Genomic DNA, 72,089 nt, shown 5'->3' with positions numbered 1-72,089 from the left:
TAGTGTCAAAACAGCATTTGAAAAAGATATATATATATGGGGAAAGGGAAACAAACCCACAAAAATAAGTCGTAAAGTATGCTACATCACTTTCTAGTATTTCCCTCAATGTCTATTTCTATCACAAATAAGATCAGGTTTGATTTCTGATGGTTGACCATTGCTTTAGTGTCAAAGTTAGCAAAAATATTGTTCTGTGAGTGTATCCCGCTTACATTACTAATCAACTCTGGTGTGCTTATCAGCTGAAAAGATCCCATGGCTCTGAGAATATCTGTGAATGCTCTGTGGATTTGTATCTCTGTTTCAAAAGTTGTTTAGGGTTGGGGTTTTTTTGTTCTTGTTTTGTTTTTTTTTTTTTTTTTTTTTTTTTTGTTTTGTTTTGTTTTGTTTTTGTGGGGTTGCTGTTGGTTTTTTGTTGTTGGGTGTTTTGTTTGTTTGCTTTTTTGCAGGATTGCTTTTACTGATCTCTACAGGAGATTCTCCAGAAAGTTACAGGTAAAGCCAAAGGACCACCTGCTTTGCATCTTGTTGCAGTTTGACCTATTTTAGATAAATCTATTAAAACTTAAATCTGGCTTTAAATTCTCCAGAGACATGATGTGTACAATATATTTTAAGGGCCAGGAGAAGTCTACAGAAAATGTCTGCATAATCAGCAAAGATTTAGAACCTAGATGTATGCAAATTTACCTAAGCCTGATGTTAAATCTTAAGAAATATCCTTAGATATTTTTCCTTTTTTCTTTTTTATTATGATAATGGTCAAGAGCAATGGGATATGAGAAATTTATGAAAATTTATGGAGTTTAATGTAATTGATGTCATATTTGCAAGGCAAAAATACAAGAATCTCTGTAAAGATTTGAATTTAATTTGCAAAGAGAAGAGAAGAGAAGAAAACTTAGTTCATAAATTCAGGGAAATTTTTTCTTGAAGTAATTTGTATTACCAGACTTTTTGTCTATTAATGAAATTTAGGAAAGGTCAAATATCCTGGTGAGATTTGGATGAATGCGAGAGAAAAATAATATAAAACTCTGACTGAAATAAGCTGGAACAGCAAAGAAAGCTTGTCTAACTTCTGTAAATAATTTTGCTCAATAACAAGTGTTTTTTCTACACCTTAATGACTCTACAGTGAAATTCTGTTAAGTAATTTGCATTTTGTTGGTTGCTTTTCTGTATGTTTGGTAGAATTTTCTAGTGTCAAAACAGCATTTAAAAAAATATTGACAATTATACATGGGGAAAAGGAAATAAACCCACAAAAATAAAATATTTTCATGACAAAAAAGAATGATAATATGGTTAATTAAAATCAGTGAGTTGCTCTGAGAACTCATGTCTATGAGTTTATGTCATAGAAACTTTTAAAGTTTTTTAATTAAGTGCATTGAAAAATTGGATATACTGGATATCATCTAAGTAAACACATTCTTTTAAGTTTCTCTGAATGATTTCTTGTCCAGACAGACCTGGATAAATCACAGGTAATCATCTGTATGATTATCCAAAGTGAAAAGAACACAGTAAGTTTGAATTGTGTTCTTTAGCTGTTGCATGAGATTTTTATGAATAGCACATTGTACACAAGGACCTCAATGCTACCCACTTAAAAAAGGTCAGAGAAAACTTGTTTCTTGATACAAATGGAAAAGGAGTTATCTGTCAAAATAATGAAACTACAATAAATGATATCCACTGTATATAACACTCTAAATATAAAAAAATCTGATGGACTTTGCAAATGATAATCCAATCCCCTTTATCCAGGTATAGTGAGTAGGTCCACTAGAGAAACATTGCCACTTTTGCAATTAAATGACACTTCTACTTCTTACAATAAATTTAATCAGCAATATTTCAATTTTAAATTTTTATACAAAGTCAAAACACTGAAAGACAATCTGGGAAAGGAGAGTGAACACACAGCCTAATAACCTATCTGTACTCTCTTTTGAGTAGTATGGTTCAACACTGTCATTTTTTTTTACTGAGTCACTCTGACTTATTGACCTGTGTGAGATGAATTTTCTGGTTATAGTCCAGCCATGTATATATGACATACATATACATCATTTAGCTGTTTTAGTTAGACTATGACTCTTTGAGGATGCATTTTTAAGAGTAATCATCTCAAAGTCTGTATCGTGTACCATTTTACCTGTTAACATCGGTTTATCTGGTGTTTAGATTAGTTTCAATTGCTGTCACTGTTTGATCTTGGAAAAAGTGCTATAGATAGGTGAATTATTTAATACTGTAACTTACTTGGTGGTGCTGTATGTCAACATTTCTGGTAGCATAGTAGTCTTAGAATCCAAGATAATAACCTGAACTGAACTTGATTTTATTTAATGTTTCTCATTAACTGACCATTGAAAAGAAAATGTGAAAATTTCCTTTTTCAAGATTTCCTGTAGTAAACCAAACATGAACTTTGGGTTGCCATGCTACATCCAACACTATTTTTAGAAATTATGCTATAGTTAATATCTGCACCTCTGAGGACTTGAATCACCTGCGACTGGGAAAACCTAGAAAATTCCTGTTGATTTCATACTGAAAAGTTGTGTTTGGATGAGGAGAGGATGGAGGTGTACACAAGAAATCTTTTCTGCTCTTGTCTCTCACAAAGTTGAGTACATTTCCCATCAACATTTGTGTGACTTTGTGTAATTCTGTCTGTCTGCCTCAGCTATCCTTGGATGCCATCTATAAAATAAGAATATAAGTTTGGGAGTTTTTAGAAAGGGTGTTGGCATCTTAAAAATGAAAAAATAAGATGTAAGTGCAAAATATTGTTGTTTATCATTATGTATGAATATGAAATTCAGTCTGCTGCCTTACTTCTCCCTTTCACAATGCAAGAAGATTATAAATGTCAAATATATTTTTTTTGTTAGTCATAATACAAGAATAACATGCTATGCATAAAAATTTGTCAAATTAAAACATAATGTGCTTCTTTTGGAAATACAGAGTATGTACATCCTAAACAGAAAATGTTTCACTAGTTAGAGTCATTTTAGAACAAATGTCTTTGTCTATAATGTTTGGTTTTCCCTGATGAATAGCTGATGATCACATTATTAAAAGTGTTAATAAATTACAATATTTATGTTAGGTAATTAAACCTGCCAGATAAAAAAAATTACATGGTACATTGGATTCTATCTTTTTCTATCTCACCTTAGATAATTCAGGGAAAAGAATTTCAGAGTTTAAAAGAAAATAAATGGAGATTTCTGTTTGTACTGAAGAAAATTTAAATGAGCAAATTTTTTTCCAAGTGTATGTAATATGATAAATGCATTTTTTGCCACCAAATTATTGCAATTAAGAAATCACGTTAATTCTACATTTTTCTTCATAAAAAACCTAAAACATTTGATGACATGCTAATTTTTTACCCTGATGTTGTGCCAAACCATAATGGCCCTAAGCAGCTTCAGTGGTATCCTGACTGATGCCTGGATTTCAGTTCAGGTATGATGGAGGTGTACTTGTCTTCAGCTCTGCCTCCAGGGTGGACCTTTAGATATACTCTGTCCTCAGACCTGCTTTTGGCTCAGTCTCCTTGTGCTTCTGATGGAACAGAAGGAAGCTTTGAAAGGTCTGGAGCACAAGTTTTTGAGAAGTGGCTGAACTGAGGTTGTTTGCTCTGGAGAAGAAAAGGCTCAGAAGGGACCTCATCATTCTCTACAACTACCTGAAAGAAGGCTGTAACAAGGCAAACATTGGTCTTTCCTCCCAAGCAGCAAAAAATAGAGTGAGAGGAAATTACCTCAACTTGCCCTAGGGGAGGTTTAGATTGCTTGGAGAAGGTTGCCCAGGGAAGTGGTTGAATCCCCATACCTGGAGGTTTTTAACAGACATGGATGCTGCACTTAAGGGCATGGTTTAGTGGTGGGCTGAGTTAATGGTTGGACTTGATGATCTTACACGTCATTTTCTACCAAAACAATTGTATGATTCTAAGATCTTTTAGGTAAAGTCCCCATCAGAGCCTTCAGTGAATGAGGATATTTGACTGTCACATGAGATGTGGACTTCAAGATACTCTTCTCAGAGTTTTTATTCATCTGCAAGCAAGTCATTTCTCAGAACTAAGTTTGGTATTCCAGCTCTCAAATTGCTGCATCACATCAACAAGATGTAGGCTGAAAGAGTAGTTCTCATAAAGATTGTACTCAGTGAACGCTCAATTCCTAGACTAGGAAAAGTTTCTGCCTCAAAAATCATGCTCATGGAAAAGAAATGTACCTTCCACTTTGTGAATTCAAAATAGTGCATATCAGGCATAGATTTACGATTTTAAAAGGACTATAAACTATCTACTCTCTCTAAAAGGGACAGTATTCAGAGTAGCATGCAGTTGAGACAGAATCTACTTAAAATTACAGTTAGGTGGTGTCCTTTTCAGATTGATTAAAATTTAGTTCTATTGCATTACACTAATGCAAAAGGATCTTGAGTATTTGCATATTTGGTATTTGTAGGTCTTATTTTCTATTGTTTCAGATGGGAACTCCAACTTGATTCTGAAACATCCTTAGAAATATAATAACTGAATATTTGACAGGTTAATTTGACAAGTGAATGTTTCTTGCCTTGGAAGAAGCCAGTTACTGTTTCTGTGTAAGGAGCATGATGTTTGCAATGAGGTTGGAATGGAAGCAGTGTATGCAGATTGTCTCATGAATATGCATTTTTGTTAGCACTTTCATCGAGATGCATAATGTTTTGGTCAGTCTTGTCTTTATAATCATCTACGAGGACTTAATGTTGTCTGTTCCATAATGACACAAAATTGCTTGCAACTCCATAGATTCTTCTGTTATTCCTGTTTTCCTGAAATGTTGCTGGCCACTTTCTGAGACCTTGCTGCCCAGTTATATTTATTTGGAGCTTTATTAATACTTGCTTGAAGACCTGAGAAAAGATTTGTGATTTTGTAAATTACTGTGTTCGGGATGTCTGTCATCACTGAATGTAAAACCGAATTATAGTTTTATTGTGTTTTAACACGGGATCATTGTGAGTCTAAGGGCACATACTTACTTAACCAAACTTTTGTGAAGAAAGCACAAGGTGCAACCACAATATTTTGTCTACAGTATCGGAAGACTTATTGTTATTGTAATGTCTGCAACCACCTTTTTAATTTAGTAGAAAAATTCACACTTACTCCAATTGAAATGACAATTTTGTATTTTTTTCTCTTTTATAATATTTTCTGTCTTCTGAGTCACACAACTGTTCCTGTTTATTCCTGACCTCATCCAAACCAAAAATAGCATGTACAGAATAACCAATACAGCAATTCCATTTGAATGGCCTTTGCAATACCAACTTCAATAAACAACAGCTATGCCGCATATTGTAATACACTACCATGAACCATATTTCCACATTAAATTAAAAGTAAAACTAATATTTTCAGAACAGAAATTGAGACAGTTCTGGATCTTCTTCTTTGCCTTTCTGCACTCTATGGAGAAAAAAATAGATCCTTGCCTCCTTCAGGTGTTGTCTTAGTTCTGAACCTGCAGAGTTATTTTAATACAAAGACTCCCTTCTTTTTCTGTTGAATATAATGCCACCAGAATGTAATGATCATGTACACTAGATATAGAAAAGCACTTAGTTGTGTGTCTTGTTTTCTGCACTCATCTATTTCTATTTGTTATGTTACAGATGAATGTTCACTTTCATCTCTGTGGTAGAGTGACTTGGATACTTCTCTCAGCTTCAGGTGCCAGGATGTATTGAAGTCTTTCCCAAAAAACATGTTTGTGTAAAGCAGCAGAGGTTGACTGATTGACGCAAAGCTTATGTTGCCAAATTATAATGCTAGAAAATTATAGTACTCCTATTGACTATACATTTTATTTATTTGCTTTTTAAAACTGTGAACAAGCAAGTTCTGAGAACTTCAACCAGTGGGTGATTAGAGAAGAATGTTTCTCTTGCTGTGAACAAAGGGAAAAACAACAGTTTGGGTTTTTTCCCCTTACATTTTGATTTAAAGATAAGTTGAGTGAGGAGAAACCTTCTTTGCAAAATGCATGTAAATCTCTGCTAAAATGCATGTAAATCTTTGCTTTTCTTGAGAGGTGATGAAGGGGAATGAGATGGTGAAATTGAGTGTTTTCAGCATGCCAGTTCAGGAAATTTCTGTACTGAATTTCTGTGCTTTTTCTAGCCTCTTTAGATTACTCAGAAGGAAAGATTTAAAAAGTTGTAATATCCTCATTTGTGATAATTCAGTGGATGATTATATGTTGAGTGCAATTACTTTACACCTATAACTGTCTTATCCTGAGGACAATGAAAATTGCATTGCTGGATTTTGTATGATTTTTTTGTTTGTTTGTTTGGTTGGTTGGTAGGTTTGGTTTCTTTTTGTTTTGTGGGCTTTTTTGTGGTTTGGTGGTTGTTTTGTTGTTGTTTTGTGTTAGTTCCTGGGGGTTTTGTTTGTTTGTTTTGGTTACATTTGAGGTTGCATAATTCTGACATCCTGTTTCCTTGCGTTCCACTCAAAGAAAAGAAAGGCTCTACCCACTCTACTTCACCCTATTTCCCAGTTTTTATAGCACTAGAAGCAGGCAGAAAATAAGGGTCTATATCCTCTGGAAGTATTTAGGAATCTATCCATTGCATTCAGTGGGCTTTGGATAAAGGCCTAAAGCAACATAACAAAATCATGCAGACATTTCCTTTTTCTTTAGAACCCTTTAAAGGCTCATCCCTTTGTTTTGTTTCTAAAGTCTCTGATACCAGGAGGATAATATCTGTCTGTGAGTTAAAGACATATGAGCAGTAAGGAGGATCAAAACACAGCCAATCTTCCAGTGTTGCATCTGTGATGCAGAGTAATTGCCGTACATGGTTTAAAAATGAAATGACTGCAGTGGAACTCAGGGCTTCAGTGAGGTGAAGAATTTTAAATTTTCTTCTTAAATTAATGAAATCCAAATTTAATGCAAACTTATTACAGTGCTTGTTCACAGTAGAAAAGTAACGTAGTCAAAGCTCAGCTCTGGGCTCTGTTGATTTTCATGTTCCGTAGCCTGATATAAAAGATGGATGCCATTTTTATTTGGGCAAGCCTTAGGAAGGGCCCATGGTGGAAAAATTAATAAAAGTTACCATTCTTGCATATATTCTGAGCTGAGTTCTGAGGTCAATGGAATTTCCCAAGTAAAGAATGTTATGGAATAAAACATTTATTTCATGTCATTCAGTAGAATAAAGTAATTTTAAAATGAGTTGCTAATTTCTTCACTTCCATTACCTTTTGAAAGAGAAGGAAAACACAGTAAGATTCTTCAAGACAAAATGGTACTTTTTTGAAACAGGAAACGTTTTCCTTCTCAATAAAAGCTAAGGGCTGCATTTTCCACTCTTTTCAGGAACATTATAAATTCTGTGGGATATTAGTAGCCTAGTTTAGTTTGGAAAATTTTGTGCTTTGAAAATGCATAAATAATTCTATATTGAGGTTTTGCAACTTCTAACACATTTTATCCATTCTTTTGTTACTATGTCGAAGTATTTTTATAAGCAAAGTATTTGCAGTACATATGATGTTCTCAAACTGTTCACGCTTTTTGCTGTTTGTTATTTCAGGTGTGAAATTCATCACCTAAGTCATTGCTAAGACTTCTAGTTTCTGCCTTGTTATAGTTGTTATTTTTTTCATTGTTTGGTGAAGATGACAGTATGGCCTCATTAATTCAATGGAAGATTTTGAGGTAGGTTACACAATTAAAAGGGTAATGACACTCTTTTCAAGTTTATATCTCCTGCTTTTATTTCCAGTTGAAATTGTGCTGAGTTCTTTTCACGTCTGTGTTTAAAAGTGTGTTGTATGTCATTCTGAACACTGTTGTGTTTGATTAGTCACTATGATTTATAGTTAAGGTTTCATCAAAATGCTTGTCTGATCCAAATAGGTATATATCCCATCTCTTCTACTTTTGGTGGAGTTTAGAGTCTGGCTTCTCCAGACACAGTTTAATTTTCTGGTTTATCAGATCAATTTGTCACAAAGAACAGAAACAGGTGAAAGAGCAGATCATCAATTCTTATTGTGTATGGGGCTGGATAATACTGAAATTGCATTGAATTAGAACTCAATGCTTGCTGGTAGGAAAGAGAGAGACCTGTAATATATAGCAATTTTCAGTCACCATGTTACACTTGGAGCACATAGAAATACTAACTCGACTATACTTACTTATTGATTGACAGTAGTGACTAAAGATGGAATAAATTGATGAAAACCTCAGGTTTCCTTCTATCTTTACTCTTTGTTTTAGAGAATAAGCAACCATTAATCATTAGTACTTCCTTTTCATCCCTAAAACATTTATTTTAAATTTATTTTTTAGGGTCTGAACTTGAGTTTCTGAACTACTAAATAGTGGTATTTTTCAACTGAAAACAGAACTGTAAAAAGCTGATTCTTTGGTGCAGATATTATGCACAAACTAAGAAACCCTTATGGACTGTGTCCGTAGCAAGCTGTTGGTCAGCTGAGGAAGAGAAAAAATGTCAGATGATTTCTATCAAAGTGCTATCCAAGTCCTGCAATTATAGCCCAGGGGAAAGAGATTAATGCTTGAAATATAACTGTGAAATTTGGAGATGGATTTCTTGTAGCTGGATGGTACTTATTTTCACTTCATAACACAGTCATGAAATGAATAATTAATGACAATTAATAACATTTTTTATGAATATACTTCAGCTTTTGGAGTGAATAGCAATATGTCAAAATAGTGTAGCCCTCTCAGAGCCCTTACAGAAGAATATAGGAGATAAATAGCTTACAGCTTTTTAACTTCAGGCATATGCTCTTATTGATTCAGAGACTCACATAGTCCAGAATTACATCCCTGGAAATAAACAAGCCTGGAGAAGAATTTTTTAAATGGAATTTAGATAGAAAAGAAAAAGAGCACTTTTATTACTGACAGTTGTCTTTGTCAAAAACATGCATAACTAAGGTGAGTTTTGACATGAAATTTCATCTCATGATAATAAAAGAAAAAAAGTTTGGTGACTCTTGAATTATTTACTCAACAGTTTGGTGTCTTCTGACAGCTCTTTCCTTCCTGGTCACAGAAGGCGAGTGGAAGAGGGGTGTGGCTCCATTTATTATGTTTTCCTGTATAAGAACACAGCACTAACAACAGCACTATGGGTTTTCTGGAATTACAGGCTATCCTGTAAGAGTCAAATAAGTTGATTCATCTTGCCTATATTCAAATATGAAAATATAAATAAATATAAACAAGTCCAGCAAAAAGCCACAAACATGGTGAAGGTATCTGCACCTCTCATCTACAAGGAGAGGCTAAGCACAGGCTCAGGGTATATCTTATGATTTGTTAACTGCATGATGGGGAAGAGTAATAAGACGGAATCAGACTCTGCTCAGTGGAGCTCAGGGTTGATTTAACATTTGTTTCACATTATCCAAATCCAGTTATATTAGCCTTATGTCAAATCTTTCCTTAGTCAAGTCTGTTTTGCCCATGACAGTACTAGAAGAACTCCCTGTCTTTATTTTGATGCTTAATGAGCTTTTTTACTTTATTTTCTCCCTCTGTCCTGTTCAGAAGAGTGACTGGATAAGTGCTGGACAGCTCACTAAGGTCAGCACATCTCAGAGAATGGCATCAGATGGAAGGGACCTTGGCTATCTATTTCTACCTTTCAAGGGAAGGGGAGCCTCCATGAGATTATCTTATAACCTGTCAAATTGCATCTTGAAAACCTCAAATGATGAGAACTCTGTCATGTGCCTGGGGAGGTTCTTCCAGTGAACTGTTGTTCTCAGTGTTAATTTCTTTCTCATATCAAAATGAAGTTACGGTAGATCATCTTAAATGGGATGGCCACATGACTCCTGCACCCACTGAATGTGTGGGGACAGCAGGTAATACAAACTTTGGATATTTCTCCAAAAGGTGACTAAAATGTATTCCTGAAGCAGATCTTATTTTTTACAATTTGTTTAGGTGATTGTACAGTATTTTTCAGCTTTGAAGACATAAGTTTTAAGCTTCTGCCCACAGACTGTGCAGAACTGGGACTTTTTGTTCATTTGGTGATTGTAATTGTTTGCATGGGATAAGTAGAAGTTTGGGGGGTTTTTTACATTTTTTTTTGTTCATGCTTAGGATGCTTCAGTATTAGCTACTGTTAGATACAAGATACTGAAACAAGAAGAGTACTGTATTGAAACAAGTGGTTTCATTTTTCAGTGGAGAAGGATGTTGAGATTGTTTGCCAAACTTTGTTAAGCATTTTATTTGAAACCTTCCTTCTTCTATTAGCACAATGCATTCTGCTTTCATTTAGTGCTTCTACTAGTGTACTTATGACCCTCCAGAAGACACAATGGAAAGATCCAGTATTTCCGTCACTGAGGATTAGAAAAAACATAACAGTATTATTAAAAGTCAGAAAAATCTGAACAGTATTATGTTGCTTCCTTTAAAGACCAAAAGGCTGGTATAGCAGCAACAGAAATCACAGCAAAAAGAGTCCTCGTTATTCATTTAAATTGTAATGACTTTCTGTAGATTGTATATTCAATACGTGTTGAAACACCCTGGAATCTCACCAGGAGTAACCGATGGGCATCTTTTGGTTGAGATGTAACAATTATTTCTAGCAAGAGCATAAAAGATTTAACTTCATGTAAGATTTATTACATCTAATTGTTCTAGGAAATACTGACAAATTTATTGCATTCTTGGAGATTAAATCTTCTTCAGTTAAATAACTACAAAAATATAAAAATATTTAGCAAAATCTTCTGGTAATTTTAGTAATTTTAAATCATTGAATTAATCACAAAAAATGTATAAAATAACTCTAAGAATATGTCCAGAAGTCCCAAGTTGAGGACAAAAGTATTCCTTGATTTTGAAACTATTTTTATGAATGTACTTCCAGAGAGCCACTTCTTTTATTTTCTCCTCTTTTTGTTGCTTGTTTTTTTACTTTTTGCTGCTTGTTCTTTTCAAACCTCCTTTGCTTATATGATCCTGAAAAATACGATACTATCTGTTCCTTTCTAATAATTGTACTCCAGTACTACTGGGCAGCATCAAATCAGGATTTACTTTCTTCTTCCCATACTGTCAGCCAACATCCTATTTGGGGTGACGGCCTTATAAACTAGATTTCAAGCTTTGTATAGTTCAAGCTTATGTTTCCTTTCTGTTTTTTTGTCATACCTAGCACAGTCTGTAAAGTATTACAACAACAAAGTTACCATTAGTGTTTCATTTTAATTTGCCTCTTGTATTCCCTGCACACCTTTACAACTCTTAAAATAGCCTTTGTTTTATTCAGTCTTTATTCAGCCACTATGTTAATATGGTTAAATAACATCGTCAAAGACTGATCCTTGACTCTGAAATCAAGCAACTAAGAAGACTGCCTTTCCTCTAAACTCTGTTTGAAATATTTGTCTTCTAGAGAGCCAGTTGGAATTCTGTAAGACATAGCCAGGGAACAAAAAAAACATTAAGCAAAGAGAATGAACAGGGATCCATTGTTTAAGGCTACTTCCTAGCAACACAGTGTGGCTCCTCATCAGTAATTTGATCTAATCTTCATATTGGAATAGGAGTGTTTAAATGTCCTGCTTCCCTCTTCTCTTCAGGAGTGAGGTTCTTCATATTATATTAAAGGTCCTGAAAATACAAAAGGTAACAGTGCAGAAGAAACAAGCCTGACAGCTAATCCATTATGTTCTGGGTGGCGTCTTTGAAGAAATAACAATGAGATTGTTATTAATTTTAATAAAATGTATGGGAAATGCAGACTTTCTGAGGTACTTTCTGATGTACTTTCTTTTCTGAAGTAGTGAAGCAATCTGATGCACTGGAAATATCTCTCCAAAGAGAGAAAAAATGATCTCTTTATTTGTAATTAGTGAGTCCTAAGAGCCTGCATTAAAATATTTGTTTGTATTTAAAGGGAAATATTTTAGCTAGTGCAGCCATACTTATGAAAGGATTTCCATTACTCTGTCTTCTTAATGGATTAAAAAACATCAAGGAAGGAGTAAAGATAGAGGCAGAATAAATGAAAAAGAGAAAAAGAAAGGTGCAGCCTACAATGAACAGAGAGATGATCCAGCCCTACTAATTTACAAATTACTCAAATGCTAAGTTCAGTAATATACAGAAACAACTAAAAGACAATTAGTGCTGAGATTTATCCAAAGCAGCAATGGGTTTTTTGGTTGCAATTTTTTTTGTCATTTGTTCGCTTTGTTTTGGGGCTTTTTGTTATTGTTGTCAGGTTTTGGTTTTGTTGATTTGTTTGGGTTTTTTTGTTTGTTTGCTTGCTTGCTATTTTTTTTGTAGTTGTTGTTTTGTTTTGCTTTGTTTTGTTTTGTTTTGTTTTGGGGTGTTGTTTTTTTAAAATTATTTTTTTACCTTTCATCAAGGGAAACTTATGTCTCATTTTGTTGCAAAGACCTTAACCCTTTCATTTGCTAGAATAAAGCTTGTTTCTCTTGAAGTTGATCTAGTGTTTGCACAAAATGTGAGGAAATCCACAAAATACAAGGCAGGTTGGGTGACATTGAAAAATAGACAATTCGAACTATTTTGTGCGTAAATGGATCCAGAGAAAGTTCAGTCATGTTACAAATTAAGATGTGTTTCCTCACAAGCTGCAAGGATCTCCAAGTGCCAGATATTGAGAGAATACATCTGGAAAGTATAATCTAGTACATTTGTGGAAAGAAACAAGTGGTGGTTGTGCATGGTATTACTTTAACCAACATTCCTATACAGATTGTGTTTTTGCCCTCACTTAGATTCTTGAATGTAATGCTTTAGGCATAAATCACTTTTGTCTGTTTCCTACATCCTTTCTTGCATTAACAAACCAGTTTCCTTCTGAGTCTTTCTGGTAGGCTGGCTGCCTCCTTACCTATTTTCTTCTGGAAAGCTTTCCTTTAATACTCTCTTCCTCTGCAGTTTTTCATCTGACTCCACTTCCTTTTGTTTACAAGCTCCTGTGTCCCCAGTCCTACAGCCTGAACTCTGGCTTTCCATAAATCTCAACCAGTCCAGTTTTCATTTGAAATCCCTAGAAAGAACCCCTAGGAGTAGTTCTACCCTAAAAGTAGTTCCTGAAATTGTGTCATATAGCCATAAGACTTTGTTTTAGGGCAGCAAATACAGGCACAGGAACTATTTTCACCTCAGGGTGAGTATTTTAAATTCAATTACCTCCCACTAGATGTACAGGAATATTTGGTGTAGCACAAACCTTTGTTTTATTTTTCATGGAAAGCAGGCTGATATCTCCTCTTTCATCCCTGCAGATTATTGTTTCAGAAAGGCCAATTTTTTTTCTTCTTCTTTTTTTTTTTTTTTTTTTTTTTTTGTGAGCATCTGCCTTTTTATCATCATTTCTTTTCTTCTTCTGTCGAAACAGGATACACTCCTGCCAACAGCACAGTAGTCTGAAGAGAAGAGGGGTTGCTTCACACCAACTTGCTTTCTCTTTAATGTTGTACTCAAGGCAGATGGAATATCTTTTTTGCTGGGTGAACTGGTATTTAGAGCAGAAATGTCCAAAATATTGTTACTGAATATAGGCAGATGATTCTAGTACTCAGATATTGTAATATATGAAAATTTGGAGTACTACATAAGAATTTGGCATGTGTTTATAACACACTCTAATTGTAGTTTGCAAGCAGTCAATTCCATTCTGGAAGTATAGATTTACATCTTAATTTTTGTCTCCTATGTTGGGCTCTGATCCCAAAGTGATGGTAGCACAGACTGAATAATTTGAATAAAGAGAGATGGCCCTTTTTTCTAATGCAGTCCATCTTTACTAATTAAGAAGTTTTAAGCAAGAAAAATACTCTGAAGGAAAAGAGATTGCAAAAAATGTCGTGTAACAGACATCAGTGGTTATGCATTAGACTTGGCCAAAGGGTTGGTTGGCAGAGGAGCTGATTACTAAAGATTACTAAAGAAGGGGCTCTAATTCACCTACCACCATTCAACAATTTTGTAGTAGTTTTGTCTTGATAAATCCTTACGAGTTTAATGGGACTATTTTGCTCCTTTAACAGAGATCCACCTTCAAAGCAAACTTCCAAGGGAGAAGAGCAAGAGCAAAGGACAGTGAACACCACAAAGTCAGTCTCTTCAAGCAAAAAAAATTTTTTGTTTGTTTGGGTTTTTTTTCTGTTCTGCTAAACGAGACTACAATATGTTTAGAAAAATCTGTGCAAAAATATATTAAGAACTGAAAGAGAAAATAATTAGTGAGATTCTGAGAAAGGCATTCCATAGAAAGCTATTTAGGAGTTTGAAGCAGAAGATGATTAAAATGGATTTAGAGAAAAGGTCTACATCCAGAGACAGTGCCTTGAAAATGCAAAATAAAGTCAGTGCTAACTCTAGTATAAAACCCAACAAAAACAAAACCATGAGACATCCAAAAAGTTGAATATTTCAGAGACTGAGAGCTGAAATACTGAAGTTTTGTTTCTTTACATCAGAGCAGCAAACCATGGACAGCTTTGAAGGATGGAGTGCCACAATGAATTGAGGGAAAAGGAGACTATTCATGTGTTTTTATCTGTATTTCTGATATGTATACATTTTTTCTTTGCAAATTAGCAAGTTGGCTAATTTGCAAAAAAAAAAAAAAAAAAAAGAAAAAAGAAAAAGGATATATGTTGCTTTTCTGGGAAATAACAATGTCTTGGGTTAAATATATACAGTAGTTTCGAGTTTCTTTTAATTCTTTCTAAATATAATTTGAGAACAAATAAGTCATTTTTAGTCCACATAAAGTAATTTACAATTGCAGCTGAAAAACAGAGCGTACTACATTTGAGTTGGTATGTCTAACTATGAGAAATGTGCCACTCACTGATAAAATGCTGAGGTGGATTGATAGATTACACCTTATCTAATTCTAATGCCACTGAGAGCATGAACTGTGAATCAGTTCTAAAACTATGTGTACTCATTAAGTTCAGGGATTGTATCTTACGTGAAATTTTTTTTGGACCCAATGCAACTCTATAATTATATAATGTACAAACATTGCAATTACGAAGTATTGCAATTTCTTCCGAAGTTCATTTAGCCGTGCACAAGCTTACAATATACGTACATATTAGTTACACAAGCATTTTCGATGTAATTAACGTCATAAAATTTGAAGTGTTACAGAACATTTATGACAGCTGTGAAGGAGAGAGTACAGACATAAGATGAAAATACTGTTAGCCTCCAAATACATAAATCTTACACTCTCTGAAGTAATGTCAGCATTTTCAATTTATTTTCAAGGAAAAAAGCAATAAACTAGGCATGAGTTCTCATTATTTATCTTTTACTAATTAGCTGTGCTATAACCAATCTTTATTTACCTCCCTCTTAGAATTTACAAATCTACTGTAAATTACATTTGGGCAGCACAGCAAAATGAACTTAATTGTTTTCAGTGGAAAACCATGATATATTTTGGCACTACCAATATTAACCATACAATTTTAGGTCTGCTGGAATTTCAAATATAAACCACCCATTTTCAGCAGTAATTTGTTCCAGATTTCTTTGGAGTTTGAATAAATTCCTTTATCTTTCACTTGGATCTTCAGTTTTAATAGTCATCTCAGCCTTGTTAGTCTTTAATATTTAAGTATTTTTGCCATATATTATCGTTTGATACTGAGAGTAAGACACAGAAATTCAGTTCTGACCTAGAAGAACGCAGAAGCTAAGGTGAAGTTCACAAAATAATGTGATAGACTTTTATAATGGAAGTCTATATTTTTCAAAGTGTTTGAAACTTCCCAAGGCAATCAAGGAGAGAGGCATAGGGGACAGAAACTTTGGGATTGACCTGCCAAGAATTTGGCCTAATAATCTCCTGCTGGGGTTACTTCTTGTCCCTGTGGGTTCAGGCTCTTTGCTCATGATGCAACCCTTGAGACTTAGCATTTGGTCCTAATATCCTCAGAAATTCAGTCATGTCTCCTCCTGCTCTCTATATTTTGATAATAGAATTCCAAAATTGCATTAATAATTTGGGGATTTTCTGAGCCAGGAAAAGATTCTTATGTTTAGTAAATACTGATGGCCTCTCCTTCTATTTCTTCATTTTTTAAATCCATATCTATATAAACATATGACAAGTTTCTTAGTTTAAATGCTATATGGAAAATGACATTTTGTTTTGAATGAAATACATTGCTATATAATTTCACTTGGTATCTCTCGTTTTCATGTGTTCAGAAAAATAATGATAGTTGTTTGCATTTCATATTTACTCACAGATTACAGAGGAAATGAAGAACAAATGTGTTGGCCTTATACTTTTTGTGAGGGTTCTATGTACTATGTTTGTTTACACACATAGTTACACACAAAAAATAAATCTATATTAATAGTTTATTATGATATTGTATATACAGCAGTTACACCTGCATCTGTTCTTTTACTACAGTTTCACTCTTTGTCTTAAAAAGGCTCTTATCTAAGAGCATCTATTAGCCATAACTGCATTGAGAAAACTAAATTTGATTGTGAGTTTATTTGATTACCTGCCTTGTGTCCTCCATTACAGTTAATGCAAAGTAAACTGGACTCAGTCATTCCAGGCCCATTTACATCAGTACGGGCAAATGCTTAGGGGTGCATTCACTAATACAGATTTTCAGATGCTTTGGCTTATTGCTTCTGTTGAAACAAAAATACACACCCTGGAAAACTGGGCATCTTCTCTGTCTTCAGTTTGCAGTTTACACAAAGCAAGCTGCTTAAGGGATATTCTCTTCCAATGGACCATAAAATGCATGAGCAGTCTGAATAAGGTCCACAACAGGATGCCGAATAGCAGTATCTTTTTGGAAAGGAAATGTCAATGATCTGAAAATAATTTGATACAACACGTCTCCTATGTCCTACATTGCTCTTCAAGTCAAAATTTCTAATTCTGCTAGATGCTGTATAGTGCAGAATAAGTCTCTCTGTGCTGCATCCTATTGCACATTACTGTTATCATATAAATAGTTATTATACTCCCTGTATTGCAGGTTGGACTTGATGCTCTCAAAGGTCTTTCCAACCTAGTTGATTCTGTGATTTTAGTTGTTTTTATGCACAATTTTGATTTTATTTTAATTCAACATAGGGGATTTTGCATGGAGGCACTTTGAAAAAACCGTTCTACAGACTTGGTTAACTCTAGTGGTTTACTCTGACATCATAGGGTTATGTTTTCCATTTTCCTTTTTTCTACTTAAGCCTCAGTATACCACTGCTTAATACTTATGGGAAAAAATTAATATGATCTATTTCATGTGATCCTTACTTTTTAATATTTCTTAAACTTTGAGGGGATAAAGATTAAAAGTGAAAAGTTAATCATGGAATTCGATAATTAAGGAGAAACTGTAGGCTACTACTCCTCTATTTTGACATGGACATCCCTTGAAATAGATGATTTTTCCATCCATCCTTGGTTTCAGGTTCATAGTTGAGTCAAAATCAAGTTTAATCTTCATTATATCATCTCCATGGGAAAAAAAAAAAAAGAAATCCAAACTCTCTTCTTTGATATATGTAGTTAAAGTATTTAACACTATTAAAGTGCTCTGTGACTTCAAAATACTTCAAAATACTTTAAAAAACGTATCTCTGTGACATCAAATTATGTTAGTTCCATTTTACAGAGAGGCTAGAAAAGCTGGCAAGCTCGTGGAGCAAGTCATTCCTAGAGCTGGCAACAAATCCTGCCAGTCACAGCTGTCACTCCCAGGTTTAGATAACTCTGCTTCTCTTCAGTGTTTGAATTACATGATAGGCCTTTACTATTCCTGAATAATTCTGTTTGTCACTAGACAATTTGTCTTATGGGACCAAAAGAGATGAGAACAGTAAAGAAGAAGGAAGCAGAGGTGATTTCCTAGTCCTCAATAAGCTGTTTTCAGAGCCACTGCCAAGGGGAGCACAAGGCATGGGTTAATGTTGCTGGGAACAACTACAGTCATATGCAATTATACATATTTATTTCAATTAATTATAAGCTCATAGGACCCGGAGATGAAAAAACCCTTCTATACTAATGCCCTTTAAATGTACCTGAGAGCCGGGATGCATCTAATAAAGCTTTTAAACACACTTCAGAGAAATTTGGTAAAGCTGTCAGTGTAAGCCCATCTATTTTTTTTTTCAGTAAATTCAGTGGGAGCTTCCTCACTGGCTACTGGGGTAAAACACATTGACTGAGTTTGAATATCTTGTTATCTTGTCCTACAACTAACTGGTACATCTTGATTGTTTATACAAATGCTGATAATATGCGAATTGGTATTTTAGGGTGCTTTTTGGGTTTTTATATTTAAGATTATTGCATTCTGGACAATCTTTAGAGACTGGCAACTTGATGTTTGTTTATTTATACTATTGAGAAACTAACAAAAGTCACATACATTTATTTAAAATTTTACATATTTATTCAACATTTTTCTTTTTAGTTTCTTCTGATAAAATATTAAACCAGATTGCATTTGAGGATGAGTTACTACAGTATAGTAATTGGGCTGTTTATAAACATTTAGAGTTCCTAAGTGTAACATTATCCTCTATAATAATTTGTTGATTGAACTGGCAGAAAACAATGGGTTTTGATTAGATAGTGCCGTCTCATTAATATGTATGGTTCTCTTTCTCCATTTTTTCCCCCATTTATTCCTGTATATTCAGGGTAGGAGGAAAATTTATTTTTTCCTTATTATTGGTTCTACATGACTTTACATAATTACAGTCATTCTTATAATTCTTCTAATATTTTGAGCTCTTGATTACCATTCACCTATTTACTCCTGTCAGTGTGATCAACAATCGCCTCAAATCAGCAACAACTTAATTAAACATATTTTTGATATGACCCTGGAAGAATCTAGATTACTTTTAAACAATAAAGACCACTTCAACAAATGCCAGGCCTCAGTTTCTCAACAGGACAAGTTTAAATTTAATTTTGGGCTTTGCTGCCAGAAGCAGGTGGAGAGACAAGAGGCGTCTCATAAGTAATAGACGACATGGTAAGGCAGACTAGGAAAATATGGACTGGCTCTACCCACTGAGATGAAGAGAAAACACAGAAGGATAGCTAACTTTAGTGGAGGTAGCTGCTCTGACTCCATCGGTAGTGGTTTCTTCAGACACATCACATCACCCTCAGCAACAGACCTTTAAAATTATTTAATTTCAGCTGCCATTTTAAGGCATAAAATGAAAACAATAAAACCCAGCAATAATGCTAGCAAAATATTTTAAAAGTCTTTTCATCCTCTAGGCAGATACAACTATTTGTTTATTTATTTATTTTAGGACAGGCATGAGAGGAGTCTAAGGCTAAGAATATACTCTGCCCAAGGCTTGTTGAAATATCAGGGGAACAATATTTCAATATTTGTGTTAGAGCCAGTACAATTTGATTTCATATGGAGCCCCAGATAGTTTTGCTCTGTGGAGATTGATCTGATGACGTATGGAGAAATTATGGAGAAATTTGGGGATGAAGACTATCTGGTTTGCATTTTGTTGATTTTTCCACTTGCTGTCTGTCCTAGCTTTGTACTAGTATTTTGGGAGCACTTGTTTCTTGCTTTTCAGTTCTGCAGGGAACAAGACTGCTGAACACTGATCTTGGCTGGATGAAGCAACTAAGTAATGAAAAGCAATTCGAAGGTAAGTGTGCAAGTCTCATCACTGTAATTATAAGCAGACTAGTGATCTGAAACCTATCTTTTACTGCAAAATGATAACTTCCTGACACTTTTCCATTTCCCATCTTTCCAAGAGACCTTTCTGCAAAGCAGGGATGAATTTTCTTGAAATGTCTCAATAGCATCTATTATAGCGACCAGGATGATCAAGAAGGTCCTTTGGGTACCACAATGACCAAGAAGACTTTTTTTTGCAGGGATCTCAGGTGTGCAAATCAGCTACTTTGAGTTTGCTCTAAAAAAGCTGTTAAAAAAACCTCCACAGCAGAATTAGCTTGAAGTAAAAAAATTCCCATGACCCAGAGTATCAGCGATGGAGAAACGGGGATATCTGAGTTTGGAACAGAAGCCAATTTTATTGAGTATATAAGGCATTTATATAGGGTTTTGCTTGTATGGGGAACTTATATAGGGTTCTGGTTTTGGTAACAATTTCCCATTTGTTACACGTTCTTCGTGACATCGCGTCACCTGGTAACCTTATCTTATCACAAAGTTTCACAACACATTTCTTGGTCACTTTTTGCCCAGGAAGCATTTATCTGTGTCTGTCTCTCCCATGGTTTCTGCTCGATCAGGCTGAAGATATCAGGCCTCTTTATCAGTTCCATTGTACTGTCTGTTTTATTCCCTATACCAGAGTCCTATGGTATGAACTGTAGCAGATAATGCTGGGCTATGCTGAAGTACTAAAAAGATATATTTAGTGGGTTTTTTAATGTTCCAGTGTAACCCCATCTGAAAAAAAAATAAACTAAACCAAACTAAACTGAAGCAACAGCATTGGTTGCTCCTACTGGTCTGAGTTCACTTAGGGTAATAATTTCATAGAAACCAAACACTTGCTTTACCTTTTGAGGTGTTTTCCTGATTCATAGACTGGCACTTCATCTTGGCAAGTAATTCTTCTCATAAACTATTTAAATCCTGTGAATTACTTTGAACTACATTCAACTTAAACTACAGACAACTTTTAATTTCCTTTCTGGCAGAAATAAACATAGAACATGCTCCGACTGTACTATTATTTGTCTTAAATAAAGATTTGCATGGACCTTTTCTTTCTGTCTGACACTGGATGTACCCACATGAAAAATGGCACTCAATACATGCAGGATGTGGGAGGTGATTGTCTGGGGATTTTAATGGAGCAGAAAAATTCCAAGGTTTTGGAGGATGCTATGGGATGTTTCTTCTTGATAAGACATGAGAGGAAAGGAAGAGATTTCAAACTGATTGATTTTGGGAGTACTGTGGGCTGTGTTTTGTATTATGCCTGAGCATGCCATTCATCCATAAATCTGTCCAAACCTTATTGAACTCCAGGGCAATGCATAACCTCCTGCATTCCTAAGCTATTCAGCACAAACTCATATGAGAAACAAAGAGATTGGTTCTGCAGCAGAAAAATGGTAAATGTATAACTGTCCCTTGTGAAGAAGGAAAGTATCTACTTGTAAATAGGTCGTGGATTTGAACTAAAACAGTAATCCAAATGACAGAGTGGAAAATAATTTGGCTATTTGAACTAATTAACTCTACCATGTTTATAGTAAAAAAAAAATCACTGATCATCAGCCGTGGAAAATGGGTAGAAGCAGAGCAGCAAGTCCTTTTTCAGCAGAGATTGTTGCTTTGCCCAGGCTCCCCATGTTCCATACAGGAACAGGCCTCCCTGCACTGTAACGTGTCTTATTTGCAAGGAGGTTTACATTTAGCTCTGCTCTTGTAGATTACATCTGCATTCTTTGTTTTCTTTAATACTGTTTCCTCGAAAATTGCATTTTTTTAAGTCTTAGTTTACATAAAGGCACAGAGAATGAATGTTTAGCTAGAGAACTGTAATATACATGTATGTATGCTAGAAAACATTATATGGAGTGAAAAAATGTAATTACATACATCACTTAAGCTTTGCAAGAAGTGTGCTAGATACAGTTTTAAGCTCCTCAGTCGTTATGGTCTACATAATTCTGTGGCTTAACGTGTACAGAAATTGCATCTTTACCTCTGATTTCAGGAATTTAGCAGAATGCTCTGCTAGAGGAGAGTGAAGTTTCTAAAGTTGAAGGTTGGAAACAGCTGCTATATTTGCCCATTTTCAGAAGACAAGCAAATTAAACTCTATAAAGCTAAAATAATATTCAGTCTCTTGTTGCATGTGTATATTAACAAATGTATTTTGTTAAGCAGTTGTGAAGCTTCTTATGCTGTTATCTAAACATTGTTTATTATTCTTCCAGCATTGTATCTTTCTATCAATCAAAAATTCTTACACCTCCCTTCTTACACCTCCTGCTCAGTCTGGTTTTGCTTAATCATTCTTCCAGGAAGTATTTGCAAAACATCTTTTTTTTCCAGACATGACACCAGAAAAATGGATTTGAAAGCGAAAAAGGCATTGAAAAAATATTGTGTCAATGTATTAATTAATTATGAATTCAACATTCTAATGACTATAAATTCCTTTTTTAGATGAACATTTAAATAAAGCCATATTATTAATCTTTGAACTTTTTAGTTAATTCTACCTCATCTTGTGTTTCCTTTGTGTTTTACAATGTGTCATATTTAAAAAAAAAATCATCATCATTATCATTATATTATTCTCCCAGTAGTTAAAATAGCTGTAATAAAGAGCAGGTAATGCATTATCATTACATGAGTTAGAAGTAAAGAATTTGCAGAAAAGACAGAACCCTAATGAAGCTTGTGTAAGTCCTATGGACTTCACCATGCTTTAAACTAGCTCATTATGTCCTTACTAGAAGAGTACTTATGCATCTGCAGTTTGGTGTAAATGAGGAATTTTAATCTATTCCATGCCTTTATTCTCATTCTCAGCTGATCTGAGAGGATTCGATGAAAATTACTTTTTCTCAATACACCAGTGCAGTATACAGAAGTTATTCCAGGTGCAATGAGACTCAGCCTTCATCTGGGATAAAAAAAAACATAACCTAAGTCAGTTTGTTTCACCTTGCTTTGTTATGTCTTGAGGCCTGTAGTAAAAGCATTGAGGACAGACATAATTTTCTTTTTAAATGTCTACAGCAACCTTGAACTTTTTAAAAAAGTTAATTTCCATTTTAGTGCTTCCTATAATTTTCATCTATTTCCGAACTTTAAAACCCAGCAATAAACAGAAGGGTTCAAGCCACAACTATTTGCTATTTCCTTCCCATTTATGTGGACTAATCTCCTTTTCTATTTTTTTTCCTCTCATCTGATATCTCCTCTGCAACTAATATTGCATCACGAAACTGACTGGGAGTAGCACTGATTGCAGTAAGTGAATCATTACTGTCCATCCATCCATTACTGTTACATCCCCAGGGCACTGACCATATCATTTTCCCTGCCCACTGTTTGCCATCCAGTTTAATGGCAATACATTAAAAGGCAATGGATGAATATAGTAATAACTAATGATAACAGGTGCAGGAATGACATGTTTTATGGGTAAAGGATAAATAAAAGAGAGAAAAGAGCTATCATACTTCTTTAAATGGATCTTGAACTTCTCAGACTTGGCTAAAGGACATTTGCAGCAATCAGGAGCAAGTGGCACTTTTTTTAGGAAGAAGACATAAATTAGATCAATGAGTTAGATACATTAGAATGCAAACCATTATAATTGTATGGCATTCTAAAAAGCATTGATAACATGTGCATATAATGTCTTTTTTCAACACTGAATATAAGAATTCAGACTGGATCATACTAAAGATCAGTTAGGGTCAGATAGATATACTAGCTGGTAAAAGACATTAAAATAAGTAGGAACCTCCATTCTCATGATGAAAATTATCTTAGCACCAAACAAAGCCACGCTTATAAACTAAAAATCTCACAAAACCAGTTTTTATTAAAAAACCAATTATCAATAGTCACCATTAAACATAAAGTATTTTATTTTAGGGTTTTTAACCTATATATTCGTATGCTCATGTATATTCATGATCTCTTGGTTTGGAGTTTGGCTTCCTGCATCTTGAAACAAAAAAAAGACTGCAAATGTTTATAACTGAGCTGTATCTTCCTTAATGCAGGTAACTTGTACTGACAACAAATGCTATCTTTTCACTGCTTAGCCTCTTTTTTAGTCCTGTAATGAAGCTGTTGTGCAACAGGGACTTCAACATATTTTTCCACAGGACTTGTCTGAGGGTAGTGGTGAAATAGTCCTACCTTCTGCTTTCTTTCTTCCAGTCAGTTGTTTAAGCATATGAAGATCTTCCATTTTGTCAGTCTTCATTTCTTTACTTAGAGCAAGTTTGAATGATGACACCAAATTGAGTAGAACAATCAATACCTTAAAGAGCAAGCACTTGAGAGAAATCCTGAGAGACTGGAGAGAAGTAGATGGATAGAAACCCCATGAAGTTCATCTGGGGGAAGTGCAATGTCCTGCACCTGGGATGGAATAACTCCATGCCCCACTACAGCCCGGGAGCCAGCTCTCTCCTGACAGAAATGATGGAGCTGGGGGCTTTGCAGTAAAGAACAGGGATCCTGGAGAGCAATAACTGGAACATGGATCAGCAGTGTGCCCTGGGGCTGGTGGCAGGGTGGGCTGCAGCAGGAAGAACACAGTGGTAGGCTGAGGAAAGTGGGACTTGTGAGAGCACAAACGGGCCACTGCAGTCAGTGCAGGGCTGCCCAGTGCAAGGCAGATATTGACAAAGTAGAATGAGTCCAGAGGAGAGTTGCTGCAGAACAGAGATGTGAGCAAGAGAGAACATAAGGAAAACTGAGAATCTGAGAGCTGGGTTTATTCAGTCTTAAGAAGAAATGGCTGTGGGGGATCTCGTTGCCATGCATAGCTACCTAAAGGGTTGGTCACAGAGACTTCTGATAGATGTACACAATGAAAAAGCCAAGAATTAGTGGACATGGGGTGCAGCAAGGCAAATTTACCCTGGATTTAAAGAAAAATTCCTAAGTGAGAGTGGTTAATCACTGGAAGAGTTTGCCCAGAGAGGTTGTGGATACTTCTTCTAGGAGATGTTAAATCTCAACTGGTCAGTGAGCAAGTAACCTGCTAGATAACTCAACGACCCCCAGAGATTTCTTGCTACCTGAGCTGAAACTTGCTTAGATTAAGTTAGAATTTTTTGTTGTTGTTTTTGTTTTTTGGGGTTTTTTTTGTTTTTTTTTTTTTTTTTTAAGTAGATTTATTTTCGCATGTTTTTTAAAATAATAATTGCTAAAAATTCTATGCAAATATTCTGAAATAATGGGCTATATCCAGACTTCTTAAAATTTAGTCAGAACAGTAATTTTAACTTCCACACAAAAATCTAGAGTTTTCCATATTAATCAACTAAGGATGCACCAAAAGGTAGCTCAGAGCTCCTCACTTTCTATAATTGTATTATTCTATAATTGTATCAAGCTAATGCTATCTAAAATCTAAGTATCTGGTAACATAATATTTATCATGTAACTATTACAAAGTTTTTGGCTAATTAGTTTGTCTTTGTAAAATCTTGATGATGACCTTTTGAATTTCCAGGGCATGAAGCTGCAGTTATGCAAACTGGACTTGCCATTAACACCTGTGCTGAATTATTTCCCACTGATTGAACAGGTGTTGGGCACTGTGTAACTCATCATTGATTTGGAATGGATGATTTTGCTTCAGGATACTTCTGGCAAGCTGAACCTCTCTAGTTGTTTCTTTATGCACATAAAAAAGGGGAATGGACTTGAAACTACAACCATCACTGAATAATGAGTGCTGGGGGAGAAACCCTGACTTTCAATATTGACAATCAGGAGATAAAGAACTCCCTAATGAAAAGAGAGCTATCTCATTTTGCTATCACTCTCTTGAATGGTGTGAAAAGAGAGAATAGTATCTTAAATGGACATATCAAGTAATGAACTTATGCTGGATGAAGTTGTCAGATACAACTGCATAAGTTTGTAGCTTGCTCCAATTACTGTTTAGCAGACAATGGGTTCATTTGTAGCTTAGAGTTCAAATTCTTAATAATACTCTTGATAAGTAATTTTAAAAATAAAAAAAAGCTTCCCCAGTAATTGAAAAAACAATAGGTTTCAAGTCACTGGATATGCTCAGTTAAGAGCATTAGTTTTGCTCTAAAAGCAACTGTCAGCTCTGTTCCTTCAAGTACAGATCAGCAAAATAATATCTTTATTCTTGTTATTACATTATACAGAGATGGCAACCTATAATATGCTATTCATGATAATTATTAATAAAGGTATTTTCTTTGTCTTTAACAAAAATCAATTTAGTCAATACTTTCTAAGATGACTGATCTTTTCTATTGAAAAAAAATTCTATTGGAATGGATTTTGAGAAGAATTAGATTCTCATCTTCCCCCAGTCTGTCTGTTTTTGAGCAAATTTGAGTTGTTTTCTCTGAATATCTAATATAGTTTGGCTGGAAATATTTCTGTTATAAAGTGACGTAGATGGGTCATGGAAACTTGAGTCTTGAACCATCGATTTGCTATTCTATTCTCTCAAACCATAATCTTCTGAGATTATTTCCCAGAAGGTATCAATTGCAGGTGTTCTCAAAATCTGGCTAGACCTACACCATGGATGTTTTAGGTTAATTGGAGAGATCGAAAGACCTATAAAAACGTGAACAATGTTAATTGCAATTTCCTTGACATACGGCTGTCCCATTACAGAGGAGTTATATATTATTTTGATAGTTTTATTGCAACTTTAAAACGAGGTTGGGGGTGATGGTGTCAAACCCAACAGGGCTTTATTTTATTACAATCTGCCAGGGAAAGATACCCCTGTTTACTTGTTTTATATTCTAACGTGTATTTTGTAGATATAGTAACTCTTGTATTTGTATTTTTGACATTACTTGTTCCTTTGGAATTGCTTTATGTAAGCTGATTTGCATCAGTCTTTAATGGTGTACAGACCATAGAGGGAGGTTAGAAGTAATTGCAAATGGAATTAAGAGCTTAAAAAAATATCTTGTGTACTTACATGAAAGCAGTATCTAGAAAAATAATAAATAAAATATATATGTTCTGTAGAATTGAGGAATATAAATCACATGATGAACAGTCTGTCACCTACATAAGTTACCTTTGAAACATATAATTTATTCCAATTGTGAGTTTTATGATGCTATATATCCTGAGATACTCAGAACAGCATTCTTTATGGGGAAGATAGTTCTCATTTGCTGTGTAAGCAGATGTTGCTATCTAAGAGTCACCCAACCAAATCTTTGTTGTTGAAAAGGCAGATTTATGGATTGAGTCTCACTGCATAACCAGGTGATAAGTCCTGTTCAAAAGTTAAATATGAGAACTTTTCACAGACAAAGGACAGATGCTCCACAGAAGCTCATAAGTTAGAACAGGAATAACTGACAATAATATCATCACTGCAGTAAATTCATCATCCAGACTTTAGTTGCTCATGAGACTATAATCCTCATACTCCGTCCTGCAACATTTTAATTTTGAAATTTAAAGAAGGTAAAAATTAAGCAGGCTGAAATTGTTATGTCTTTGTGCAAATGAGCTATGTAACCATAGAAAAGGCACACTTCCATATGAAGGCACGTGAGGCTATCTCATGAGTACTCTTATCTGCCAAGTTTGATCTGGAATTCTAATGTCCATGCTAAAGCTGTCTTCTGAAGATTTAAGTTGAGATTGTTTTGTGGCTAAATTCCAAAATCTTCTGACAGAAGCTGTATTAGCTGTAGTACAGAAGTGAAAACATCCTTTCTTGCTTTTGCTAATGATCAACAGAGCTAAATTGTGATTGTTAGCTAATGTGTCACTCCATGAAAACCACTGGGAGAAATTCTGCACAGATTTGCTGAGTGGATGGCAATTTGCCCTTTAATGCTCATAGTGCATTAGCTTCTTCTATAAAGTGTGTGTGTTTTGTTATCTTGTGTCTAGAGCAATATCAAGGCTGTCGTTTCCTTTTCAAAGCAGCTCCATATGAGTCACAGATAAACTTACAAAAGATGAGTAAAGTCTATTCAGAAGCACAGTCTTTGTGTAACAGCTAATTCCTACACAAACAAATATGAAGGATCAGCAGGTGCTTTTTGCTACATTGTAGTTTTGTGTGTTATGAAGCTCATGGAAAGAAGATGGGATATAACTTGCTATACTCTCCTGCATTCCACATCTAAATTCATATATTTGTGATACTAAAAATCTATAGGGAACTGCTTATAAAGGTTGTATATCAATATGCTTAGAAAAAAGAAAAAAATAAAATGGTTTGTCTCCACAGGGCATGTTTACAATAACAGGCAAAAGGTAAGACCTTTTTTTTCCATGTTAGGGTTGATTGGTGCCAATCTGCATGTCCTTCACCTGTTATCCTCGAATAGATGTTGATTTTTCAATTTACAGGCCTGTTAAGAATTCATGACAAAGTTAAATTATATATGAGAATGAGAATTTTCTTCTTCAGAGAGGAGACTCTCACTTTGTTGTGATATAGGTTTTGTATTTTCTAATTGCAAATAAACGGTCAGAAAAAAAAAAAAAAGTTTCCCCTTCCCATTCCTCTTCACGTATATTTAATTTTCTCTGCACCAGTTTGTTGTTTCAGTATGAAAAAAACCATGGATTTAACATGGAATGGAAAATATTGACGTACTTTTGGAACTACTCATTAGTTCAGATGCACAGGCACCTGGAGAGTTAAAAAATTGCCTTCTATCAGTGTTTATCATCCAGGGTTAATTGTGTAATTCAGCTTTACTATACAGTTCATTAGAACTTTAAAGCCAAATTATTATCTTCACTCCTGCCTCTAAATTATAGATTATTCCTGCCCAAAATTCATAACATTTATTTCTCAGGTGAAAAACTCACTAATACTGCATTGGCTCTTACTAAAATTTTACTTATAGAATGGTTTTCATATGAAGAAAGATGTAGATCTTTGGCAATAGAAAATATTATAACTGGGGTAACATCCTTGACAAAAAACAGTACTTTATACTACAATTAATTTATTCTATTACACAGCACAGAGTGAATTTTGGAGAATAAACAAACTGTGAGAAGTAGATAGATTTGTTTAAATCTCAGTAGGTAAGCAGGTTAAAATATTTTCTATTGCTGAAGGGGAAGCTCTGGCACCAGTATTGAGCAAAGTGACATTTCATGAAAACCATAATTGGCAGGTTGAATGAAACGATTATAGTTTTGGATAGTTTTGGTTTCTTCCTGCCTTTTTTTTTTTTTTTTTTTTTTTTTTTGAGAGTCTGTTATCATAGGCTAAGTAACCTGGGATTCACCAGAGTGGAATCCATCAGTAAACTTTTCATGGTGGATACCTCAACATAAGTTCTAGCCTTGTGCTGGAAGAAGTTACGATATATAAAATTCCACTACTTTGCAAAGAAGTACTGGATCTGACATGTCAGTGTCAATTCTGGTTAACTTATTGTTATTCAGAAGTCCTCTGGGTATTCCATATCCAGAAGTGTAAGATAACTGACTTTCGCTTGGTATCCTATAAGAATAACTCGTGAAAAAAATAAGTTATAATAAGTATTGGGTGATAATATTCTTGAAAGGTCTATTACTGTCAAGGGAATATAGAAAATTTTAGGAGCTCTAAATTTGTTTTTTTTTTTTTTTAGCAAGCTTATTCTACTATACACACTCTTCCAATATCAAGGAGAACTGTATAATTATACAGCAGGTACATAAAATAAATTTGACATCTGATTGTGAATGAATGTCAAATTACTATGCTGAAAAACACAAAAACTGAGTGACTTGAATCTAGAAATGCTTAAAAGGGATGGAAAATAGAATTATGTGAAGACAATAAAAGGTGTTTAATTCCACCCTTTGCATTGTCACTGTTTGAGTAGCAGTTACATGGCAGATTACATGTGCAGTGTAGCAAGAACACTGAAGAAAGCAATTACTTACTTGTTTACTGGCTTTCTAGATGTAGTGCATGATTTATATTTGCTGGTAAAATATATATATGTGTATGTATAATGTGTAGTAGCATGGGGCAAAGAAAACCATCTTATGATGCACAGTTGCTCCTTCTTTTGGGAGAAAGAGAGTGATGGTGGTGGATAATTAAATTCTGCCAATGAAGGACCAGACTTCAGAGAAGCCTTATGAACTCAGACTAATACAGTTGCTGGACCTGTGCAGAGAAATCATAGAACAGTTTGATTGGAAGGGACCTTTAAAAGCCATCTAGTCCAACCCCCTTGCTATGAGCAGGGATGTCTTCAACTCGATCAGGTTTCTCAGAGCCCACTTCACTCTGACCTCGGATGTTTCTAGGGATGAGTCACCCACCACCTTTACCCTTGTCTTATTGGCAACAGGCTGTGCTAGGAAGTCTTTTCCCATCTTTCCCACCAACTATCCCACAAACTTCAGTGAGAATTTCACATGGCAAATCAGGACAACACTGGCACATATTTCATAGGAAAAATGGATAATGTCAAGTATAGGAGAAAGGAACTCCTATGGGGAAAAACAGAATGAAATAAGAATATGTAACAGTCATAGGAATGATATAGTGAAGCAAGCATATTTGTATAAAGTGGAGAATAGCTGATGCTGAACATTTGTATGGTGCCTCCAGCATCTGTTTGACACTGAATTTTACCTCCAGTCAACTGTGCCAGTGTAGATAAAAAAAAAGAAATCAGCATCAGCAGGAGGTACTCCTCTCAGCAGTCTTAATGACAGAAAGGAAAAGATTTCTGTTGGTTGTAGTTTTAAGTACCTGTGTTCCCAAGATGATCTCCATATTTCTATTATTATATTTTATTTGACTACTTTTAAGCTAAAGGAGGAAAGATCCCAAGAACTTTGTGAACCAATGTTTTCAGGTAAATTATTGTAGTAATAGAGGACAAATTTTCATAAATAGGTTGTAACTCAATTTTTGGCCCTGCTAAGAGACAGAAATTTTGGGCTGTTGTATGTTAAAAAAGGTGGTTTATGGAAGGTCACAAATACACGGATCAACTTTATCCTAGCTGAAAGTATTTCAGCTATTCTAGTCATATACATGTACAGGTCTATGTAAAAATGTGTGTCTTATCTGCTATAGTTTTCATTTTTGCAGTCTCGTGTGTGTCCTGAAATTATGTGTTTATTTTTTATTGTGGGCAGAAATTGCAAATTTTGGAATACTAAGGGTTAAGTTGTAAAAGCTTTCTAATGCAGGAAAAAAAAAGTACCAGCTTTTGTTAAGGAATTCAGATCTGTCCTTCTCTTGTCATTTGCAAAATGCTTTCATGTTTAAGAACTTGAATGAAAGCAGTGACAAATCCTTATTTTGAGCACACAGATGTTGTTTGTGTACGTTATTTTCTTTCTGTCCGCAAAAGTCATCAAATGCAAAAACAATTTGCATGCAGACTTTTTCATATGTGCCTGTAAAAAGCTGTGCATATGTAAAACGAGTGCTGATAAATTAATGCTCTAGAACCCAACTAATATGAAATTTTCCACTTATAAAAGTTTTGGTGGCTTTTATCGGGGGAATAAAAAAAAAAAAATAAGCTTAAAGCTGAGTCATACGATTCCCTCTCAAGAAAGAAATATTTAGCAGAAGTACCGTTTAACTTCCTGGAAGGGAAGGTCTATCATTAATTGCAGTTGGAAAGCTGAGGGCTAGAACGCAGCTTAAGGCCAGCAGTCGGCGGCGGCAGAGGCGGCGTTTGCCCCAAAGCGGCGGCGGGCGTGCGGAGCGAGGCGCAGCCCCGCCATGCTCCGGGCCGGGCGGAGCGGGACCCGCTCTCCCTTCACCATCGCACGGAGAGCCAGCCTCGAAACGCTGGGCATCAGTGAAGCTGTCGGGTGCGCTGTGCAGGTGACACCCAAGCTGTGAAGCCGCCCGGCCGATGGCAGGGCGCTCCCCGCGGAGCACGGGCGGGGTCTCTCCCGTGGCAGCCCGGCTGCCTGCCCCGCTCCGCTGCTCCCGGGATGCTCCCGCACGGACTGCCTCTTCCCCGACACCCAGCCTCATGGAACAGGCAGGATTTATTGCTGGATGGGGGAGGAATTTCACCTGGGTTTGATTAACTGGAAAAGCTGGAGGCAGAGCTCGGTTACACTGTGTTACATAAGGTGGTGCAGGGTTCTAATATCTGTCGCAATCAAAGGCTAATGCAAATTCAGTGGGCACTGTAGTATCAGCGCTAATAATCAATGTTAAACTATGATGTATTATCTAGGTAGCATGCATAAAGAAAAGGGGAGTCCCGAAATGTCACAGTCATTTTAATTAGAGTAGTGTTGGAGCTGTGGAGGAAGGCTTGTCGCTATAGGGAAACTATGGTAAAATCCTGGTCAATTTTTTCTGGATAACACATTGTTAATTACACTGACATATGCTGAAATGAGTCTGTGTAGTTGCTCTCCTTGATGAAACAAGCTCTGTGTTTCTTATGAGACAAGATTTGAAATAAAGTACATAAATAGAATGGTAAAAACTCCTTTAATATTTCCTATCTTCCCTCACCCATATATTTCCCTTGTAGTTATTTTCAATCCACAAAATAATTAAAAATGGAGCAGGCACAGTATATCTATGAAAGTTGTCTCTCTTCCAAACAATGCACTTGCTTAGAACATGAAGGTTGTAGAAGTGAGTAAGAACATTTAATATACAAGTGCTTGAATCCATGTGTGTGAGGATTACTGCACCCCAGAAAGGGCAATGGTGCCCTTAACAATATTATACACCATCATCATTAAAACTCGGGACTAGAGAGTGCAATTCTTAATATACCTTTCACGTATTGCAAACTATATATTACATACATATACATATGTTAGTTAATCGCTTTGTCTGGTTTTTTTTTTTCCATTTCCAATATCACAATCTAGCAAGGTATGGATTATGGAGTATCACAGATCATCGTTGTTATGAATTACATGTTATCCGTGCTAAATTAGAAAACAGGAAGCAACAGAGGGCAGCTAGTACTTGCCCTTTACTATAATCTCCCAATAATCTGTTTTATCTAGCCTGTTCTTCAATTCTAGTTGTAATGATGATTCAACTTTTTCTCCCCTGACAAATTATTCCATTGTCTAACCTTCTGGACATTTCTGCCTAATGTGTAATTTTAATATTTAAGTTTTGAATTTCAGAACATTATTTCAGCTATAATGGTAAATGTGAAAGCCATCTCCTATCAATTAACAACCATCTGGGAGAGATGGAATTCAGAAATGAAGCAAAGTGCTGTACAATAGTGAATGATGAAGCAAAAAACCCCTGTGAACCAAATGAAATGGGGGTTTTGAAAGTACTTTCTGCAGCAGAAAAATGGTGACCTCTTCGAGTTTAAAAAAGTTTGTTTCTTTTGTACCTTGATAGTATATAAAATTCATAATTGTCAGTCTTACACGTGTCAAAAACTTTAGTAAGTTTCAGGTCTTGCATTGTGTCAAAAAGCAAAAAAGAAAGAGATAATTATTTGGAATTGTAGAAGTGGTTGCCTTCGGGGTGTTTTTGAGATTCTCAGTGGTTATTGTCTAGATTCTTGCAGAACACAAATGATTTTAAACATTATCACTTGAAAAAACCAAAAGAAAACATAATCATGTGTTTCCAAGAAGTTCAAGGGACTCAAGCCTAATGCTAGAAAATATTGGTAATTGAAGAATGGTACAGACAAGTCCCAAATAGTACTTAAGATCTAGATAGGCTTCAGCATATTGTCCCAGGATTTTGTAAAACTTGACTGCAATTCAGGTAAAGTTTTCTCAATGTATCGAGACGATAATAGATCTGGTTTATCAGATTTTCTCTTTTATGTACTTCTTGTAAACCCTAAAACTGATAAATAATGAGCACTGGGAATGTTCACAGTAGTGGCAATTTTCTTTGCCCATCACGTTAGATGAGGAGGGAATGCTGGCACATGGCTTTCACCATCAACCTCCTGGGTGAATCAGTCTGCTCTTTCTATAGGGTCCAAGCAGAGTTTCAGATTTCATAGGCTCAGGAGATGGCTGCAGCTCTCTCTGTGGGCTCCTTACGTAGTGGCTGGGTAAACCTGTTCCCAGCTCCCTTTTCTTCCTTGAGGATTAGTGAAACACAAGAAGCCTCACATAACAAGCAGTATAACTGGTGTCTGGCCTTTAGCTGGCTGTAAAGCCAAGTGGTTTCCCATACTACACATACTGCCAGGAAATGTCTAGCCCTAAAAAGACCCAAACGTTTTTCCCTCCAAATAAGAAGCTGGAGTTCAAAGTCTGTGTTTGTAATCTCCACTTAACTCCAAACCCTACAAAAGAAAGCACTAGAAGTGAAGACACACCAAAGCAACACAGTGTTACTCTGTCCCTGAACAGACAGGAGAATAATAATACAAAGGAAGAAACTTCCAGCTGGCAGGAACTTCGTTTTTCACTAGGAAATTATTGTAATACATTTCAGCTATAAGGAAATCCTCTTCCAATTTCATGCTACAGTAGGGTCCATAACAAAAATAAATGTGTGTTACCAACATAGATTAAATAGCTGCTGATTGAATATTACACCTGGGAGAGAGTTCAGCAGATACTTATGGCCTAAATTCTGACTTTTTTTGCCTTCAATCAATTTCCGTTTTTTCCCCTTTCAGTATCCTCCCTCACCACCCCCCCCTCAAAAAAAACCAGGAGAAAGATTTAATAATCCATAGCAGTCAAAACCAGTACATGTTGCTAAAATTGTGACCTATTACTTCAGATGAAGATATTCTGGTAATTTTTCAATGCAACTTTTTCAGTGCAACTTTTAGTTAATCACATAAAATACAAATAAAGTGTTTAATATACTTTACATAATATGAATATTTGAGGAGGTTAAATTCCTCCATGTCAATGTATGCCAGCAATGTAATTTAATCTGTGTATTGCTGACATAATTGACAATACAGGATTTTGTAAAGTAATCAGAGCAGTCACGAAATCAAATGAACTGGGAGGATTTACCAGCACAGTAGATTTTGACATTTCATTTGATGAATATATGTCATTTTGCATTGCCCATTCTAGTAACTATTTCTCATCTTGGGCAACAAATAATTTCACATACAAATATTGTTGCTGCCTACTTTCACATATAAATAAGAATTCAAATAATGTACAACCATTTAAATTTATTATTGAAGTTAGTTTATGTTCAACTTTGTATTGAAATTATAATTTATTAAACTTCAGTTTCTGTAGATGTACTGACAATACTGTTTTTACCAGATGAGAATTTCTGTCTAAACTAATGGTTTAAATAGAATGAGAAACGCACTCTCTCTAACTGGGCATTTTCCTTATACTGTTGAGCAAATCAAGCTTATTTTCTGGTGAAATGGACTAAACCCTGGTACATGGTACCAGTATTCTTACAAAGCAATAAGAATACTTTTCTTTTGAGGGCTGCTTCTTTCCTCAGACAACAATTTCCTATAACTTCAGGGAATGAAGTTTCCTTACATGCTGTTAAAAGCAGAAATTTACATGAACTGTATAAAAACATTGGAGGAAAAAAAGCTTATTGTCACAGGGAACTTTGCAAAGAGTATCCTCAACAGAGTTATCAACCAGTTGTTAGCTAGGATCACTGAAAGTAGCCTCCCTCAAAAATTGCTCTTTGCAAATTGTTACTTCATGCAGACGTTCACAGCCTCAATGCATTTCTTCCTTGAGGCATTGTTAGACAAAGCTCTTTCCCAGGGAGACCTGCAGCAGCACAAATTTGAAGACATTAAAAAAACCCCAATGCAAAACCAAAGCAAGCCAACAACAAAAAAACACATTAGCTAAATTGCATGTGTTCCTATAATACAGTAAACAAATAAACTGTCCTTTGCTCAATTTAGAAGTGAATAAAGTCTGTTTGCTTGCACTTACCCTCAACTGCCCTACTGGGAGGAATGGAAAGCATTCATCTCATGCACAGTTTTACCTTGTACTCATCATTTTACTTTTATCTCCTTCCCTGACTCCACATCACAAGAACATATTGTAAAACTACTGACATATGTTGAAAAAACTGTAGCAGCAGTGTTAGCAATACAACTATTTTTCTTCTTATTTGGACAAATCTTGTTTTAGTACATAGAAAGCTAACCTATTTCATTAATATTTTCCGAGATTGCTTTTTGCCTTCGAACTTTGCTTAGTAAGATGGATTTCATTTTATTTAATGAGCTTACCTTTCAGCAACTCATCTTGATGTTGGATTTTATTGTCTTATGCATACTCCCAATATCTCAGCTTCTGTCAAAATAAATGTAATGCACAGTGCCAGATGCAAGGATAAAACCTACTGAGTTTAATGGAAGAATTGTCAACTTTTCAACAGGTATCTGTCTACTGCTCAAGACTAGAATCTCCTTTTATTTAAATGAGGCCATGTTCTCATATTGACAGTTGGAGCTTTTTTTATTACTTCCTCTAGCATGTTGTTTCTTCTACCTAAGTAAGGCTTCCCTTAAACTTAGCTAGATTAGATTAAATTTACCAAATTTTGCCTTTGCAATATTTTAGCTGAAGAATATGTTTTTCAGGACAGCATTTACCTCAGCTAATTTTAAAGCTGGAGTTCACTAATGCACATGCAGGTGATGGCAGTGTATATGTCGGTATCTGAGACATCTATGCCAGGTAAGGGTAAATGTGTGTCTTGTCCCTGCAGCCTCTCTGCAACACACTGCTTCTCTGCTAAAAAATGATGGTTCTCAAAAACTGAGATACAATAGTAATTACACAGACTGTTTTGGTAGTTCTTGTGATTATCATCCAGTGTTGCTCTCTGTTGCTTCAAAACTATTGCCCTGTGCATGTGTGTCTGACTCCTACCTCTCTTAATTCTGTTAAATCCTGCTTATGTCTTCCAGCTGCAACTCTGCCAGCTTCTCTGTCTGCCAGAGAACCGTTGTTCATCCTTTCCGCTGTGCTTTGCTAAGGCATCTTTCTTTTTGAGTAAAACATCTAGATAGCAAGATAAGAAGAGGAAACCCTGCCTAATCTAGCATACAGGATTGAAATATTTCTTAGCTTTCTCTCTCTGTTTGCTTTACCCTTGTCAGAGCAGATTGCTATGCAGACGGACACAGTCACATTTGAAGTGACAGATTTATGTCTAAAACATGTAACAGAGAGTGTCAGGAACCAAACCTGGGCCTTTATTCCATATGGCATATATAGATGGCTTCCATCAGCTCAGCATAGAGAAAACCCCTCTGTAGGTCTGTATTCAACTGAGCTGTTTGAAATATCCAAATGCAGAGCCAGACACAGGTGTGATCCCTAATCAGTGCCCAAAGATCAGGCTCAGAAGCTGGCTCTCTTTATTGAGAGAGTGCTCATAGTGTGCCAGACCTTGGTCTCATATTGCAAAATGTGCCTCCAGAAGCAGTACAGGCATGTGCTGATTCTGATCCTAGTGTTTTCAATGTATGCTGTACACACATGCTGTGCAAAGACACATGCAGTATTAAGTGTAACCCAAGTTATTAAAACTCAAATGGGAATATCAGAGAGCTGCTTGTACTTTGTACGCAGACCTGGATAACAGCTAAAAGTCTAGGCAACAGGAGATGTAATCTTCCCTTTTTCAGAGCAAGAATTCCCCAGGAGGCACTTTCAACATTATGGAAATGGCATGAAAATACAGAATGGTTTGGATTAGAAGGGACTCAAAGAATATCTGTGTCCTATGCCCCTGCCATTGGCAAGGACACCTTCTACTAGACCAGGTTACTTGAACAGCCAACTGCAGTCTTTTCAGGAACCCACAGCTAGAGGCACAGTCCCTCTCTCTAGAAAGGGTTCCTCATTTTGCTGTGAGGAGTTTCACTGTTGCCAGAACAAAAAGGGTTCGTTCACTTGGTCATTCTGGTCTAGGAACAATGCCTTCTTACCAGCCCCTTGGCTTGTTTTTGAAGGTGGCTTGTTACTCCATTACATATGCAGTGTGAATACCTCAGACATAGCCCCTACTATTCACATATTTCAGGAATAATCTTATGCACTTATCTTTGTGTAATTTGAGGTTGTTGTGTTGTTGGAGTGTTTTTTAATTATTTGACTCCAGATTTCCTTAGGCCTAATAACTGTTTAAGAGTTTCAGAGTTTCAAACTGTAATACACCATAGATAGTGGAATAACAGAATCATAGAATGGATTGTATTGCAGATGACCTGAAAGATCTCCTAGTTCCAAACCGCCTAGTGTGGGCAGGAAGCCTTCCATTAGACCAAGATGCTCAGAACTTCATCCAACCTGGCCTTAAACAGTTCCAGGACTGAGGTATCCACAACTTCTCTGGGCCACTTGTTTCAGTGCTTCACCATCTCCACAGTAAAGAATTTCTTCCTAATATTTAATCTAAACCTACCTTCTTTCAGTTTTGTTATAAAATAAAAGGTGATGATGCATTTTTCTCCAAGGCTTTATCATGATTCATAAACCACACTGTTGAATGCGAAAAGAATGTGAAAATATTGTGGTGTCATGTAGATAAAGTGGTTAAAATGTTCGAGTAAAAAAAATGGGAAAGAGAAAACACTTGACTGTCAATTGATAAAATGTGAAGAAACAGGAGCATCAGCACAATCTTCTTCCCTATGCAGTTTAACAGCTGAGTTTTGGATAACAGGGCTACTGTGCAATGAACTAAAAGTTAAGCTACATGGAGCTCAATTCATTTCACCCAGCTTCACATTGTCTAAGCCTGAGACAATGATCCTAGATTTTCTTCAAAAAGAATCAGAATTTTCAGACTGCACTTCATTATATTCTCAAATAAGTATGCAAACCAGACCAGCTGAATCACTGTCAGGTTGCCTGAAAAAAAGGTTACTGGGGGAATGAGTCAAGAGTTTATATTTTTTTCTGCCAGCTGGACTGCAAAATTAACTTGTAGGAAGGGCCTCCAAAAAGAAGGCTGTAGAAATCTCCAAAGTTAGGGTAGGGGAGAATGAATGATCTCAGGAACTGAGGAAAAATTACTGTTGAGGATGACCAAGGGAAACACAATAGAGAAATATTATAAGAAAAGTGATGTTCCAATTATAGAAGGAACAGAAGATTTTGGGAGAATGCAGTTTACATTTTTAAGCCTGCCCAGAGAAAAGGCCTTTCAAGCCCAGAAAAGGGCTGGGAAATGTGTAACTAGCAAAAAGCATCTTGAGGTAGAAGATTGCCTAACAGTACACTAATGTGACTGATGTGGGGTTTTTTTAATTTTTTTTTTTTCATTTGATCACTGCTTATGGAATGTATGTTTTCATTCACTCTGATTTAAAAAAAAAAAAAAAAGAGCTGTTCTTGAGAATAAATACTGCTTATTTTTTCTGTCTTGTCTGAGTTGAAGTAGAAGACCACAGGAGTGAGAATTCTTTTAATGGTTTTAGTAGTCATACTTTAAGAAAAATATACAGGTTGAATGACTTCAAAATTCTAATCAAAGCTGTAACAAACTATATTGATTTTAATCCAGCTTATAATAAAAATACAAATAATATTTTCTGAATTTTAAAATAACCAACCAAACAAAAAAACCCAACCTAAACCAAAACTCCCACCCTCTTCCAAGTCCTGAGGATCACATTGGAATCAGACAATCCTATAAACTGATTTTTAAATTTATTTTTAGGTACTCTCTACTGCTATGAGGAACTTAGCATTAGAACGTATGCACTCTTTGGATGGAGATGAACACATATAATAATTCTACAGATTGACACTTGTGAGTACAGCTTGTTTTTTATGCTTAAGTGCCCACAGAAGAATAGCAAAGTAGAACCTCAAGAATAATTTCTCCTGCTCTACAATAGTGTCATATGTATATAAATTCCAGAGTGGAACTTTTCAAAATGCATTGCACTGGGAGTTAATTTGATTTATTTACAATTACCCTCTGCATGCTCCTAAATCTCTTGCTTTATGACTTAGTAGAGAAGCTTTCTTTTTTATATTTCTACTGAGTATTATCTTGGTCTTCATTAAATCTTATCTCACTAAATTACTGCAGCCAAAGTGTCAGATCATCTAGATGCATCTTCATTTGTTTGTGCTTAAATACCCCACTTGTTAGAGGGTTGAGATTGGAATATTTTAGTGCATAGTCAGTTCTGGATATATTTATTAATTCAGTTCTGGGCTTTGCTAGACCACAATTTTGCTAGGCCTTAGACCTTGTCAAATAAACATAAAATATTAATTAGCTTGAAGAAAAAAAAATCCTTTTCAGAACAGTTTTTTGATAGATCTTCTACAAAATCAGAAGACTATAAGAAGACTTCAAAACAGGATGTGTTTCCTGCGTAGTATAATCTTCCAGGCATGCTGTAATTTAGGCGATATGCATATACGTCATTTAAATTATCAGTATTTTGCATAAATTGTTATGTCTTTCTGTATCCAGAGACACTGTTCTCTTTTTTCATATAAACCAATGTAATTTAACTACAGGTAAACATAAGCCCCCTTCACTTCTCTTTTCAAATACAAAGAAAGATACCTTATTGCAGGTGGTGCTGATGGTATCCTATGTCTTTTAGGTGAGATGGTGTGACAACCCACCCTTAATGGGAAGAGCCTCTACAGATGGTTTTAAAGATATCTTGCTTTTGGTAGGAAGGAACATATTTTACAAGTGCTAGTAAGTACAGATACACATTGCCTAGAGCAGAACTGGTACAGACATTGGTTTAAGACGAAGCTTTGCTGTTCCGTGGTGTCCTCACTGTGAAATAGGAAGAGATGTCTAGGACTGTGGAGACACAGGCTAGGAAGTCCACAGTCTGCATCATCATGTGATATGCATTGCAAAATTCATGTCCAGCTTCAGCCTAGATCCAGCCTAAACCAAACTAAGCTTTAACAGATACGACACAGAGTCAAGATGCAGTTTGGCAAAGTTAATATGGCATGGTTTCTTTTGACAGAATTAAATTTTTTTTAATGCTCAAACTAGTGAATCTCCTACCTAGCTTGGTGTTACTCTACACAGAATGACTATCAAAAATCTCTGCTAGATCCTCATTTGCCATACTTCATTTTAGACACATGGCATATGTTACTTGAGTATAAGAATTATTTTCACAATATGTGCCAGTTCTACACTTTTTGTCCCTGATGCCTATTTTGAATAGCACCTGCTTCTGAACATCTATCTTTTTTTTTTTTCTGTGACTGGTAAATGGTGTATTTTTATTTTTTGGCAGTACTCATGCATCTGCTGTGGGCCAACACAAGTTAGGAAAAGGTCAGTGAAATAATATAGGAAACGCAATTGCAACCTCCTGAATTAAATATTTTATTCATAATCTCTGGAGTGCTATAGAAACATGACATTTTCTGCCAATGCATTAAATTTCTATACATACAAATATAGATATACCCACAGATGCTGAATAATTGCAGAGCATAAACATGAACTAAATTTATGTTTTAGATAGCTGTATGATCTTTTAAAGGTTTTTTTGAGTTTTGTTAATTTTTTTTTTCAGTTTGATGAAGTTTTACTTTACTTTCTTCCCATCTTTCAAACACTTTTGTCTCTTTTGGAAGCCCAAGATTAATTAGTTGATTCTCTCTTTTCTAATTCCATCTACAGTTCAGAGGCACGTAAAACCACAAAGCAAGATAATAACCAATAAATGGAATAATTAATTCAATGCACTGAAACTAATTTTAATTTATATTTCTCAAAGATTCTCACTAGGGAATGGAGAACCTGGAGTTCTAGGGACTGAGCTGCTCCAGTTCTGGTTGTTTTGAATATGTTGTGGACAGAAACAGTTTCTGTAAAATTGGAAGTTACGACAGCTAAAATCAGAGGGGAAATTAATAACCAAAAAAATTTTTAAATTAGCAAGAAGTAAGAAAAAATTAAGAATTATTTCAATCATAAGCTCTTTTAATCAAAACTATTTTGTCTGCTTCACAAAGGAAAATGAGTATCTAAATCCCTGATCAGCCCGCTGATTTCTTCTCACAGCTCTGCTACTTGGTGACACAGACCCTTGCCATGGCTCACGTCCTGCAGAGAACTAGCCCATCATTACTGGCCCTGAGATCAGTGGGAAACACCAGGAATCTCTGCTGCACTGGGCATGCAGAGCTGCATCTGCCTGCAGGAGCTCCAGGTTTATTAGGGTCTGTGATGTGCTATGGTGGTGGCCACGACGGGTGCTGGGACTGTGCCTGAGGCTCACCGTGTGTGTTTCTGATGCCAGAGCTACCTGGAACACATATCTTCCACAGTAACCTCTTCCTAGCAGCCATGCTAAAGTTCCTTGAAGAGTTTCCTTGGTCCCTGGACCAATCCAGTTGGCACAAAACCACTTTGCTGAGCCAAGGGTCCCCTCATGAGTATTGTCCTACTGTCCCTGCTGTTCCAACTCTCCCGCTAATAACTAAACAAAATCCACTTGCTTGGAAAATCAGTCAGTTCAGTAAGAAGACTGATATGTTCATTAACTTTAAGAAATTAGGACAAAGAAATCAACATTTTAGGATCAAAGAAATAATCAGCCTTATGACAAACGTGACTTAGACATGTTTTGTGAAAAATGAATTCTCACTTATCTTTAGTGTACATTTTGTTTCCTAGCCCCCCAAAATCAACAAACAGTGAGTACAGTCCTAATTTTTAGGATGAACTTTAATTATCTACTTTACACCTTGAAACTTGAGTTCATATTCCTTTTTCCCCCATCAGAATTGGCTCAAAAAAATCTATTTTAGTACTTAATAATTTCTTAAGTATTGGATAGATGCTTTATTTTCCCACCCTTTCCTGTGATACACATTAGTACCCACGTCATAATGTTAGTGTTTTGAGATAATTGCAAGAAAGACCCACTAGATAACTATTTTTGCTCAGTACTTTATTTAATGAAATGGATTTAAATAGACTAATGTTTTAGGCACAAATCAAATAAATAAGCACTCACTAAAGAACCCCACTTACATGCCAGAAAGGGTAAATCTTTAATGACTGGAATCACTGAAATTTCCTTTAATGTTTTCTGGCCCCATTTTCAATTAAAATGCAGTACATTATTAATGCCATGGAAGGGACAGCAAAGTAAGCAAATAAAAAGTTCAAAATAGGGCTCCATATCTAATAAGCAACCATGACAAAAGTGCCACAATACAAAACTTCATAGTAATTTTTCCATTGCTCATAACAAAGTAACTAGTGGAGCATAAAGCTAACAATTATTGTGTGTTGATAGTTCAAGCACAGTATGCTTTTAAAATGCTATCAAACAGTAGCAAACTATGCCAGAAAGCACAGCCTCATCCGATAGCTTTATGCAAAATACAGACACTTACCAAGTCTTAAAATCTTGTACAAAGTACTATAACGTGTTCCTAGGCTTCATATTATGCTGTAAAATGCAATGAAAAAGCCCTAGCCAATAACAAACAAAAATTCCTCATTTGCCTGCTAGGTATTCCAGAGACTTTTTTTTTTAGAGTTTTTAAAGTAATACTATTCCCTTGTGTGTGTGATCTGTTTTTTGGATAAGCTTTACAGCCTTCATGTGGGTCCTTTCTGTTCTTTATTGACAAGAGCATCTTGCCAAATCAAGGTTTTTTCCATTTGTCTTTTCAACAATCCTAACATATTTTGGGTGTCCCTTGACACAGAAATATAGTTTGTATACATAGCCGTTGTGTTCATTTGATTTAGAAAGTGAAATAAAGCAGGTTAGTCTCTGGAAGAAAACCAGTTTAGATCTGGAAAAAAAAGGAAGGTGGCTGAAGAGTGAGGGGTTCATCTCAAAATGAGCAATCGTTTTATGCTCTGAAGAATCCTGAAGGATTATTTTGATGATACCTGTTTACTGTTCTTTTTGCTGCTAGGTTAACATAGTGAAGTGCTTCCTTCTGACACTGAATTCAGCTTCAAGTCTATAATTTACACCTTTTAGAATGAAAGCAAAAAAAGAGTAAAGGTGCTATAATTCAGGCAACTCTTTCCTTAACTGAATCTATTAATTTACCTATTATATACATTGGTTACGTAACCTTTAGCAACTACAATCTACTCACCTTTTAGTTAGGTCTGCTCTTATGACTTACAAAATTATTAGTCCGTGGTTTAGCAAGAGCAAATGTGCAACTGGAATCACATTAGCATGTTTAAAGGCATGTAACACACCTTGTAAAGAGATCAAATATTGAATTAGTAAGTGTGTAAGATTTCAAAAAATTATCAACTAGTGAGTTTTGGAATAAAAGTGGCAATAAGACGACAAATTTCTACATAGAATTTCATATTTCCAAAAAGTTGGAAGTTCCATTTGGAGGTTTTCAGTAAAACCTAACAAAATATTTCATTGTCATATCTACTCTGGATGTGAAAACTACGAAGGCTCAGGATTCAGGTCAGATTGTAAATTTATTTTATTCTTTCAAGTCTGTAGGTCCAGTGTGTGTGTGGGCCAAACAACCATATTTGCCCCGCGGTATTTTCCGGTTTTGCTGAGAGATTATGGCTGTAAAGATGAAGTCTCTCTGCCCTGCTGCCATGCTGTCCAGAGCTCTGCTCAAAATTACAGGAGTATCTGTCTCTCCCAAATTATTGCTGCTCCCAATATTTAGCAGCCTGAAGAGAACCACACTTTTTATTAGGAGTGGAATTTCTAGTAATGCTGTATTCCTATGAAAAGCTTTTAGAGTATAGTGATATTTTGACAGAGGCAGAGTGGAGGAAGTTGTATTATAAGTTGTTCATGCTGTAGCTGTCCTGTGAATATATAGAGGTTGTCAACCACCAAGGTTGCTGTGTTTTTCAGCAGTCACTCAGTGCCAAGCAGCATGATGGAGGATTGCTACATTCAGCATTCGAGTCCTAGGCAATCCATACTGTATAACAGGAGTTCCTGAATAATATAACAAGACAGCAGATGACAGTGACTGCTTCAGTTTGGCTCATCTTAGCCTCTTAAAGGTTCAGTTGCCCACATCCTTCTTTCTCTGCCAAATGAGACTGTAATAAAAACATAACGTAAAATCTTGAATTTTATAAGCAGAGGAGTAATTAAGCTAATTACGTCCATCTAGTTTTAGAATTGCTAGGTGCTGCTGCAGAGTGCAGTGGGTCTCTCAGGAACATCAACATCATTGTTACCAGATGGAAATAAATATTTCTTTTCTGTCTGAGACTCCGAGCCCAGTCTCTGAGGGCTCATCTGCTCAGTCTGCTGTGGCTGTAGTTTCTTTGAGACATTTTTTGGAGACACAGCCAATTCAATGCCATTTATCTCTCTCTTTTCTGGGATCTGGAGAAGTTGTTGCTTATTGCTTCACAGTGTATGCCGTTTGAAGTGACAGCCTCATAAGACAAGGAGGATACCGCTTGTGATATTGCCTCTGTTTGTGTCCATTGTTTCCTGCTGTGGTGTACACAGCTTCATTTTTGTGAAGATTCAGCAACTGCTGTAAGACCAAATCATTCCAAAGCTTTTTTCTTGGTGTCCTTTTCTTTTATTTGTCTTTTTTTGTCCTTTTTTTATCCCTTTTCCCTTTACATCTGCAAATTCCCAGTGAGTCTGACATCAGTGGGTTTGGTTTTCTGTTGAAAAATGTGAGGAGGTGACAGCCTGTGCTGTCATTACTGAGGAGGCTGGATGGGATTCTACAGCTGCTTTTCTGAGGTGCTTAATTAGGTTGACACTGCCACTAAACTCTTACCTTGGGGATCACGTGAGAATAGCAGCTAGATGTCCAGATCCATATTTCACCACAGAATGCCTAGAGTCAAATCCACTGAGCTGTGGCCACATGTCAGATGTTGATATGCATGGTCACCTGTTTAACTGTAGTATCCTTACAGGATAATAATTGCTTAGGACAGGTAAATATTTTTTTCCAGCCAGTATAAACAAATTTATGTCTACTTTGTTTTGAGAGGGAAACAGGAAGAAGCGTGATTTTCTATGCCAGTGGTCTGGTCTCTTACTACTGACTGGAAAATGTAACAAATCTTGATAGCTTCTTCAGCGTTGCTGCTCCTTTTGGGCAGTTCCAAGTACCACTGACCTTTCCCTAACTGAGCAACACTTAAACCTGTGTTATTTCTAAGCACTCTCCCAAATGTGTCAGAAGCATTTCTACTTGTTGAGAACTGCAAGCTGGCGCCTTAAAAAATCTGGTGAGTTTTGAGTACCATAATATGACAAGTATGTTAATGTGTCATCAAGAAGGAGGCAAAAGAAGTAGCACATTTTTGAACATGCAAATCCTAAGCAGTCAAATGGTGTTGTGTCAGACTGCTTCAAAATGCCTTCTTTGGACTGAGAATAACTTTATGAGCAGAGAATTTATACAATGTTATAAGCCTCTAAAAACATGTGGTTATAATGAAGTGCATCATTAGATGAACTTAACTGTTGCTACAGTCATGATGTTATGAATTCAAAGAAAGAACAGCACTTAGCAGATAATCTCCTAAGTAACTAAGATCCATGATCCACCCTGCAAAACATATTATATCTCAGCAGTATTGTTTCTAAATACCATTAATCACAAGTCTTAGACAAGACATTGACAGCAGTTTGGGTTTGTCAGGGAAAGACATGTTTTAATTCTTAAGATAAATTATATGCTATTTATGTTCTTTTAAACCACTTTGAATAATTCCTAAGCTACCTAGAACAGAACATTTTTCATATTTTTGTTATATGAAGCACAGAAATGTTTACTTTTTAATTGATATTCCTCTTTCAACTGATGCAAATTCATTGGAAGTTGACTTGTGGCAGGATTTCTCCTGGCAAAATCTTAGTCTTAGACACTATACACATTAAAGTTTTGGGTCAGAGAAGTTAGTATTTTCTGTGAAATTAACTCATCAAGATGAAATCTTTCTATGCTAGAACAGAGATTTGAAGAATGAGTAAACCTTGCAAAGTGTTGGCTAACTTAATTGATGATTCATTTTTCTTAATTTTTGTTGTTTTGCTTTGTAATTATTCCCCTTTGTAAGTACTGTGTGCGTATCTAGTAAGATTTATGTCTAGTCCAATTCTGCTGTTCAACTTCTTCCAATTTCTAATTAAAAAAAGCATAAAAGTATATAATTGGTGGTAAGATGATGATATAAGCAAGACCCAAATTGTGCATCTTATTAGGTTACACCACTAGATATTTCCTGCTGAACTCAGTTAAAACAAGTGTGCATTCTGAACTTGCAATTTATGAAGCTACAGCTGGGTTTTTTTCTATCCACAGGTCTTACTTAGCATAGAAGACACAGACCTGTGTCTCCTTGGAGGACCAGAAGGACTGAAGTCAGTGTCAATCCTCTAACCCATGATTCCTCATGTATTTATGTTTCATAGTGAAGCCAAGCCGGGCAATGTGGTGTATACAGCAATATGGTGCATACAGCAAGAAGTGCTTGGAGCCAACATTACATTTATCTGTCTTTACACAGAAAACACAGCTCAAACATACAAATAAATTATTGTTCGAGATTAATTTTCATGTGTAGGCTGTACTGTTGTGACTGTGTTTGTCTTGTACAAATTTGGTGAGATGTCTGCATCTAAACTGGAGGGTTCCCTATTAAAAAAGAAATAGGTACTCTTAAGGCATATTTCTTGTGATATACTTTAGTAGCTGTCTACTTTAGAATGAGATGAATCACTCCACACAGCTGCCATTCCTCCCTGTGTTTTATAAAAGGCATCTAGATGACTAAATCGGATGTAGGTAATTACTTTGTACTTTGTGCAACTGACAGGAAATGTAATATGAAATGCATTTGCTTAAGTCTTAACAAGAGAGGACATAAGCTAAAGCATTTTTCTTCATATTTGCAGTGGGGTAACAGCATCCATGCTGTCAGTTATTGAAGTTCAGCTGACACAAAATAACTTGTGAAGCCATAATACAATTTTACCTACATTTTCAGTAGTATTGAAAGCAGTTGAAACTATTCAAGCTTTTAGTGCTGGAAAACCCCATATTAAGTATGCTCAAATATTTCAGATTTAATTCAGCTCCTCTGTTATTTTGAGTCAATTATGTGTATCAGCTGGAGATTGATCAATAATAATAATAATAATAATAACAACAATAACAATAATAAATTAGGTCTCTACTACTGCATTTCCTGGCTAGCTGCCTAAAGAAAAAACCTTACTCCTTTGGCTCCCCCTTTGTGTGTACTTAATCAAATTAGCCTGAAATAGAAAAAGCAATATACAGATCAAAGGAAAACATTCAACTATAAATTACCTGCTTGTGTCTTATGCTTACTCACCTTCCTTCAAATAGGAAAGGAAGTACTAGAATTTCTTTTGCCTACTTAGTTGTTCATTAAGGACATTTCACATAGCCTAGGACCAAAAGGACATAGAGCTGTCCAAATACAAGTCTCCTGTGCACTTGTCTAACTGATGGTTCATAACCTACTGGAAGTGGGATGCAAAGACTTAAATAGGCATCATCAGACAAAGTGGAAGTTAGAAAGGATGAAAAATAATGACAATATATCACATGATGAACTTCTCATCCCCCAATGCTCCCAGGTCCTTCCCAGCAGAGCTGCTCTCCCCCAGGCCAGCCCCATCCTGTGCTGGTTATTCCTCCCCAGGGGCAGGACCCTTCCCTTGCCCTTGCTGAACCTCATCAGGTTTCTCTCTGCCCAACTCTCCAGCCCATCAAGGTCCCACTGAATGGCAGCACAGCCTTCAGCTGTGTCAGCCACTCCCCCATTCCATATCATCAGCAAACTTGCTGGGAGCACATTCTATCCCTTCATCCAGGACATTGATAAACAAGTTGAATAAGGCTGGACTCAGTACTGATCCCTGGGGGATGCCACTGACTACAGGCCTGCAAATGGATTCTGCTCTGCCATTCAGCCACTTCTGCATCCAACTCAGTGTCCATTCACTTAATCCACATTTCCTGAGCTTAACTAAGAGGATATTATGGGAAACATTGTCAAAAGCCTTGCTGAAGTCAAGATAACCTCCACTCCTCTGTCCTCGTTGACGTCTCCTGCTGTGTCCTCACAGAAGTCTATAAGATTGGTGAAGCATGATTTCTCCTTAGTGAATCCATGCTGAAGAAAAGGATATTACTACCATATCACAGTGGGATGTACATGGATAAAATTATTTAGCTGACAATTTGCCCTAGGATGTCTACAGAAGGTTCTTACCATCTAACTGAAGCACAGAAGTCAAGAACCCATTGCAATAAAGTTAGTATTCCATGAAGAAAGACAGCATAATGATACTGATTTTAATGAGCTACATTAACTTCTTGGAGTGTTTTTTCTCTCCACTGAAGGAATCTAAAGAAGTTTTGCTTAGGTATCTCAATAAAGTGCCTGAGGTTTCACAAGTGATATTGCTTGTTCTTAATTCTACCCATACGTTCTCACTTAGGTACTTAAATTTTTTAAATTGTTTTAAAGACCTAACTTTTCGCTTTCTGGTCCTGTAGTTAAAGTCACAGACCTGAAGTTATACACACTGTCTGGGAATGGGGTGGAAGAAAAATGCAAGAGCACCTTTGCACTCTGAGAAGGGGAAGAAAAGCTTGAACTAACTACTCAGTAGGCAATTGATGAAACATGCATCTTGAGTCTTGGTGCTTTTAGGATTCAGGGAGAGACCTCCCTCACTAGGGAGATACATATAACAGTCTTTATTTTTCCATTCATTAGTGGTTTCTAGCCTTTAAACTACATAGAGTCTTTTGTAAATGCTGTCTACTGACTTTCAAAATTTATCAATTTGCTGTTCCTAGTTTTGTTCACTAAGATTTATCTAGAGAAATCAAATTAATGCCATATTAATGCAGTGACATGCATACAAGACTTGACAACCAGATTTGTTCTGTTGGCCTCATTGCTCTGGTTGTGGAAATGTCTAAAAGCATTTTCTTATAACATGCAGGTGCAGTTTGGTGCCAGAAATAATTTTCCCAATATGCTAGCAAATGATATTCTGGCTCTTGATTCATGTACCACTGAGCTGTCAGCAATCAGCCAATTGATGAAAGGTTGGCTAGCCAGCTTGCAACACTTCTTTTCATATTTTGGCAAAGACCTTATTCTAAAGAGATGATATTCATTTAATTAAAGGTAATTGGCATATTGATATATCCCTCTCTATATATCTCTTTGAAGTAATAGTGGATTGCAGCAGATAACAAAACACTGCATTAAAATACCAGTTTTGATTATAAGAAATTTCATTATTAAACCAACAAAACGTAGAATCCAGGTTGGTCTTTAAAAGGACCTTTGAGTTAACAGACGTGACATTCAGAGTTGTGCTTAGGGACAGGAAGCATTTTACAGATCAATCTTGGAACATGGTGCCAGATTTTAAGACAGTATCTCTAAGACTGCGTATGTTTTGTTTTGTTCTGATAGCCACTGCACAGAATGCTGAAGTGTCTGTTGCAACAAATTGGCTCGGTCACAAGCATTGCGGCAAAGCAAATTCTTTAAAACACTTTTACTGGCCTGAATGAAACAGTCAACAGCCAAAAAATGTATAAAGGACTCAATTAGAAAGGAGAAAGATGTTGCAAAATTATAGTTAAGAAAGCAGTCTGCTTAATACATTTTTAGAATATTTTTCATATATTTTTTAATAAATCAAGCCTCTAAGAAAGACATGAAAAATAATAATGATTTTATTTATGAAGGAACTAACAGTGCAACTAAGCTAAATGTGCTTATGTAATGTCCCTCTGCCAGTCTGGATACATGCTGTGGTTGAACCTCAGCCAGCAGTTACCCTCAAGCAACTGCTCACTCATTTTCTAGGGCTGGGACAGGGGAGAGAATCAGAAGAGCAAAAATGGGAAAACCCATGGGTTGAGATGAAGACAGTTTAAAAGATTAAGGAAAAGTCAGAAAAAAAACAAGGAATTAATTTGCCATCTCCCATTGGCAGGCAGGTGTTCAACCATCTCTGGGAAGCAGGGCTCACCACATGGAATAATGAACTTGAGAAGACAAATTCCACCTCTACAAATACCCCCCTACCTTCCTTCTTGTTGCCCCAGCTTTATATGCTGGGAATGATGCCACATGGTCTGGGATATCCTTTTGGTCAGCTGGGGACAGCTGTCCCAGCTGTGTCTCCTTACAACTCCTTGTGCACCCCCAGTCTTCTCACTGATGGGGTGGGGTGAGAGAAACAAAAGGCCTCGACTCCACACCAGCCCTGCTCAACGATAACAAAAACATCTCTGTGTAATCAACACTTTCCAGCACAAATCCAAAACACAACCTCTTACTAATTGCTGTGAAGAACATTAACTCAACCCCAGTGAAACTCAATACAATCCACAAAATTCTCTTTTTTTTCTAAGAATATGGAAACAATAGAGGAACCTAAATTGTCCACTTTTGCGGGGTATCAGATGACAAAGCATTGCACTAGATTCTTGCCCCAGATGATCTGAATTCTGGTTGTCTCCTTGGTAGATGTGTTTTTATTTTTCTTTACTTTCAGATGGAGTAGTGTAGTTTTAAAATTTGTTAACTTTTGCCTTGTAAAAATGAAGATAACTGAAAGGCTGAAAGGAGTAAGAGAGAGGGAAAAGATATTTCAAATCTTTGCATAGTGGCAAGGTGCAATCATTGACCATCCTGAAGATTTGTAGGTTTCAGTCTGCATTGCAGCAACAAATGTTTGATGTGTTGCTATAAAAAACTATTTAAAACTATTTAAAAACATGGCAATATAATCTTTCTGGAACTTTTTGTCATGTTTTTTTCCCTAAGTATAATTTACAGTCATATAACTAGAGTGTTATTATTTTGCATTTAATATTAGTATATCAATATAAGCATATATGCATTTAATTTTCCTATATTTCTGTTTACAGGCTATTATAATAATAGATAAGAATCCATTGTTATAAATGCTTGAGAGTAAATACTGCATTTAATAAATTAAGCAGTTTTTTCTCTTTCCTTTGAGTAGTTTGTCATAGCATACGTGTTTTTTACATACAGCTAGTCAAGATCCATGTGACATTTACATGGGTTACATGTCATTTTCCTGAATATCTACGCTTTCTTTTAGTTAGGAATCTTCTGATATTGTAGCAGATTTAGATAATTTACAGTATATTCTTTACTGCAGTTTCTACAGATTTATATGTTGCTTTTTATTTTCTCATGCTATTATTGTTTTTTGTTTCAAATATACATGAACATGATAAATGTACTCCGTGTTGTTTTCCATTTTTTCCTGAATTGCTTCATGCATGAAGAGAAAAATATTTAATATCAGTTGCACTTTTGCAAGTCTACTCTAATGCATCTTTTGTTGTTTCACCTACGCTTCTTTTTTTTTTTTATTACAGATTTCTTGGATAGGTTTCTGTACCTAGAGATTAAAAGAACTTCCAAGGATACTATTTAGAGTTAAATTACCTGATGAGTGTCATCTATGTAGAGAGGAAACTTTCAGAAGATGACAACTCTGTATTTCAAGATATCAGCATTTCAATAATGCTTCCCATTTATTATTTTCTGCCAAATCTTTTTGAAAATCTTCAGTCAAACCATGCATTGGTTTATATGTTATGATGCAATCCTTAGCTGTGCAATGATGTATATTGTGCAAATCAGTGTTTTCACTATCACAGTGCTGCCATAGTTTGAAATAGTAAGGGTAATAGTCTACTATTGCTATCCCCATACTGCAGTAGCAGTACATTCCCAGAACCTTAAATGAGCGATCTGTGGATTTTTCTTCTTTTTATAAAAAATAGTAAGCACTAATGTTTGTTTGCTCTGCTTTGGGATGCTGTCCCTAAAAGACTGGGTTTTTTGATGACCAGGAAGCTAGTAGTAATACAACATGACAGTTCCTAGTATGGTTCTTAATGAACGCCATGAAAAATATACAAAAAGTTCAGATACAAGTATGAATCAAGTCACTGTGAAACCAAGCAAAAGAGATTGAGAGACTCTCCAGTGCTAAGATAAAAATGGAACAGTCAAATTATTACTGTCATATCTTTAAGGGCTAGAAATAGTTTACTGTCAAATGTTGTGCTGGGTAGTCCAATGCTCCTTCTCCTAAGCTTTTCCTACTGGTCAACCCTATATCAGATCTAAACTGCATGTTGACCTCTACATGCTGTCTGAAGCTATTCCAGAAACACAATGACAATATTTATTCTTAGACAGAAGTGAGTGCCCTGTAAATGCTTGATCAAAACCCACTAGTTTAACTAATATATTAATTTTCAAAGTTGAATCTATTATAAGGATCTTCTCATGAAGATTTCTACCCAATTCACCTGTGCTGAGAATCAAAACTTCTCTATCTGTCCTCCTTCTATGGCATATATTTTGTATACTGTGTGTGTTTCCCAAAACCTGTTTCTTCTAATATGATGAAAAATCTTTTATCTGATTACCATGAGACACTGAATAATTTGAATAATTCCAGCTGAACTGTGAAACCCTTACAATTCCTAAAATTAGGGCAGTTTCAAATCATGGGTGGTTTCTATTACATTTAATTATTCTACTCTGTGACTTTGATAGTGTAGTTATGGGCTACTAAATGAGGCCAGTTGCACCTATTCTCTCTGCTTTTTCTGTGGCTCTTTTTGTGGATCTTCTTGCAATCCACCATGAAATATGACATTCATTATATGATAAATAGGATGTACATTATACTTTGTTGTTTTAGTGAGTGATGTTTCCATCAGAACAGCATTCACTTTCTACACTAAAATTATTCAGCAGGGAACAAAATATTCTTCATTAAAGAGTTAGTGATGCAGCTTCATCTGATAATATTTTGTTGTCACTTCTCACTGGATTCAGTCCTCTAATTTTTATATTTGTTATGTAATTATTTAGATTTCTTTCTTTCTTTCTTTCTTTCTTTCTTTCTTTCTTTCTTTCTTTCTTTCTTTCTTTCTTTCTTTCTTTCTTTCTTTCTTTCTTTCTTTCTTTCTTTCTTTCTTTCTTTCTTTCTTTCTTTCTTTCTTTCTTTCTTTCTTTCTTTCTTTCTTTCTTTCTTTCTTTCTTTCTTTCTTTCTTTCTTTCTCTCTTTCTCTCTTTCTCTCTTTCTCTCTTTCTCTCTTTCTTTCTTTTTTTTCTTTTCTTTCTTTCCATTCTTTCCATTCTTTCTTTCTTTTTCTTTCTCTTTTTCTGTACCTGAGAAAAGCAGGGAGTTATTCTAGTCTTCTCTTGCTTGCTTGTCAGTATACTGTCCATATACTATTTTTCTGTGATGGAATACCTACAGGAAAGGATTTTGGTGTTATTAACATGAAACGTTCCTTTCTGAGTGCAAGCTGGTAATAAGACTTGCTTTGTTTTTATGGAGAATATTTAATATAATTGCCCGATTTCTTCAGATGGTATTTCAAAAAGCAAACTCCTTTGGCATTTTGTGCAAGTGGTACATGCAGAGCACAGAAGTGGTACAGTACTGGTCACAGAGGGACATGCTATCCATAAATGCTGATTATAAGGTAGAAAAAGGTCAGTATTACAGGAAGGCAAAGCACTCAGAGTGTCTATTAAGGATAACTTTGTTAAGTCTTGCTGGTGGTGAGCTGCTTATGCATATACACTGTAGAAAAAGTATAAGGGCTCTGCCATGCACTTAGGAGTTTCCTATTTCATTGCCTATTGAATATCAAAAAGGGAAATTTGTTTAATACTCTAATTCTTTCATTGTATTTAAATATTTTCAGGGCAGGAAATCACCAGGAGAGCATGTACATTTGAATTTCATCCATCAAAATTGGATTACTGTAATGGGCTCTACATGAGGTGGCTTCTTAAAACCACTCAAACTTGATCTAGCAGAGTACACAGCTGCTTTCAATAAATGGTGCTTCTTACGGAGAAAAAGCTCTACTGTTTGTTGAGATATAAGTTTAAACTTATTTTCTACTTATGAAGCACCATGGGCTTGTTGCCTTTGTGGATGTCAAGGGAAGTGTTTCTATAGACTCCAGTGCTGCAGAATCAAACTTGAAATGAGAGGAACAAGCACATGTCCAAGGCAGTCTGACACTGCGATAGTGTGTGATCTCTAATTAGGTGCTCAAGACCAGATCCTGGGGATTAAATGTGAAAGAATTGGAGGAAGAGTGCTTGAATCCTTGGATTTGGAAGTTGCCTCTGACTAATTCACCACCCTTTTTTTCTACTAAGAGAGAATGTGTGGATCACTGGAGGTGATGGAGGGCTTAGGCTCTGGAAAATTAGGTGTTTTTTTACCATTGGACACTTTATCAGTAACATAGCTAGTAAGACTCCTGAAACTTTGAAATAAAAACAAGATGTCTGAAAGTGTATATATAAAAGAAGTTTAGAAATACTAGACTGTCATCTGTGCTGCTTATTAATGGACTGAATGAGCTGTGCTGAGCAGACTATGTATAATGAATCATTTATAAACAAAGCGTGACCTTTTCCTACTTGTAAATTACCCACAAGTAGACTTTGATTTTTAGAAATCTGGTTGTCGAGAATTGTTTGATCAACTTATGTCAACAGACTTCAGTATATTTGCCTTGAGTGAGATTTCACTAACAGTAATTTATGATTGCATAAATTGCATGAAGTCGTTTCTATTCCTTATTTGGATGGCTGAAAATCTTACAAAGAATTACTCGCAAGTATAATGTGAACTTCTGTGCAAATATCTTTTTGCAGAACTTGTGGGAGACTTGAACTCTCCATGATCATGCTTCCTAATGGCATTCCTTGTATTCCTTAAACTGAGAGCCTAAAAAAATACAAATTGAAGGAATTGTGACAGATTTCCTTCACATCCTATGTTTCTTTTAGTGGTATTTCGTCCAGTTTATCTGGTATTTCAATAGAGGTTCATGGGCAGATTTCTCTGAATTGCCATCAGGCTGATGTCCCATGAACACATGGGAGGACACTTGCATGGCAGATGCTGAGACAAATCATTGTTTATGCCACTTTTGGTCATTACAGATTCCACTGCTTTTTCCAGAACAATTATGCCAGTCCTGGTGTCCTGATGAAAGTCCAGTTTGGATAATTACATCCTGCCTTTCTAAATTTCCCATCTGGTCTATTTTTCAGTTTCTGCCCTACAACTGTACTCTATTCATATTGTTCTCTAAATTCCTCGTAATTTAGTTAAAAAGGTTGGGTGTTGCTTTTGTTGTTCTTTTTCTTGTACAGGCTTCCTTACCTGTTCACACAAATTCATTGCTAAATCTTTGCATGTGAACAGGCAAAGACCTTACAATACTCCCCTGTGTCATATTTTCATGCAGGTAAATGGAGGTACAACTGCAGGATCTTCAAATACAATATAGTGAATAGAACATCTTTTTAATTCTTTAGAATAGAGTATTTCAACATCACTTTAAATAGCATGTACAAAATACTTGACAAAAGGCTGTTCTGATTAAAGATTCAAGGATTAATAGCAATGTAGAGCTGGAATATCTCAAGTCTTATGTGTTGAGACTTATTTGGGTAAAACTATTGGTAAGACAGTTGAACACTAGGCCCAATATTGTTTAACTTATCCTTCAATTACTTGGATGAAAGGGTAGATGCCTCCTTATCAAGTTTGCTGACAGCACAAGGCTGGGAGGAGTGGCTGATACCCCAGAGTGCTGTGTGAACCTTCAGAAGGATCTTGACAGGTTGGAGAGATGAGCAGAGATCTGTCTGAAGTTCAACAGAGGCAAGTGCAGGGTCTTGCATCTCAAGAAGAGCAATTACATGTGTCAGAACAGTCTGGGTGCTGACTTGCTGGAAAGCAGCTCTGTGGAGAAGGACCTGGGGGTTCTGGGGGACAACAAGCTGTCCATGAGCCAGCAGTGTGACCTTATGGTCAAGAAGGCCAGTGGTACCCTGGGCTGCATTAGGAAGTTCATTGCCAGCAAGCTGAGGGAAGTGATCCTGCCTCTCTACTCAGCCCTCATAAGGCCACATCTGGAACACTGTGTCCAGCTGTGGGCTCCTCAGTACAAGAGAGACATGGAGCTCCTGGAGCAGGTCCAGCACAAGACGGTTAGGGGACTGGAGCATCTCTCTTACGAGGAATGGCTGACAGACCTGGACCTGTTAAGCCTGAAGAAGAGGCTAAACTATTAAACTCATCAATATCAGTATCTGAAAGGAGGATGTTAAAAGACCAGAGCCAGGCTCTTCCTGGTGGTGCTGAGAAACTGGAAAAGAGACAACAGGCAGAAACTGGAACACAGGAAGCTCTACTTGAACTGAGGAGAAACATCTTTACTGTGAGTGTGTGATGGAGCATAGGCACAAGCTGCCCAGAGAGGTTGTGGAGTCTCCTCACCTGGAGATATTCCAAAGCCTTGGGAACACAACCCCAAATGAGAGGCTCTAGGATGACTCTGATTAAAGGGGAAGGTGAGACTAGATGACTTCCAGTAGTTCCTTCCAGCCTTACCTGTTCTGTGATTCCGTATGTGATTCAGGTCTCTGTTTTCCCCCTCTGACACACAACAGAGTACTATAATTGTCAGACCCAACTAGTATTAGTAAAAGAAAGCCTCAGTATTTCTGAGATGGTAAGTTGCAATTGGCTCATAGGATAATTCAGGTTGGAAGAGACCTCAGTCTCTTGCATATTTCAACAGGAGTATTTGACAGAAAAAGAACTGCTCCACAACCCTCAGTGACCCCTTAAATTCAGACCCTCCCCAAAAGCACACTTCATTAATCAACGAAAAACATAAAATAATTGCTATAGTCCAGAATTCCCTGCTAGACCTGCTGTGTTAAAAGCTTTTCTGCAACATCTATCCTGAGGCTCTGTTTGTTAACAAACACTTGCTATATGGTATCTTGAGGTTTCACAAATCAGTGTCTTGAAAATGGGTCATGGTATACATAGTTATGAAACATGCATAGTGGAGATATTTACAGGTAGCTCTCTTCATCGCTTTCATGTTTAAAAAATTTTAAGGACTAAGTTGACAATCTAGGTAGTCTCTTCCTGAACTTGACAAGGAAAATTTTGGTAATCTCTCACTTTAAAATTTTATGCTAAAAATATGCTGATTTTCTTGTATTATAAAGAGAAGGATGAAGAATATTTAGTCTTCCTCTTCTTTTGCAACCGCTTTTATTGTCATAAAGAGGGTTACTAGACATTTCATGATGAAGTATATAGACAGTTCTCTGTCTACTGGAGGAGTCTTTTGTCTCCTGCTTCTTTGTTGCATGGAATCAGAAAATATTTGAGTTTATATTCATAGGGAGAGGAAGAGGATGAAGAGAAAGGAAGGGGATCTGAGCTGGAGAGATCTGAGCTTAAAATGAAGCTGAGTATAGACACCATAAAAGGTAGGAAGTTGACATAGGTCTTGGGAGAAAGAAAGGAATGAGATTCTTGATTTCTTTAAAAAGCCATTTAAAGAGATGGGAAATTTGTTCTGTTGTTTAGAGTTAAGACTACTAAAATCAGCAGAAATGCATCCATGGACTTAGTTGTCTTTTAAAATAACATCTTCACCTTTAAAACAAAAAAGAAACAAACAAACAAAAGAAGGCACTTAAAAACAAACAAACAAACAAGCAAAACAACCATGAAAACAAACAAAACTCCAAAATCAACAAGAAATCCCCAAAGAACCAAAATGGGGTTTTTGGGTAAAAAGTGTTGTCTTTGCCCTCTGAGACTACATAAGATTTCAAGTTTTATCCAGTTTTAAAGTTAATAATAGAATCCTTTTTCTTCCTTGGGAATACTCTTACTGACCTGCAACGTCTGTTTTTCCTAGTCTTTACTGTTAGCTTAGTGTGTCCCCATTCAACTTGTTTAGAAAAATTATTTAATAAAAATCAGGATCATAAACTTATCTTTTTCAAATTGTAGAGGGTTCATCTGGCTCAAAGGTTGGTGGGTTAATGTTCAGAGTTCAACAATGTCTACTTATGAAAGACATAACAAAGGGGCCAGTGCTGGAGGCAAAAGTGCATAATGCTTTTCTTAAGGAAATAGGCAGTGGACTGGAGTGCACTCTCAGAAATTGTGATGGAAAACAGCTGAGAATATATTGGAAAGCAAGGCTGAGATTCAGAGAAACCCTGAGAGACTGGAGAGAAGTAGATGGATAGAAACCCCATGAAGTTCATCTGGGGGAAATGCAATGTCCTGCACCTGGGATGGAATAACTCCATGCCCCACTACAGCCCGGGAGCCAGCTCTCTCCTGACAGAAATGGTGGAGCTGGGGGCTTTGCAGTAAGGGACAGGGGTCCTGGAGAGCAATAACTGGAACATGGATCAGCAGTGTGCCCTGGGGCTGGTGGCAGGGTGGGCTGCAGCAGGAAGAACACAGTGGTAGGCTGAGGAAAGTGGGACTTGTGAGAGCACAAACGGGCCACTGCAGTCAGTGCAGGGCTGCCCAGTGCAAGGCAGATGTTGACAAAGTAGAATGAGTCCAGAGGAGTTGCTAATTCTTGACACTGTCCATTATCATAGATCTTCTATATTTTTGGGCATCAGAATGTACTGCAGTTACTATAGTTGCTTAAATGTGCTATGTGACCACAAAAATCTTAATGGAAATAAATTTTCTCTTAGATTGTATTTTATATGAATAACCCTCAAGGGCAAAAAGGAAGCCACATGGACAGTAGATAAGTTTGAAAATAATAGGATTAAAACCTTAGACATCAGCAGGGACAATTAACACTGAAGTCTGTTTTGTTGGATTCAGTTATCACTCCAAGGAAGAGTTGCTATAAACTAATACCTTCTTTCGTCTCTTCCAGAGCACCTATGTGCCTTTTCAGTGAAAAGATGAGATTCCTCTTAGTGGTAATATTAGGTGAAAATATAATTTTCTCATAACTTTTTTGGTTTTAGTGAACTATGTTTCAGACAGAGCTTTTGGGGGAGTTCAGAGGAAAAGTATTTCCCCACAAAGATACAATGTGCAGCACACAGAAGTTTTTTTGCTTCGTGCTAGTAGATATCTTCATTTCGGCAGACTTCACTTTGTTTTCTGTACTTGTCACAATTTGGTGATTGTTTATTCCTATGAAAACACTTTTTTCTTGAGAACAGATATGAATTAGTAGAGTAACGTAATTGTTATATCCCTCCAAGTGAAACTCCTAGATTTTCAGAATATTCAGCTAAAACATTTCTCCTGTTAAGACTCTTCATTGATCATGTTTACACTCCTATGGGTTTTCTGAGGTGAACTGCTGAAATGTAAGAAATGGATGGACAATCCCTACTTTACAGATGTTATAAACATTAATACAGCTCATGTATCAGATGGTGTATTTGGCTTGTCAACATGAGAAATTATTTCTGTGGATGCCAAATGGTTGTCAGAGTCCTACTAAAGCCAAACAAGGATACTTTTGCCATGAATCTCAGTATCACTTATTGCCAACTTGTTTTGCCTTCTTTTTTTTTTTCCTTTCTGCTAGTAATTTTTTTTTTTTTTTTTTTTTTTTATAGCTTGGCATGATCCTGCAGGCAGGAACGGCAGCAACAGGATTGTATAGTGACAATCAGCAGTCGTAACTGAAATACAAATAAAATAGGTAAAAATCAGCAACTGAGGTTTTTGTAGTGCCTCCGTTGCTGAGTTTCTTTACCACTAGCAGTGTTCCTTCATTTCTCTTCTTACACTCTGTCTCTCTAACTCCAGCACCTCTATGGCTATCAGCCCTCAGCACCTTAACTGTGATAATCATTTATGACCCAGGAGCATTTTCTATTTCCTCTTCTTTCACTCTTCCTGCACCTTGCACTCTTCCTGGACTGCTGTATTTATCACAGATAACATACACTATGTAACACAGTCTTATTTCCACATATCTCAACTGGAGACCGATGTTCTTATGCACCTAAAAGCACAGCTGCTTTGGAAGTTCATTTGTCTAAAATAAGCTGTTTTGCATAAGCAGAGTGCTTCTTCTGCATTGTAGCAGTACAAACTACAGTAGAAATACCAAAGTGTTTCTGTTACCCTTTCTCGTTTTGTTGTTTACATTTGTTGCACCACACATGCCACTAATTTTTATGGAATCTTTTTCTTGCCTTCTGTCAAGGTATTTTAGTGTATACCTCTCAGTTCAGTGACACTCTGTAAATATTTCCCCCACTCCAGCTCTCATTAAGGCACAGCTTCCACAATCCCTCATTCTTCTGTGGCATCATTGGAACACATTTCACATTGAGCCAATGAATTATGGAATTTAGGCAGAATGACAGAGTTCACAAATGCAAACTCTTTTTCTTACAGTAAAACGATATTCACAGTGCCTAACCACTATTCTGCCTTTTGGAAAAACCCATCCTTCTTATTTAGTCTCATCAGTGTGGCCCTTTCTCCACAAGAGGGATCCCAAATCTACTTGCTTGACCCTACATATAATTTCAGTGACATAGACCAGGGGGGACAGGAATCTATATGCAGCTAGGATAATCAAGGGGCAGGTGAGAAGGGGAGGCACAGTGCAGACTAAGTGGAAGTGAGGGGAAGATTTAATGGAAAGGATTCAAATTGGAGTTTATGGGTATAAGCACATATTTCTGGGAAAGACAACAGAGAACATTTCGAAATGTAGATTCAGATCTCTAATCATTGTGGAGATACTTCAGGAACTCCTGAACCTGTGTCACCTGTTCTCAGACTGATTTCTGAAACTGTCAAAGTTTATTCAACACCCTTATACTTGGATTTTTAATAAAAGCTCATAGAATGTTTCTTTGCTGCTCTTTTCAGTATTAAAGTTAGGGGAGTACTCTAATTTTGTTCTGGTTCTGTACTAAATATTTCAAGAAAAATCATTCTTCCTTGCAATGTACTTTCAGTGCTTCTAAGAGGCTGTTTTCATTGTACAGCAGAATTAGTCTAATCTTCTCATACCTATGCACAAAGGCAGAACATTAATATATTTAGACCATTTGATTGGTTACTTACTATTTACAGTGGTATAAAAATTAATACTGTTGCTGGAGCATGAAAATTCCAAATTAACAGAAACTTGTGCTGCCACTGAGCCAGATTTAGCACTGCTGAGAGAAACTGAGGCAATTCTGTAAAGCACAACATAACATGCTATAACTACTTCTGATTTAAACATGATTTTTCATACATGGTAACACAATGTATTAATCACTTCTTCTTTTCTACTTTCTGCCTCAGTGCATATTATTTGTAGCAATACTTTTCACATTAAAGGAGTTTTAGAAAAGAATTACTAGAAACTTGGAGTGTCAAAACCAATCTGTATTAATATCACCATCCTACAAAATATGTAGACAGTACTTACAGAAATGTTACCTTTGTGCAACTTGTTTTTTTCCTGGCAAGTCAGCAGATGATATTACTAAAAAAAATCCAAAACCAAAACAAATAAAAAAACAATAACAAAAAACCTCACAAGCAAATAAAAAAACCCACCAAAAACAAAAAAAAGAGGAAGATATAAACTACCTTGGTCTTGATTTTTAGCCACTCTTTTCTTTTAAGTTCATCTACTCAGGATTTTGCAATGCTCTTTTTTCTTCTTTTCAGATTACCCTACTGAAAAACAAAATAAATAAAAATCCCCAAAAAACTGAATTTCAAGTGAACCAGATTTCCCCAAGCCCAGTGTAGTGATGAGGTTATCTGTGAGGAAGGCCCTAGTTCTTGGTGAACGAAGGCACTAATGAAAATTAACATTCTAACAGGATCTTCTGCAGCTGTCTTCATAAAAAGAAACTGATTAGTGGTTTGGACGGTTCTAACTCTGTAAATTATCAAACAAAATACAGCAGAAGCATCCATTTACGTATATGAAAATTACAATTTGAACATCACACTTAGAGCACATTAATCAACTTCATCCTTTGTTTTTATGCCTAATGAGGCTTTTCAGAAAGGTAAACAGCTTTCTAAATAAAGTTGCCTTGGCAAAAATGGATAAAATGCATCCCTACTTGGTATTTATTTATTTATTTATAGTCTTTTTTCACTACTATTTGTCTATTTATTTATTTATTTATTTATGTAAGTAGGTGCGATTTGGTAAGATGTGGATGAACATTTGGAATGACTAGGCTTCTGCATTATAAGCACCAACACCAACAGCGGCAGAAATAAATACAGCTTATTCTTGTTCTCTCCCTTTTCTCTTTAAGGATTTAGTCTCTTTCACAGCAATGCCACCTTGTATTTGTGCAAGTGTGAGATTTTTGCAGGCTTTCTAATAGTCATATCTCATCATCTTTTGTCTGTACCTTCCTCTTGTTAAAGTGTTAATCGTCAAAAAGTCATCCCCCATTTTCTTTCACGTGTGGATCTAGGGGAAGGGGTTGGTGAAGGAGCTGCTGTTTTCCCCCAGAAAGATCTAAATTTAAGTACTTCTCATGGTCTTTGTAAGTATTGCTCATTTAAGTATTGCTCTTTGGTGCTCTGGCCATGAAACACAGTTGCTTTAACTGTTTGTAAAATTTGTGTTTATTATGCTTGGTGTTTGTACTGGTTGTTCTGATTGTTAGACATATAAATAACATCCTGTTGCAGAAGGTTTCCAGAATTAATACAGTGATTCAGCTTCTCAAAAAAAATACTTTAAAAAATAAAATGGTATGTTAGAATTGGCATCAATTTTCAGCCTCAGCACAACGGAAATGTGATGCTTCACTTGGTTACACTGACATGCTTTGGATTTACTTCATCAAAGTCAATGTATCAAGGCCATAGCATCTCCGTGCAGACCTTTGGCTGCATATGAATGCTACATCAAGCCACACTGAAAAACTTGAGTAAATGTTTTTATTTACTGTGAGATGCCAGAACACAGTATATCACATCCCTGTGCTCTGCTCCACGTGCGGGATAACTCAGTTCTGTGTCCTTCAGTGAGCAGCATGGAGATGGCTTTTCTGCTCTTTCCCTATTACCATCTGGATGGTGCAGAAATTATTACTTACTAGATTACCAGTGATAAAAAAAAAAATTCTCATCCTTTTCTGCCTTATGGTGATTAGGTGATCCTGGTGCTTCTGGGAATAAAAGGTACCAGAGTACCCGATCTCTGTCTACTCTGTGTGACTCATGGATTAAGCAAAGCAGAAGTTGAATCAACAGGTATTGGTACTCTGTCACCTGCTGGATGCTCAGGATACATACTTTACTCTGTATTCTTATACTGATTTTCTGTGCATATCACATAGCTCCTTCCTCAAGGTTTTTATAGAACACATATTAGTCCATGTTTACTCTACAAGAAACTTTCTAATTTCAAGTGAAGGTTCACTTCCTCCTCGGTCTCCTCAATCAATAGCATTCTGTGAAAGTGTATAAAAAAGCAGACCTCACAGGTCACAGGGTGGAAATTGCATGTCATAAGTAAAAGATGGAATCTCAAAAACATGTTGCTTTTTTTTATCAGTGCCTTTTCATATATGGTATTTCACAGAGAATCATTACCATGAGTGTCTTGTTAGAGCTTTGGGGAGTCAAAGGACTTTGAAAGGAATTTTTTCTTGCCAATCAACATCTGATATAAGAAGAGGAAAGATAGATCACAGGAGTGGCATGTACAGAAACAATGTAAGCATCTGACTTTGATTTCATCCCACTTGAAGAAAAAAATATTTCTACCAACTTGCAGAGAAGCTATTTTGCACAAATTTTCCTGAGTGACCTTAAAACTTCTTTTTATTTTCCAAGAAAGTTGGGATATCCTGATAGAGGTCTGCCCCAAAACAAGTTTCCCTTGGAGGTAATGGATATATGCCAATTTGCACAACTCTTGTTTTTAGTGATAATGGATAGGACATGGATTAGATAATATGTTACTGAAAGCTAGAACAAAGGTCTGGGAATAGAACTGTCTATTGATCACTGGACTAACATATGGAAGCTAGTTAATGTTCCTTTAGGAAGCAAGTGCCCTGAGCTATTTAATATCACTGCTGCAGAATATGCTGGTCTAATACCATGCATTTAACCCTCTCCCATTTTATTTATTATATTATATTAGCAAGATTTTACAACGTATTAAAGTACATCTTTGCAAAGGGTGATCAATATATTTGCTCAACATAAGTGTTCATGAAACTACCATTGCAGTGGAATTCATTATGCTTGTTTGTTTTTGATGTTTAAAGTAAATTAAAGTATTACCTTAAATAATACCGGTGCCTTTCAAATTTCTGGCCTCATGATGGCAGGTGAACCCATAGGTCCAGGCTTCCAACAAGGCCAGGGTAAACCCTTGGCACTGTGCCTTGAATGGTGATCTGCCAAGAAACTACTTACAGCATGCAACCCCCCTTGCAGGAGACAGAAATAGCAGGCACGAGTCACTGTTCGAAAGGCTGCCAGGGCACTCTGATTTGATACTGATTTGTTTCTTTGGTAGGTGGAATAACTCTTGCTTATCTCCTAGGTTAAAAAAAAGGCTGCCTTAGTGGCAAAACTTCTAGAGGTGGCTAAAAAAATGCTACTTGACAAGATCCAGAGAACTTCTTACTGAAGCACAGGAAAAAATGCACATGTAAGGAAACAGGGTTGAATATTAATTCCTTATCAGAAATGATAATAACAACTGAAGCCTTCTATACTATACCTTCTTTGAAAAACATGGTACACAATTTTTATACAGGAGGTCTATTTATTGAAGTTCATATCAGTGATGTGTGTTATGACACGGCCTTTCTCCTCTTTATTTTCTTTAATCGCTCATCATTCTATCAAAGATATCTCTGCCTAGTGATGGGTACTTTAGGCAATCCACTTGGCAGGACCTGGTAGTAGTCATTGTAGTGAATTCAACTAAAAGTCTTCCTGTTCAGAAGATCTCAGAGTTAAGTGCTGTCTTTTAAGCTGTCACAATTTAACAGATAGCTCCCACTGATAGGAGTAGCCTCACTCCTCTTGCTTGCCTTGTGTTGGATGTCTGAGCATATCATGGGTAGACTCATACATTTAAAATGCATTTAAAATATGTTACCTATTCCAACACCACCCAAAATAAAAGGGGTGGAGAGGGAATGAAAAGTTTTCTGTTGGTTTGTTTCATTATTCTGTCTCACTTGAAGATTTGATGAGCAACCATATGAATTCAAAAGAGAGTAGAGTTACAGGATTAGGAAAAGGGTTGGGTTGGGAGATTAGCTATTCCTTCATTCCTGCATTGCCACGGAGCTGTTATAGTCAAGTAACTATAATGATGTGAAGCCTTAGACTTTTATTTTTTTTTTCAAGAATAACTTCTCATATTTGAAAAATATCCCCCCTGCAAATTTGCATTCTGTGCCTGTATTTTGTTGATGATGAGCACAGAATCTATGAGCAGGTTTGATAGGCTTCTCAGAATTCCATGATATCTATAAAATTTTTCAGATAACTTGTGGTTTATGTATTTCTTTATGTCTCTGTATATGTATGCATATATGTATGTAACAATATAGAGTGATATGAGCGTGATCTGATGTATTGTTTTCCATCTGCTGTAGAAGTATTTTTAACATCTTAAAAGTAAAATAATGACAACAATAGGCAGGGTTAGTTTTTTTTTTTCATTTACATATTTTCATTTACAATGATCAGGGAGTAGAGTATAACCCTATCTGAAGGTGATATACAGAAGTCTTTAAGATATTTGGCACTCTAGAGATGATTTCCTTGGTATGCTGCCATTAAACCTACCATGTGCCTTATTTTTTAGTACTCAGCTGCATTGGGGATTATTTTGCTGCACTCATTTTTTTTTGTACATCATTCATTGACCTCGTCTTTGTACTTTTTTCACCTGCCCACTTATTGGCATTCTAACTCACTTGATAAATGGAGTGCCATTTCTGCAAATGCAATAACTACAGTTTGTTTGGTAACAGAAAGGTCTGATCACCTCAGCTGTGATCCTCACATATTTGTTACCAACCCTCTTGGGCACAGAAGATATTAAAGAAGGCTTACAGAAAGCATTTTTAATAGATCCAGTGTTTCATATGAAATTCTGCACAGATAATTCCTGAATTAGAAATCTCAGGCTGTAGTGAGTAGCTTACTCCAAGAGCTGTATATTTGGTGTTCATTGTTCAAAGCAAACACATAATGTTAATGTTTGAGTAAAAGTATATCTTTCAATAATGTTTTAGGAGACTTTCATCTTGTGAGTACTCAGAAACAATCCAGTAACTTTCTGTTATATACCTATTCCTTCCTTTGTTCTTCCCGAAGAAGGAATTTTTGAATTCAAACTCATGCCACTCATTAGTTTTTTTTCAAATTATTTCCCCACCCCATTTAGAAATATTTTATACCAAGCAAAAGTAATTATAGTTCCACAAAATAAGTTTTGCTTTCTATTGCATCTTTTTTAAACCATAAGTGAAGGAAGTATTAGTGTGAAGACTGACTATTTGATCTGAAAAAAATATACATACAGAAAAACTAGCTTTTGGAAAGGAAACTGCAGTTTTAGGAAGATGTATTTGTTTTCAATCCTTAGCAAAAACTCAGGGAATGGATAAAAAAGATTAAGTGCAACCATGAGGTCTTTTTGTTTTGCCTCTAACAAAGGACGCTACATTTAAAGCTACCTATGCAAAGGCTGGGAAGGAGGTCGCCTTCTGATTTGCCAAACTAGGAAGCATTTTTTGAATTAAAAAGGAATGTGTCATCTAACTAAAAGAGATTAACATTAAGCCCACAGCGTAAACAGCTTGGGTGGAAAAAAGGAAGCTGATTAGCAATTCAAGCTTTATCTTTACTGAAAAGAGACTGATGCCCAGAGAGTTCTGGCATTCTTCACCTTTTGTTGACCATCTGTACCTATGAGCTCCCCAACAGAGATGCAGCTCACTTGGGGACAGAAGAGCAGAAGGGCATAGCCTCCTCTACAAGAGCCACAAACCAAAAGCCACGCTAAACACCATCAATTAAAATTCATTAGTCCTGTAGGAGCTGCCCATTAGAGTGTTGAGTGTGCACAGATGCCGCTATTACAAGCATGACACCAATAATTAAGCACCAAAAGTAGGAGGACTTCACAGCCTATTTAGCAAAGATATGATCTCTCTGTTCTTGCATAAACTTTGCCATAACTTTAATTGCAGTAGATTTCACCTACATTGGTCAAAAGAAATATTGCCTTTCCTCTTATAACTGCTAGGACTGTTGCTTTCTAATTGGGTTTAAGACACATAACAAAATAGATGAGATTACTTAATCGAAAAAATGCTGTGCTATTAGAAGTGCATTAGTTATGATAGATGTCTATACTTAGTCAAGAAAAATTAAAGCCCAATTTATTCATATATATTTTCCTGTTGACTGTCACTGTTGACTGATGACTTGTCTTCAGAACGCATCTGTAATGCCTTAAAATAAATAAGAAAGAGATAGGTATCTGTATGCATTTTGTTGGCAATTGCTTTTTATTTCCATTTAAAGCTTGGTTTTCCAAAATCTTCAGAGGGTTGGAAGTGATTAATTTTTTTCTTGTTTTCTTCACCCGAAGAATGGGAATATCATAGACTTTTTCTGACAAAGAGCAAACTACCATCTTATTCTATTATCAGCTTACAAATGACTATGTGTGGCTTTTCATTTTTTTTATTGGGTTGTTTTTTTGTAATTTCTTCCTTAAATTGTATCTATGCCATAAGTTAGAGCTGCTGTAGGAAGGGTAAGAAGTGTATCAGACAAACTTGGAGAAATTCACAGTTTAATTTATTCTTCCTTCCCCTCACCCGTTGTTTGGAGCAATGGATGATAATTGGTTCCTTAGAATTCAGTTTCAGTGTCTTATTTCATTTATTGAAGTCTTGTGAATTCATCTCTGGAGGAAACTCACCTTAATTCCAGTGTGTATGAAAAGTGGTGAACAATGGGGTGGATGCAGATCTCAGCTGCATGAGTTTTTTTTTTTGTTCCACAGGAAACAAGGTGGAAAAAAATCTGTAAGCTGGACATGCAAGTTCCACTCTCTGCCTATACCTACTGTCTCCAGGAACTGGACAATAAAAAATAAATAGGTCATTTTGCAGTGTTGTCATTGTGGTAGAGAGAAAGGAAAAATAATCTCTCTTAAATCAGGAAAATGACAATAACCAGCTCTTTTCCTCTAAATTGCCTAATACTGCAAGGTTAGCTTTGGAAGTTTGTACTGAGAATTTATGGAGAGAGAGAATTAGAGTGCCATACATAAAAATTTTAGTGTACAGTCATTAGAATATCCATCTATTTGCCAAATGTTATCCTATTCAACGTGGGAAATATGATCACAATAAGAAAAAAGGACAATAACATGACAAATAGCAGCTATTTGTAGTATATAAATGAACTGTAGAGCATAGTAGGAGTCCAATAATATTTCAGGATTAGTCAAATTCATTAACTACATCAAATCAAGAAATAAGTGAATGAATATGGGGTTTTTTTTTCAGGTACTTTTAAAAATTATATTTAGAAAAGTTACTGACTTTTTTCTGTGATGGCCGGATGCCCTGACTCAAGCAATGACAACAGCAGCCAGTGTTTTGTCTCTGCTTGTGCTCCTACTGTTATCTCAGTGGTGGAAGCAGGAAGAGAAAAAGTTGAAGGGGAAGGAATACAATACAAAGGCAGCAAGTCTCTAAGCATTACTTGCAATCACTGCTTTTGTGACACAATGGCATAATCACTTCCTGGCTACATATATACATATATGTGTATCTTTGGTTATTTTTGATATATATTTTGATCCATGTCTGATAATGAGGTCTTCTCTGCTGGTAACTTTTCTCTTGCAAGTTAGTTACAATGAAAAAAGAAATCTAGCTGAGCCTCCCATAAAAGTTAAAAAAACAGTTTTGTTCAAAATTGTACTTTGATTGAAGTGCAAAAGTTCAAAGCCAAAAGCAGCTAAATATACAGTAGAGAAAATACTTCACATTCTTTAGTAATGAAAAATATACCAATTTATCACACAATTTATTCTTCCAGCTTGACTTCCATTTTACAAAAGTAAAAGGAAAATTATAGATATATTTCACAGAGGCATAAAGAACTATTTCAAGTTCATTGTAAGCTGTGGCCATGCATGAAAAATGAAAAGGTGACATATTGGTTTAAGTAAGTCGAGCCAAGTAGGAATGTACATAATAGAAAAGATAAAATATTCCTTAAACTAGTTGTGACTGACCAGAGGTAGCTTGGCAGTCAGCATTAATATTTTCAGTACAAGGCAAATGAAAAAAAACTTGCAATAGTGATAAGTACGTGAAGTAAAATTTGCTGATCTAGTCATAAGTCTAATAATTTACCTGATTTAAATTATAGTTGTGTGTATAGGAAACAAAACATAATTTCCACATACTTCAAGAAAATCTTGCAAATTAGATATAAATAGTAAGATTGCCATATTTTCTGACACTGAAAATATGTCAACATTTTAGTCTAGCTCTATGAGGGTAAATATACATTAAAATCTAATTTTGAAAAGGGAAATCTTGAACTAATTCTGCACCTATGATTCCTGTTTTGATCCAAGTTACTCTTATGCTGTTTTCAGGATAAATATGACTCAATGATTTACACTTGATTCACTGTTTTTGACAGTAAATATGATTTATCTGTTGTTGAAGCTGGCATGCACAACCTGTGTTATGACTGTAAAGCAATGGTTAGTTCTGCACATGTGGCCTCTCAGTTAGCAAGATGAGGAAATAATATGGGTATAGTGGAACTTCCTTCAAGTCCGTCCAGCCAGCTTCTCCCCTTACTGAAACTCGGCTGCGAGGGAAGTTGCAATGTAGCTTAGCTCTGTCTCATTCAAATGCAAAGGTGGGATACACCCGAAATGGTTAAGGCAGAGACAAGATCTGAAAAGGCTTTCTGAACCACACAAAACCTCCACGGAGTTGTCATACGGAATCTCTATTCTTTTTCACTTAGGAAAAAGTAAAATATGCGTCTGTATTTGGTAGTACAGCATGACATTGTAAATTTCAGCTTTTTATTGTGGACCAAAACACGGTTCCATACAAACGTTGATACTACGTAGAAATAAAGGACAAACGTAAGCTAGTTAACACTGCAATGCATGAGTTCTCTTCCAATGGAGTAATTAAGATTCCCAATAATTTCAGTGTTTTGAGCTGTTTCATTCAGGTGAAATCTAAGACAATATTAACCTGCATGTGAACAATATACAGAACTGGTCTGATCAGGGTTTCTGCAGGAACTCATCCGTTAGTTGCCCAATATGGCAATGACTCCTCCAGACTCTTTATCAGAGGCTGCAGTCTGGCTGGAGATAACACATCCTCCAAACACTATCTCTGGGTAGCAATTCATTCCTGATACCATTCATACAAGAATGTAGAAATAGTCTTGACTTACAACACAGGACACTAGAGATAATGCTTAATCAGATTATCACTTCATCCAGACAAAGATTATCATTTACCAAAAAAATAAAAGGGTTTGAAAGCTTAAGGATTTCTTAGTTTCCTGCAGAAAGTAAAACCACTGGAATCTTCTGTGGGTTTGGGATGTTGTTATTCCTGCAGTGCGATTCTGCATTAAAGACCTTCCTCCTTTTGTACCCTGGTAGGTCAGCAATAGTTTTTTGAGGCATCTGCATACTAAAAAAAGATAACAGCATTGGAAGTACCTGCATCATCACCACAGCAGAAATAAATAGTCTTTTCTCTACCATCACAGCTGAAAAGCTGTGTATACTTGGGATTCTGCTATTCTCTGCATCCAACAGGCTAAGCAGTCTCTAAATAAACACTGTAGACTACCAAACCTAAACGCAACCTAAATGAATAGTGACCTAAAAACTCACAGTCTTAAATCAATGTGACCTATATAAACTGCTTTCTTTCCTTTACCAGTGTTCGGACACCTTGTATGTAGTGAAGATCTAGATGCTCTGAGAAATATTTGTGCTGGAATACGTTGTGTATTCTTATGAATTCTGGTCTTGACAGAGCAGTAATTAATAACATTAAACAATGCTAATGGAGAAAAGAATACCCAGTACATAAAGACTATATGTTTTTGAAGTGTTCTCATTTGTGCTCCCACAGAGAGGCCCAAATCTCAGAAAGTTGGCATTCAGGAGATGTGACTTGCCTGTAGTTTTCCATTTGCAGGCAAAATCAGTTCAAGTAAAGTTGACTTAGCAACAGCATACTATCATCTTTGTTAACATTTTGAATTCTGAACAATGACACAGCAGCATCAGTCTTAACAGAAAAAAAAAAGCCCTTCTTCAAGCTGAAGAAAATATTTTGAGTTTTACCACTGTTATTGCTTCATAT

The 72,089-nt window shown here is 36.1% G+C and overlaps 1 long non-coding RNA gene across 1 annotated transcript; it reads left to right on the top strand.

The window, feature by feature from the left end:
• The first annotated feature begins 31,761 nt into the window (after positions 1 to 31,761).
• LOC148224825 (uncharacterized) lies at positions 31,762 to 49,177 on the top strand. Its single transcript, XR_015801515.1, has 4 exons — positions 31,762 to 39,548; positions 40,363 to 40,463; positions 41,805 to 41,952; positions 47,054 to 49,177. It is a non-coding gene; the product is annotated as an uncharacterized LOC148224825 (long non-coding RNA).
• Positions 49,178 to 72,089: the final 22,912 nt, after the last annotated feature.

The sequence above is a fragment of the Sturnus vulgaris genome, chromosome 2, assembly GCF_052056855.1.
Source record: "Sturnus vulgaris isolate bStuVul1 chromosome 2, bStuVul1.hap1, whole genome shotgun sequence".
NCBI lineage: Eukaryota > Metazoa > Chordata > Aves > Passeriformes > Sturnidae > Sturnus > Sturnus vulgaris.
Note: the sequence above shows the minus strand (reverse complement) of the source record. Positions and strands in the feature narration are given on the sequence as shown.